This window comes from Leuresthes tenuis, unplaced genomic scaffold (assembly GCF_036924035.1).
Source record: "Leuresthes tenuis unplaced genomic scaffold, fLeuTen1.0.hap1 SCAF_40, whole genome shotgun sequence".
NCBI lineage: Eukaryota > Metazoa > Chordata > Actinopteri > Atheriniformes > Atherinopsidae > Leuresthes > Leuresthes tenuis.
Genome location: NW_027325394.1, coordinates 189,347 through 261,435, shown reverse-complemented (window position 1 = coordinate 261,435; position 72,089 = coordinate 189,347). Strand labels below are relative to the sequence as shown.

At 42.3% G+C, this 72,089-nt stretch overlaps 5 non-coding genes and 3 pseudogenes across 5 annotated transcripts; 2 read left to right on the top strand and 6 right to left on the bottom strand.

Moving 5' to 3' along the window:
• Nucleotides 1–4,726: 4,726 nt before the first annotated feature.
• On the bottom strand, nt 4,727–4,840 carry LOC140285418 (U5 spliceosomal RNA). Its single transcript, XR_011910458.1, has one exon. It is a non-coding gene; the product is annotated as a U5 spliceosomal RNA (small nuclear RNA).
• Nucleotides 4,841–28,262: 23,422 nt separating this feature from the next.
• LOC140285420 (U2 spliceosomal RNA) lies at nt 28,263–28,453 on the top strand. Its single transcript, XR_011910460.1, has one exon. It is a non-coding gene; the product is annotated as a U2 spliceosomal RNA (small nuclear RNA).
• Nucleotides 28,454–39,785: 11,332 nt separating this feature from the next.
• On the bottom strand, nt 39,786–39,962 carry LOC140285482 (U2 spliceosomal RNA; annotated as a pseudogene).
• A 4,969-nt stretch (nt 39,963–44,931) lies between these two features.
• On the top strand, nt 44,932–45,122 carry LOC140285408 (U2 spliceosomal RNA). Its single transcript, XR_011910456.1, has one exon. It is a non-coding gene; the product is annotated as a U2 spliceosomal RNA (small nuclear RNA).
• An 11,156-nt stretch (nt 45,123–56,278) lies between these two features.
• On the bottom strand, nt 56,279–56,466 carry LOC140285469 (U2 spliceosomal RNA). Its single transcript, XR_011910505.1, has one exon. It is a non-coding gene; the product is annotated as a U2 spliceosomal RNA (small nuclear RNA).
• A 275-nt stretch (nt 56,467–56,741) lies between these two features.
• LOC140285423 (U5 spliceosomal RNA) lies at nt 56,742–56,855 on the bottom strand. Its single transcript, XR_011910463.1, has one exon. It is a non-coding gene; the product is annotated as a U5 spliceosomal RNA (small nuclear RNA).
• Nucleotides 56,856–57,266: 411 nt separating this feature from the next.
• On the bottom strand, nt 57,267–57,399 carry LOC140285415 (U2 spliceosomal RNA; annotated as a pseudogene).
• Nucleotides 57,400–57,701: 302 nt separating this feature from the next.
• Nucleotides 57,702–57,791, bottom strand: LOC140285407 (U2 spliceosomal RNA; annotated as a pseudogene).
• Between the last annotated feature and the right edge of the window lie 14,298 nt (nt 57,792–72,089).

Genomic DNA, 72,089 nt, shown 5'->3' with positions numbered 1-72,089 from the left:
CAACCACTCTCATCCGAAGACCTCTCCTCCCGCTTTTGTTAATATATTTGAACTTTAGTCGGACATTCAAACCTTCTTGCAGCTGAACCACCTCCGCTCCCTGTTTTGATCATATATGGTCTGGCAATACTACCTTTTCTTACCCGTTTGTGAGTAATTATGGCTGGACATTCACACCTACTTGCAGCCGAACACAACCTCTCTCGCTTTTGATGATGTATGGACCGGCATTCTTACCTTTTCTAACACATTTTTCAGCAATTATGGTCGGAGATTCACACCTACTCACAGCCGAACAACTCCGCTCCCGCATTTGATGGTGTATAGTCGGGCATTCTCACCCTTTCTCATCAGCTTTTTGCAAATTATGATCTGACATTCACACCTACTTGCAGTCGAACAGCTCTGCTCCCGCTTTTGATTATGTATGGTTGGATATTCGAACCTTTTCTTAACTGCTTTTTACAAACTTTGGTTGGACGTTCACACCTTCTTGTAGCCGAACACATGCACTCCTGCTTTTGATGATGTATGGTTGGGCATTCGCACCTTTTTTTTACCCATTTTTCAGGTATTATGGGTGGACATTCACACCTTCTTGCAGCTGAACACCTCCTCTCCCACTTATGATCTTGTGTGGTTTGATTTTCGAAAATTTTCTTTCATGTTTTCTAGCAATTATTGATGGACATTTAGACCTTCTTGCAGCTGAACACCACCTCTCCCGATTTTGATTATGTATGGACCGGCATTTTTACCTTTTCTAACACATTTTTCAGCAATTATGGTTGTAGATTCACACCTACTAACAGCCGAACAACTCCGCTTCCGCATTTGCTGGTGTATAGTCGGGCATTCTCACCCTTTCTCATCAGCTTTTTGCAAATTATGATCTGACATTCACACCTACTTGCAGTCGAACAGCTCTGCTCCCGCTTTTGATTATGTATGGTTGGATATTCGAACCTTTTCTTAACTGCTTTTTACAAACTTTGGTCGGACGTTCACACCTTCTTGTAGCCGCACACATGCACTCCTGCTTTTGATGATGTATGGTTGGGCATTCGCACCTTTTTTTTACCCATTTTTCAGGTATTATGGGTGGACATTCACACCTTCTTGCAGCTGAACACCTCCTCTCCCACTTATGATCATGTGTGGTTTGATTTTCGAAAATTTTCTTTCATGTTTTCTAGCAATTATTGATGGACATTTAGACCTTCTTGCAGCTGCACACCACCTCTCCCGATTTTGATTATGTATGGACCGGCATTTTTACCTTTTCTAACACATTTTTCAGCAATTATGGTTGGAGATTCACACCTACTCACAGCCGAACAACTCCGCTACCGCATTTGATGGTGTATAGTCGGGCATTCTCACCCTTTCTCATCAGCTTTTTGCAAATTATGATCTGACATTCACACCTACTTCAAGTCGAACAGCTCTGCTCCCGCTTTTGATTATGTTTAGTTAGATATTCGAACCTTTTCTTAACTGCTTTTTACAAACTTTGGTCGGACGTTCACAATATCTTGCAGCCGAACACCTCCGCTTCCGCTTTTGATGGTGTATATTCGGGCATACGAACCTTTTCTTACCCGCTTTTTACAAACCAAGGTCGGACTTTCACACCTTCTCTTAGCTGAACAACTCCGCTCCCTCTTTTGATTGTGTACAGTCGTGTAATTTAACCTTTTCTTACCCGCTTTTTACCATCTATGTTCGGACATTCACACCGTCTTACAGCGGAACACCTCCGCTCTCTCTTTTGATGATGTATTGTTAGGCATTCGCACCTTTTCTTACCCATTTTTCAGTAATTATGGGTAGACATTCACACCTTCTTGCAGCTGAACACCTCCTCTCCCGCTTATGATCATGTGCAGTTTGATATTCGAAAATTTTCTTTCATGTTTTCTAGCAATTATTGATGGACATTCAGACCGTCTTGCAGCTGAACACCTCCGCTCCCACTTTTGATGGTGTATAGTCGGGCTTTCGAGCCTTTTCTTCCCCGGTTTTTACAAATTATGGTTGGACATTCAGACCTTCTTGCAGCCGAAAACCTCCACTCCCTCTTTTGATCATACATTGTCGGGCATTCGCACCTTTTCTTACCCGCTTTTACAAACCATGGTCGGACTTTCACACCTTTTAGTAGCCGAACAACTCCGCTCCCTCTTTTGATTGTGTACAGTCGTGTAATTTAACCTTTTCTTACCCGCTTTTTACCATCTATGTTCGGACATTCACACCGTCTTACAGCGGAACACCTCCGCTCTCTCTTTTGATGATGTATTGTTAGGCATTCGCACCTTTTCTTACCCATTTTTCAGTAATTATGGGTAGACATTCACACCTTCTTGCAGCTGAACACCTCCTCTCCCGCTTATGATCATGTGCAGTTTGATATTCGAAAATTTTCTTTCATGTTTTCTAGCAATTATTGATGGACATTCAGACCGTCTTGCAGCTGAACACCTCCGCTCCCACTTTTGATGGTGTATAGTCGGGCTTTCGAGCCTTTTCTTCCCCGGTTTTTACAAATTATGGTTGGACATTCAGACCTTCTTGCAGCCGAAAACCTCCACTCCCTCTTTTGATCATACATTGTCGGGCATTCGCACCTTTTCTTACCCGCTTTTACAAACCATGGTCGGACTTTCACACCTTTTAGTAGCCGAACAACTCCGCTCCCGCTATTGATTGTGTACAGTCGGGTATTTTAACCTTTTCTTACCCGCTTTTTACCAACTATGGTTGGACATTCACACCTTCTTACAGCAGAACACCTCCGCTCCCTGTTTTGATTATGTATGGTTTGACTTTCGCACCTTCTCTCTCCCGCCTTTTACTATGGTCGGCCATTCACAGCTTCCTCTCCACCATACTTGTATGGTGGGATATTCACACCCACCTGCATCCGAAGACCTCCGCCCCCACTTTTGTTGATATTTAGTCGGTCATTCGCACCTTACCCGCTTTTGGCAAACTATGGCCTTCTTGCAGCCCAACACCTCTGATCTCGCTTTTGATGATGTAAGGTTGGGCATTCAGACCTTGCTTCACCTGCTTTTCACCAAATATAGTCGGACATTCACACCCACTTGCATCCGAAGACCTCCGCCCCAAATTTTGTTGATATTTAGTCGGACATTCGCACCTTACCTGCTTTTGGCAAACTATGGCCTTCTTGCAGCCAAACACCTCTGATCTCGCTTTTGATGATGTAAGGTTGGGCATTCAGACCTTGCTTCACCTGCTTTTCACCAAATATAGTCGGACATTCACACCTTCTTGCAGCCGAACACTTCCGCTTTTAGTGTTCTATGAGGCATTCACATATTTTTTTTCACCGTATTTTATAGAATAATTCTCACCCACTCTCATCCGAAGACCTCTCCTCCCGCTTTTGTTAATATATAGTCGGGCATTCGAACCTTTTCTTACCCGCGTTTTACAAATTATGGTCGAACATTCACACCTACTTGCAGCTGAATACTTCCGCTCCACCTTTTAGGTATGTATGGTTGGCATTTGCACCTCTTTTTATACTGATTGCTGAAGATTAAGTTGTTCTTTCTCAAACTACAAATTTTTTTTAATTGTTGAAACTTGATTTGAAGTGGATAAATAAGGAGGACAAACAGTTTTAAGTCAGGCTGATAGAAGGAATTAATTTTATAGCAAAATCTGTACTTCGTCATATGTCGAGAGATGCTTATTGCTGAAGAAGTTCTTTCTCATTCTACAAAGTACAACGTTGTTTATCGTTGAAACTTGATTAGACATGAATAAATATGAAGGACAAAGCAGTCTTAACTTGGTTTGAGTTAAGGAATTCGTTTTATAGGAGAATCCGAATTCGTGCATAACTCATAAAATAGAGCTTATTTTCGGATTCCTGTAGAATGATTCTGGTTCTTTCTCATAATACAAAGTTTGTTGTTTATTGTTGAAACTTCATCAGAAGTGAAGAAATAAATGAATGCCTATCAACAAATTGACCTTCTGTTGACCTTCGGGGAGGTGAGTATCTTCACTAGACTCACCTGTCTGCTCTTCCTCCTCATTTAGCGTAGCTCCACCCTCTGCCTGTGAATTCTCACACACTTCAACACTGAGTGGTGAGGCCTCTACAGGCCCCTCCCCTTTTTGCTCCTCACTTCCAATCCAAGCTTTTGGCGGGAAGTTTGAATTTATTGGGTCAACCTCTTCACTTTGTTCACCAACTGTCACCTTTGGTCCTTCTCTTTGTTGGCTTGACTGTGGCTTTACCGTCTTTAATTTGTTGGCAAAAGATTTAGGGCAATCTCTGAAGAGGTGATTTAATTCTCCACAGAGATTACATTTCCTGCCATTTGGACACTCTCCAAAAGTTTGCCCAATTTCTCTGCTCTTCCCACATAACACCTTGGTACAAGCCTCAACCAGGTGCCCATGCTCACCACACTTGCGGCAGAACTTGGGCTGACCCTGGTAGTGGATGTAACCTCGGTTTTCAAGGTGGCCAGAGTGTCGCCCACCCGCTGCACTGAGCACTCTTCAGCCCTTTTAAATGGTATAACTTTGCACTCCCGCACGCTCCAGCAAGCACCATTCAAGCAACAACTTTGCACTCCAGCTTCGAACATCGGCACAGTCGCAAATAGTAAGGCGACTCTACTCAGAGAAGTCACTCTGCACAGTAAGAAGATTTCTTTTGCACAGACAGAAAGGGCTTCACCCGCAAAGGTAAAGCCTGCCAAAAATAGAAACAACTCATTAGTGCTGCTCTCCACAGAAATCTTTAGTAAAAGGCGAAAGACTTGTACGTTATGAAGAGAAACCAGAGTACGATTATCCGTCACTGCGGGAGCAGGGCATCAGGCTTGTTGGCATAGCCACCTTCCCCATGGTGAGCTTTGCTTGGTTGAGACGCTTGCTCCCCCCCCTTGCTCCTCGGCTGACCAAGTAGGAACAATCGGGCCCTATTCGATGGCTGCCTTGTCTTTTACTCTGTGCAAAAGACAAGGCAGCAACAAAAACACCACGAGAATCCCGTATTGAGGCTTTGTTCTGACCGCTCATTCGGGGTCGCGTTTCTTTCAAGCAATTCTCCTGGTTAGCCCACACTCGGCTCGCTCCCATAGCCGTGTTAAAGTCTACTTCGCATTCACTCTCTTTTCTCAGCAGACTCTTGGGATTTTATCTATAAAATGAATTCCTTCACTCAAACTATGTGAAAACTGCTTTGTCCTTAATATTTACCATGTCTAGAAAGATTTAAACAAAAAAAACAACGTTGTACTTTGCAGTAAAAGAAAGAGCAAATCTAAAGTTTCAGGAATCCGAGAATAAGCTTACTTTCATGAGTTCTTCACGATTTCGGATTTTGCTATAAAATGAATTCCTTCACTCAAACTAAATTAAAACTGCTAAACCGCTAATCTGTTATATGTAAGGCAGATGTCAAATTCACCGAAATAGGATCAAAGGGTATTCGGCCAATCGAGCTGTAGCAGCTTCGGTAAAAGAGTATAAGTTGAAGAGTTTGTGAATAAAGGTGTGCGCACACATAGTGTGCTGTACGAAAATAGGCAGGGAGCAATGCCGGCTGGGGTATATGTTCTTGTATGTTGTCTGACTGTTTGATTTGAATGTGTTGTGTAAGTGTCCTGTTGAATGTTACATGTTTGGGCTTTGACACGCTTCACTGTGGTTGTTAACTGTGTGGTGTGTCCTGAAATGTTATATGTTTGGGCTGTGTGACATGCTTAATGCTTGTCAGTAGCTACCCACTTATTCATATATAGCAACTGACAACATAAGAAGTCCGGACATACTTTGATAGTAGTTGTAGAAGTATCCTTATTGATAATAGATCACTAATTCATAGTGATAGAACAGTAGATGAACAGGTGCTTGCACATGTCTCACGAAAATAAAATGGGTGTATGATTGCTGACGGCAGAGCAATACTGCCAAACTTATGAGTTCTTGTGGCAAACTTGATTCAGTGTCTTGACGTGTATACGCTGTTTCGCTGACTTGATTGTCACAAGAAACAAAGTGTGTTTGATAAGATCCGACCATTTTATTACGGGAGGATCAGTATGTATGGATTCTGATGTGACTGATAAACCCATTCGTATCTTAAGCATAATCTAATACGTGAGACAACGCCCTGGCAGACGATAAAAAAAAAAAAAGAGAGAGAGCGGTTTTGTGTCCCCACAGTCCATAATGTAGAAAAGAGAGAAAAAAGCCTTTCTGATTTGGTGTGTGTGCTCATAGTGCAGAGTGTAGAGAAAAGAAAGCCGTTTTGGTGTCACGGGTGTTGTGACTTACACACACACATTTCTAAATTGAGAAAGGAAATTATTTTAGAGGAAGCAGTAGAGTTTAGATCCCACATTTGTTGATAGGCATTCATTTATTTCTTCACTTCTGATGAAGTTTCAACAATAAACAACAAACTTTGTATTATGAGAAAGAACCAGACTCATTCTTCAGGAATCCGAAAATAAGCTCTATTTTATGAGTTATGCACGAATTCGGATTCTCCTATAAAACGAATTCATTAACTCAAACCAAGTTAAGACTGCTTTGTCCTTCATATTTATTCATGTCTAATCAAGTTTCAACGATAAACAACGTTGTACTTTGTAGAATGAGAAAGAACTTCTTCAGCAATAAGCATCTCTCGACATATGACGAAATACAGATTTTGCTATAAAATTAATTCCTTCTATCAGCCTGACTTAAAACTGTTTGTCCTCCTTATTTATCCACTTCAAATCAAGTTTCAACAATTAAAAAAAATTGTAGTTTGAGAAAGAACAACTTAATCTTCAGCAATCAGTATAAAAAGAAGTGCAAATGCCAACCATACATACCTAAAAGGTGGAGCGGAAGTATTCAGCTGCAAGTAGGTGTGAATGTTCGACCATAATTTGTAAAAAGCGGGTAAGAAAAGGTTCGAATGCCCGACTATATATTAACAAAAGCGGGAGGAGAGGTCTTCGGATGAGAGTGGGTGAGAATTTCCAACCATAATCTATAAAATACGGTGAAAGAAAATATGTGAATGCCTCATAGAACACTAAAAGCGGAAGTGTTCGGCTGCAAGAAGGTGTGAATGTCCGACTATATTTGGTGAAAAGCAGGTGAAGCAAGGTCTGAATGCCCAACCTTACATCATCAAAAGCGAGATCAGAGGTGTTTGGCTGCAAGAAGGCCATAGTTTGCCAAAAGCGGGTAAGGTGCGAATGTCCGACTAAATATCAACAAAATTTGGGGCGGAGGTCTTCGGATGCAAGTGGGTGTGAATGTCCGACTATATTTGGTGAAAAGCAGGTGAAGCAAGGTCTGAATGCCCAACCTTACATCATCAAAAGCGAGATCAGAGGTGTTTGGCTGCAAGAAGGCCAAAGTTTGCCAAAAGCGGGTAAGGTGCGAATGACCGACTAAATATCAACAAAAGTGGGGGCGGAGGTCTTCGGATGCAAGTGGGTGTGAATATCCCACCATACAAGTATGGTGGAGAGGAAGCTGTGAATGGCCGACCATAGTAAAAGGCGGGTGAGAGAAGGTGCGAATGTCAAACCATACATAATCAAAACAGGGAGCAGAGGTGTTCTGCTGTAAGAAGGTGTGAATGTCCAACCATAGTTGGTAAAAAGCGGGTAAGAAAAGGTTAAATTACCCGACTGTACACAATCAAAAGAGGGAGCGGAGTTGTTCAGCTAAGAGAAGGTGTGAAAGTCCGACCTTGGTTTGTAAAAAGCGGGTAAGAAAAGGTTCGTATGCCCGAATATACACCATCAAAAGCGGAAGCGGAGGTGTTCGGCTGCAAGATATTGTGAACGTCCGACCAAAGTTTGTAAAAAGCAGTTAAGAAAAGGTTCGAATATCTAACCAAACATAATCAAAAGCGGGAGCAGAGCTGTTCAACTGGAAGTAGGTGTGAATGTCAGATCATAATTTGCAAAAAGCTGATGAGAAAGGGTGAGAATGCCCGACTATACACCATCAAATGCGGTAGCGGAGTTGTTCGGCTGTGAGTAGGTGTGAATCTCCAACCATAATTGCTGAAAAATGTGTTAGAAAAGGTAAAAATGCCGGTCCATACATCATCAAAATCGGGAGAGGTGGTGTTCAGCTGCAAGAAGGTCTAAATGTCCATCAATAATTGCTAGAAAACATGAAAGAAAATTTTCGAAAATCAAACCACACATGATCATAAGTGGGAGGGGAGGTGTTCAGCTGCAAGAAGGTGTGAATGTCCACCCATAATACCTGAAAAATGGGTAAAAAAAAGGTGCGAATGCCCAACCATACATCATCAAAAGCAGGAGTGCATGTGTTCGGCTACAAGAAGGTGTGAACGTCCAACCAAAGTTTGTAAAAAGCAGTTAAGAAAAGGTTCGAATATCCAACCATACATAATCAAAAGCGGGAGCAGAGCTGTTCGACTGCAAATAGGTGTGAATGTCAGATCATAATTTGCAAAAAGCTGATGAGAAAGGGTGAGAATGCCCGACTATACACCATCAAATGCGGTAGCGGAGTTGTTCGGCTGTGAGTAGGTGTGAATCTCCGACCATAATTGCTGAAAAATGTGTTACAAAAGGTAAAAATGCCGGTCCATACATAATCAAAATCGGGAGAGGTGGTGTTCAGCTGCAAGAAGGTCTAAATGTCCATCAATAATTGCTAGAAAACATGAAAGAAAATTTTCGAAAATCAAACCACACATGATCATAAGTGGGAGAGGAGGTGTTCAGCTGCAAGAAGGTGTGAATGTCCACCCATAATACCTGAAAAATGGGTAAAAAAAAGGTGCGAATGCCCAACCATACATCATCAAAAGCAGGAGTGCATGTGTTCGGCTACAAGAAGGTGTGAACGTCCAACCAAAGTTTGTAAAAAGCAGTTAAGAAAAGGTTCGAATATCCAACCATACATAATCAAAAGCGGGAGCAGAGCTGTTCGACTGCAAGTAGGTGTGAATGTCAGATCATAATTTGCCAAAAGCTTATGAGAAAGGGTGAGAATGCCCGACTATACACCATCAAATGCGGTAGCGGAGTTGTTCGGCTGTGAGTAGGTGTGAATCTCCGACCATAATTGCTGGAAAATGTGTTAGAAAAGGTAAGAATGCCGGTCCATACATCATCAAAAGCGAGAGAGGTTGTGTTCGGCTGCAAGTAGGTGTGAATGTCCAGCCATAATTACTCACAAACGGGTAAGAAAAGGTAGTATTGCCAGACCATATATGATCAAAACAGGGAGCGGAGGTGGTTCAGCTGCAAGAAGGTTTGAATGTCCGACTAAAGTTCAAATATATTAACAAAAGCGGGAGGAGAGGTCTTCGGATGAGAGTGGTTGAAAATTTCCAACCATAATGTATAAAATGCGGTGAAAAAAAGGTGTGATAGAACACTAAAAGGTGGAGCGGAAGTGTTCGGCTGCAAGAAGGTGTGACTGTCCGACTATATTTGGTGAAAAGCAGGTGAAGCAAGGTCTGAATGCCCAACCTTACATCATCAAAAGCGAGATCAGAGGTGTTTGGCTGCAAGATGGCCATAGTTTGCCAAAAGCGGGTAAGGTGCGAATGTCCGACTAAATATCAACAAAATTTGGGGCGGAGGTCTTCGGATGCAAGTGGGTGTGAATGTCCGACTATATTTGGTGAAAAGCAGGTGAAGCAAGGTCTGAATGCCCAACCTTACATCATCAAAAGCGAGATCAGAGGTGTTTGGCTGCAAGAAGGCCAAAGTTTGCCAAAAGCGGGTAAGGTGCGAATGACCGACTAAATATCAACAAAAGTGGGGGCGGAGGTCTTCGGATGCAAGTGGGTGTGAATATCCCACCATACAAGTATGGTGGAGAGGAAGCTGTGAATGGCCGACCATAGTAAAAGGCGGGTGAGAGAAGGTGCGAATGTCAAACCATACATAATCAAAACAGGGAGCAGAGGTGTTCTGCTGTAAGAAGGTGTGAATGTCCAACCATAGTTGGTAAAAAGCGGGTAAGAAAAGGTTAAATTACCCGACTGTACACAATCAAAAGAGGGAGCGGAGTTGTTCAGCTAAGAGAAGGTGTGAAAGTCCGACCTTGGTTTGTAAAAAGCGGGTAAGAAAAGGTTCGTATGCCCGAATATACACCATCAAAAGCGGAAGCGGAGGTGTTCGGCTGCAAGATATTGTGAACGTCCGACCAAAGTTTGTAAAAAGCAGTTAAGAAAAGGTTCGAATATCTAACCAAACATAATCAAAAGCGGGAGCAGAGCTGTTCAACTGGAAGTAGGTGTGAATGTCAGATCATAATTTGCAAAAAGCTGATGAGAAAGGGTGAGAATGCCCGACTATACACCATCAAATGCGGTAGCGGAGTTGTTCGGCTGTGAGTAGGTGTGAATCTCCAACCATAATTGCTGAAAAATGTGTTAGAAAAGGTAAAAATTTCAGTCCATACATCATCAAAATCGGGAGAGGTGGTGTTCAGCTGCAAGAAGGTCTAAATGTCCATCAATAATTGCTAGAAAACATGAAAGAAAATTTTCGAAAATCAAACCACACATGATCATAAGTGGGAGGGGAGGTGTTCAGCTGCAAGAAGGTGTGAATGTCCACCCATAATACCTGAAAAATGGGTAAAAAAAAGGTGCGAATGCCCAACCATACATCATCAAAAGCAGGAGTGCATGTGTTCGGCTACAAGAAGGTGTGAACGTCCAACCAAAGTTTGTAAAAAGCAGTTAAGAAAAGGTTCGAATATCCAACCATACATAATCAAAAGCGGGAGCAGAGCTGTTCGACTGCAAATAGGTGTGAATGTCAGATCATAATTTGCAAAAAGCTGATGAGAAAGGGTGAGAATGCCCGACTATACACCATCAAATGCGGTAGCGGAGTTGTTCGGCTGTGAGTAGGTGTGAATCTCCGACCATAATTGCTGAAAAATGTGTTACAAAAGGTAAAAATGCCGGTCCATACATAATCAAAATCGGGAGAGGTGGTGTTCAGCTGCAAGAAGGTCTAAATGTCCATCAATAATTGCTAGAAAACATGAAAGAAAATTTTCGAAAATCAAACCACACATGATCATAAGTGGGAGAGGAGGTGTTCAGCTGCAAGAAGGTGTGAATGTCCACCCATAATACCTGAAAAATGGGTAAAAAAAAGGTGCGAATGCCCAACCATACATCATCAAAAGCAGGAGTGCATGTGTTCGGCTACAAGAAGGTGTGAACGTCCAACCAAAGTTTGTAAAAAGCAGTTAAGAAAAGGTTCGAATATCCAACCATACATAATCAAAAGCGGGAGCAGAGCTGTTCGACTGCAAGTAGGTGTGAATGTCAGATCATAATTTGCCAAAAGCTTATGAGAAAGGGTGAGAATGCCCGACTATACACCATCAAATGCGGTAGCGGAGTTGTTCGGCTGTGAGTAGGTGTGAATCTCCGACCATAATTGCTGGAAAATGTGTTAGAAAAGGTAAGAATGCCGGTCCATACATCATCAAAAGCGAGAGAGGTTGTGTTCGGCTGCAAGTAGGTGTGAATGTCCAGCCATAATTACTCACAAACGGGTAAGAAAAGGTAGTATTGCCAGACCATATATGATCAAAACAGGGAGCGGAGGTGGTTCAGCTGCAAGAAGGTTTGAATGTCCGACTAAAGTTCAAATATATTAACAAAAGCGGGAGGAGAGGTCTTCGGATGAGAGTGGTTGAAAATTTCCAACCATAATGTATAAAATGCGGTGAAAAAAAGGTGTGATAGAACACTAAAAGGTGGAGCGGAAGTGTTCGGCTGCAAGAAGGTGTGACTGTCCGACTATATTTGGTGAAAAGCAGGTGAAGCAAGGTCTGAATGCCCAACCTTACATCATCAAAAGCGAGATCAGAGGTGTTTGGCTGCAAGAAGGCCATAGTTTGCCAAAAGCGGGTAAGGTGCGAATGTCCGACTAAATATCAACAAAATTTGGGGCGGAGGTCTTCGGATGCAAGTGGGTGTGAATGTCCGACTATATTTGGTGAAAAGCAGGTGAAGCAAGGTCTGAATGCCCAACCTTACATCATCAAAAGCGAGATCAGAGGTGTTTGGCTGCAAGAAGGCCATAGTTTGCCAAAAGCGGGTAAGGTGCGAATGACCGACTAAATATCAACAAAAGTGGGGGCGGAGGTCTTCGGATGCAGGTGGGTGTGAATATCCCACCATACAAGTATGGTGGAGAGGAAGCTGTGAATGGCCAACCATAGTAAAAGGCGGGTGAGAGAAGGTGCGAATGTCAAACCATACATAATCAAAACAGGGAGCGGAGGTGTTCTGCTGTAAGAAGGTGTGAATGTCCAACCATAGTTGGTAAAAAGCGGGTAAGAAAAGGTTAAAATACCCGACTGTACACAATCAATAGCGGGAGCGGAGTTGTTCGGCTACTAAAAGGTGTGAAAGTCCGACCATGGTTTGTAAAAAGCGGGTAAGAAAAGGTGCGAATGCCCGACAATGTATGATAAAAAGAGGGAGTGGAGGTTTTCGGCTGCAAGAAGGTCTGAATGTCCAACCATAATTTGTAAAAACTGGGGAAGAAAAGGCTCGAAAGCCCGACTATACACCATCAAAAGTGGGAGCGGAGGTGTTCAGCTGCAAGACGGTCTGAATGTCCATCAATAATTGCTAGAAAACATGAAAGAAAATTTTCGAATATCAAACTGCACATGATCATAAGCGGGAGAGGAGGTGTTCAGCTGCAAGAAGGTGTGAATGTCTACCCATAATTACTGAAAAATGGGTAAGAAAAGGTGCGAATGCCTAACCATACATCATCAAAAGAGGGAGCGGAGGTGTTCCGCTGTAAGACGGTGTGAATGTCCGACCATAGATGGTAAAAAGCGGGTAAGAAAAGGTTAAATTACCCGACTGTACACAATCAAAAGAGGGAGCGGAGTTGTTCAGCTAAGAGAAGGTGTGAAAGTCCAACCTTGGTTTGTAAAAAGCGGGTAAGAAAAGGTTCGTATGCCCGAATATACACCATCAAAAGCGGAAGCGGAGGTGTTCGGCTACAAGATATTGTGAACGTCCGATCAAAGTTTGTAAAAAGCAGTTAAGAAAAGGTTCGAATATCTAACCAAACATAATCAAAAGCGGGAGCAGAGCTGTTCGACTGGAAGTAGGTGTGAATGTCAGATCATAATTTGTAAAAAGCTGATGAGAAAGGGTGAGAATGCCCGACTATACACCATCAAATGCGGTAGCGGAGTTGTTCGGCTGCAAGTAGGTGTGAATCTCCAACCATAATTGCTGAAAAATGTGTTAGAAAAGGTAAAAATGCCGGTCCATACATCATCAAAATCTGGAGAGTTGGTGTTCAGCTGCAAGAAGGTCTAAATGTCCATCAATAATTGCTAGAAAACATGAAAGAAAATTTTCGAAAATCAAACCACACATGATCATAAGTGGGAGAGGAGGTGTTCAGCTGCAAGAAGGTGTGAATGTCCACCCATAATACCTGAAAAATGGGTAAAAAAAAGGTGCGAATGCCCAACCATACATCATCAAAAGCAGGAGTGCATGTGTTCGGCTACAAGAAGGTGTGAACGTCCAACCAAAGTTTGTAAAAAGCAGTTAAGAAAAGGTTCGAATATCCAACCATACATAATCAAAAGCGGGAGCAGAGCTGTTCGACTGCAAGTAGGTGTGAATGTCAGATCATAATTTGCAAAAAGCTGATGAGAAAGGGTGAGAATGCCCGACTATACACCATCAAATGCGGGAGCGGAGTTGTTCGGCTGTGAGTAGGTGTGAATCTCCGACCATAATTGCTGAAAAATGTGTTAGAAAAGGTAAGAATGCCGGTCCATACATCATCAAAAGCGAGAGAGGTTGTGTTCGGCTGCAAGTAGGTGTGAATGTCCAGCCATAATTACTCACAAACGGGTAAGAAAAGGTAGTATTGCCAGACCATATATGATCAAAACAGGGAGCGGAGGTGGTTCAGCTGCAAGAAGGTTTGAATGTCTGACTAAAGTTCAAATATATTAACAAAAGCGGGAGGAGAGGTCTTCGGATGAGAGTGGTTGAAAATTTCCAACCATAATGTATAAAATGCGGTGAAAAAAAGGTGTGATAGAACACTAAAAGGTGGAGCGGAAGTGTTCGGCTGCAAGAAGGTGTGAATGTCCGACTATATTTGGTGAAAAGCAGGTGAAGCAAGGTCTGAATGCCCAACCTTACATCATCAAAAGCGAGATCAGAGGTGTTTGGCTGCAAGAAGGCCATAGTTTGCCAAAAGCGGGTAAGGTGCGAATGTCCGACTAAATATCAACAAAATTTGGGGCGGAGGTCTTCGGATGCAAGTGGGTGTGAATGTCCGACTATATTTGGTGAAAAGCAGGTGAAGCAAGGTCTGAATGCCCAACCTTACATCATCAAAAGCGAGATCAGAGGTGTTTGGCTGCCAGAAGGCCATAGTTTGCCAAAAGCGGGTAAGGTGCGAATGACCGACTAAATATCAACAAAAGTGGGGGCGGAGGTCTTCGGATGCAAGTGGGTGTGAATATCCCACCATACAAGTATGGTGGAGAGGAAGCTGTGAATGGCCGACCATAGTAAAAGGCGGGTGAGAGAAGGTGCGAATGTCAAACCATACATAATCAAAACAGGGAGCGGAGGTGTTCTGCTGTAAGAAGGTGTGAATGTCCAACCATAGTTGGTAAAAAGCGGGTAAGAAAAGGTTAAAATACCCGACTGTACACAATCAATAGCGGGAGCGGAGTTGTTCGGCTACTAAAAGGTGTGAAAGTCCGACCATGGTTTGTAAAAACCGGGTAAGAAAAGGTGCGAATGCCCGACAATGTATGATCAAAAAAGGGAGTGGAAGTTTTCGGCTGCAAGAAGGTCTGAATGTCCAACCATAATTTGTAAAAACCGGGGAAGAAAAGGCTCGAAAGCCCGACTATACACCATCAAAAGTGGGAGCGGAGGTGTTCAGCTGCAAGACGGTCTGAATGTCCATCAATAATTGCTAGAAAACATGAAAGAAAATTTTCAAATATCAAACTGCACATGATCATAAGCGGGAGAGGAGGTGTTCAGCTGCAAGAAGGTGTGAATGTCTACCCATAATTACTGAAAAATGGATAAGAAAAGGTGCGAATGCCTAACCATACATCATCAAAAGAGGGAGCGGAGGTGTTCCGCTGTAAGACGGTGTGAATGTCCGACCATAGATGGTAAAAAGCGGGTAAGAAAAGGTTAAATTACCCGACTGTACACAATCAAAAGAGGGAGCGGAGTTGTTCAGCTAAGAGAAGGTGTGAAAGTCCGACCTTGGTTTGTAAAAAGCGGGTAAGAAAAGGTTCGTATGCCCGAATATACACCATCAAAAGCGGAAGCGGAGGTGTTCGGCTGCAAGATATTGTGAACGTCCAACCAAAGTTTGTAAAAAGCAGTTAAGAAAAGGTTCGAATATCTAAACAAACATAATCAAAAGCGGGAGCAGAGCTGTTCGACTGAAAGTAGGTGTGAATGTCAGATCATAATTAGCAAAAAGCTGATGAGAAAGGGTGAGAATGCCCGACTATACACCATCAAATGCGGTAGCGGAGTTGTTCGGCTGTGAGTAGGTGTGAATCTCCAACCATAATTGCTGAAAAATGTGTTAGAAAAGGTAAAAATGCCGGTCCATACATAATCAAAATCGGGAGAGGTGGTGTTCAGCTGAAAGAAGGTCTAAATGTCCATCAATAATTGCTGGAAAACATGAAAGAAAATTTTCGAAAATCAAACCACACATGGTCATAAGTGGGAGAGGAGGTGTTCAGCTGCAAGAAGGTGTGAATGTCCACCCATAATACCTGAAAAATGGGTAAAAAAAAGGTACGAATGCCCAACCATACATCATCAAAAGCAGGAGTGCATGTGTTCGGCTACAAGAAGGTGTGAACGTACAACCAAAGTTTGTAAAAAGCAGTTAAGAAAAGGTTCGAATATCCAACCATACATAATCAAAAGCGGGAGCAGAGCTGTTCGACTGCAAGTAGGTGTGAATGTCAGATCATAATTTGCAAAAAGCTGATGAGAAAGGGTGAGAATGCCCGACTATACATCATCAAATGCGGGAGCGGAGTTGTTCGGCTGTGAGTAGGTGTGAATCTCCGACCATAATTGCTGAAAAATGTGTTAGAAAAGGTAAAAATGCCGGTCCATACATCATCAAAAGCGAGAGAGGTTGTGTTCGGCTGCAAGTAGGTGTGAATGTCCAGCCATAATTACTCACAAACGGGTAAGAAAAGGTAGTATTGCCAGACCATATATGATCAAAACAGGGAGCGGAGGTGGTTCAGCTGCAAGAAGGTTTGAATGTCCGACTAAAGTTCAAATATATTAAAGAAAGCGGGAGGAGAGGTCTTCGGATGAGAGTGGTTGAAAATTTCTGACCATAATGTATAAAATGCGGTGAAAAAAAGGTGTGATAGAACACTAAAAGGTGGAGCGGAAGTGTTCGGCTGCAAGAAGGTGTGAATGTCCGACTATATTTGGTGAAAAGCAGGTGAAGCAAGGTCTGAATGCCCAACCTTACATCATCAAAAGCGAGATCAAGGTGTTTGGCTGCAAGAAGGCCATAGTTTGCCAAAAGCGGGTAAGGTGCGAATGTCCGACTAAATATCAACAAAATTTGGGGCGGAGGTCTTCGGATGCAAGTGGGTGTGAATATCCAACCATACAAGTATGGTGGAGAGGAAGCTGTGAATAGCCGACCATAGTTTAGAAAAAGCAGGTAAGAAAAGGTTTGAATACCCGAACATACACCATCAAAAGAGGGAGCGGAGGTGTTCCGCTGTACGAAGGTGTGAATGTCCGACCATACTTGGTAAAAAGCGGGTAAGAAAAGGTTAAAATACCCGACTGTACACAATCAATAGCGGGAGCGGATGTGTTCGGCTACAAGAAGGTGTGAAAGTCCGACCTTGGTTTGTAAAAAGCGGGTAAGAAAAGGTGCGAATGTCCGACAATGTATGATCAAAAGAGAGAGCGGAGGTTTTCGGATACAAGAAGGTTTGAATGTCCCACCATAGTTTGTAAAAAGCCTGTAAGAAAAGGTTCGAATGCCCGACTATACACCATCAAAAGCGGGAGCAGAGGTGTTCCGCTGTAAGACGGTGTGAATGTCCGACCATAGTTGGTAAAAAGCGGGTAAGATAAGGTTAAAATACCCGACTGTACACAATAAATAGCGGGAGCGGAGTTGTTCGGCTACTAAAAGGTGTGAAAGTCCGTCCCTGGTTTGTAAAAAGCGGGTAAGAAAAGGTTCGAATGCCTGAACATACACCATCAAAAGTGGGAGCGAAGGTGTTCCGCTGTAAGACGGTGTGAATGTCCGATCATAGTTGGTAAAAAGCTGGTAAGAAAAGGTTAAATTACCCGACTGTACACAATCAAAAGAGGGAGCGGAGTTGTTCAGCTAAGAGAAGGTGTGAAAGTCCGACCATGGTTTGTAAAAAGCGGGTAAGAAAAGGTTCGTATGCCCGAATATACACTATCAAAACCGGAAGCGTAGGTGTTCGGCTGCAAGAAGGTGTGAACGTCCGACCAAAGTTTGTAAAAAAGCAGTTAAGAAAAGGTTCGAATATCTAACCAAAGATAATCAAAAGCGGGAGCAGAGCTGTTCGACTGCAAGTAGGTGTGAATGTCAGAGAATAATTTGCAAAAAGCTGATGAGAAAGGGTGAGAAATCCCGACTATACACCATCAAATGCCGTAGCGGAGTTGTTCGGCTGTGAGTAAGTGTGATTCTCCAACCATAATTGCTGAAAAATGTGTTAGAAAAGGTAAGAATGCCGGTCCATACATCATCAAAAGCGGGAGAGGTGGTGTTCGGCTGCAAGTAGGTTTGAATGTCCATTAATAATTGCTTTAAAACATGAAAGAAAATTTTCGAATATCAAACCTTACATGATGATTAGCGGGAGAGGAGGTGTTCAGCTGCAAGAAGATGTGAATATCCACCCATAATTACTGAAAAATGGATAGGAAAAGATGCGAATGTCCAACTATAAATCATCAAAAGCAGGAGTGGAGTTGTTCAGCTACAAGAAGGTATGAAAGTCCAACCATGGTTTGTAAAAAGCGGGTAAGAGAAGGTTCGAATACCCGAATATATACCATCAAAAGCGGAAGCGGGGGTGTTCGGCTGCAAGAAGGTGTGAACGTCCGACCAAAGTTTGTAAAAAGCAGTTAAGAAAAGGTTTGAATATCCAACCGAACATAATCAAAACCGGGAGCAGAGCTGTTCGACTGCAAGTAGGTGTGAATATCAGATCATAATTGCTGAAAAATGTGATAGAAAAGACTAGAATGCCGGACCATATATCATCAAAAGCGGGAGAGGTTGTGTTCGGCTGCAAGAAGGTGTGAATGTCCAGCCATAATTACTCACAAACGGGTAAGAAAAGGTACTATTACCAGACCATATATGATCAAAACAGGGAGCGGAGGCGGTTCAGCTGCAAGAAGGTTTGAATGTCCGACTAAAGTTTGTAAAAAGCGGGTAAGACAAGGTGTCAATGCCCGACAATGTATGATCAAAAGAGGAGCGGAGGTTTTCGGCTGCAAGAAGGTCTGAATGTCCACCCATAATTACTGAAAAATGGGTAAGAAAAGGTGCGAAAGCCCAACCGCACATGATCATAAGTGGATGAGAAGTTGTTCGACTGCAAGTAGGTGTGAATGTAAGATCATAATTTGTAAAAAGCGGGTAAGAAAAGGTAAGAATGCCCAACCATAAATTATCAAAAGCGGCAGCAGAGTTTCGGCTGGTATTTATCAATGTCTAGATAGATTTCGTTGTACTTTGCAGTAAAAGAAAGTGCAAATCAAAAGTTTTAGGAATCCGAGAATAAGCTTATTTTCATGAGTTCTGCACGATTTCGGATTTTATGTATAAAATGAATTTCTTCACGCAAACTAAGTTAACACTGCTTTGTCCTTCATATGTACCCATTTCTACATATATTTCAAGCATAAACTTCCTCATATTACCCTGAATGAGAATGAGCCATACTTGTGATTAAGCCATACCTCCCTTTTGAGGAGTTCTGCATGATTTGGGATTTTATCTATAAAATTAATTCCTTCACTCAAACTATGTTAAAACGGCTTTTACCTTCATATATATCAATGTCTCGATGGATTTAAACAAAAAAACAACGTTGTACTTTGCAATAAAAGAAAGAGCAAATCAAAAGTTTTAGGAATCCGAGAATAAGCTTATTTTCATGAGTTCTGCACGATTTCGGATTTTATGTATAAAATGAATTCATTCACTCAAACCAAGTTAAAACTGCTTTTTCCTTCATATTTATCAATGTCTAGATCGACTTCAACAAAGAACAACATTGTATTTTGCAGTAGAAGAAAGAGCAAAACTGAAGGATCAGGAATCCGAGAATAAGCTTCTTTTCATACGTTCTGCAGGATTTGGGATTTTATCTATAAAATCAATTCCTTCACTCAAACTATGTTAAAACGGCTTTTACCTTCATATTTATCAATGTCTCGATAGATTTAAACAAAAAAACAACGTTGTACTTTGCAGTAAAAGAAAGAGCCAATCAAAAGTTTTAGGAATCCGAGAATAAGCTTATTTTCATGAGTTCTGCACGATTTCGGATTTTATGTATAAAATGAATTCATTCACTCAAACCAAGTTAAAACTGCTTTTTCCTTCATATTTATCAATGTCTAGATCGACTTCAACAAAGAACAACATTGTATTTTGCAGTAGAAGAAAGAGCAACACTGAAGGATCAGGAATCCGAGAATAAGCTTATTTCCTTATGGGCAAGTGGGAACTGCTTTGTCCTTCATATTTATCAATGTGTAGATGGATTTCAACTTCTTCTACTGCAAAGTCCAATGTTTTTCTTTGTTGAAGTCGATCTAGACATTGATGAATATGGAAGGACAAAGCAGTTTTAACTTGGTTTGAGCAAAGCAATTCATTTTATAGCAAAATCCGAAATCGTGCAGAACTCATGAAAGTAAGCTTATTCTTGGATTACTGAAACTTTAGATTTGCTCTTTCTTTTACTGCAAAGTACAACGTTGTTTTTTTGTTTAAATATTTCTAGACGTCACGCGGCAGCGGAGCCTCCACTAATGGGTGATAGCATAAACACACTCACACATTTTTCCTGCTCTGTGTAGTGAAGAAACGCTTGCCGACTGTGATTCACGTAGTAAAGTTTTGCATGCTATTTCCGTCCTAGAGCAAAGATATTTCTCTCAGAATATAGGAAATTATGTTCATCAGTAGTGACGTCAGGGGAGTTTGATTGTCCTCCAAAGTTAAGTGGAAACCACGTTTACTCTATGTCTGCATCAGGCCAGGTTGTGAAGGAGAAAATGACAATGCCCATTGCGTGTTGTCACTCCCGATGAGCTCTCCTTCAAACACTCATTTTTGTTATCAGAGTTGTGTCCCATTAACCTGATGGGCTGTGATCTCATGTGTAAATTAGGCATTATTTTAACTTCTACACCAGAGGGTGTTAAGGTTATGTTACAGTCTGACAAAGTTTTCACAGCAGTGCAGTTTGATTCATCGGCACTTACATATGCTTATGAGTGGAAACTTCCCAGCTCTCCTTTTTCACAACAACTAGTGGAAGAAGCAAAAGCGTTAGTTTCACCCCTTTCTGATTTCATGCAACCTACTGATTTGCACTGCACATCACACATTTCTTTGGGGCCTGACAATGACTATGAGAAGAAGTGAAAAAATATGTGCGCCTACTTTATTGGCTGTGTCGCTCACTCCAGAGCACTTCGATTTTTTTAATGTTTGTGGTACTCGCCCTCACATTTCCTTGGCCAAACGTACACACTGGCAGTGACAAGGTGTGGGAGAGTTTGTTGCTACATGTCAGAGAGAAATGGAGTGGACCGTTTCACCTGCTGATCCAAATTTGATGTTTTCTGAACGATTGTCAGCGTACAAAAAAACATTTTTGAGTACAATGCATTGTCAAAGAACTGTGGACTTAATTCCTACCACAGAATCACATTTTGAAGCATGTTTTTTATCTGAAACAGATTTGTCTTCGATACCCATGTTGGCTGAAGTGCCCAATGATCTTTGGGCTAAGAGCAAATATGATGTGGGGTTGATAAAAGGCTGTGAACCAGTAATTGTCACCCCTAAATCAGACTTTTGTCCATGTAAAAAACAATACCCTTTTAAGCCTGAAGCAATTAAAGGGATTAAACCTGTTTTTCAATCTTTTCAGAAAACAGGCGTTATTGTTCCTTTTGAAAATTCACCTGTGCTTACTCCATTGTTTCCTGTTAAAAAGATTAAAGATGCTGGCCAGCCAGATGAATGGCGTTTTGTACAGGACCTCCAAGCGGTGAATGCTGCAGTTCAGCCACATGCTCCTACTGTGCCCAACCCACACACTATTTTGTCTCAAATTACATCAGATGCACAGTTTTTCTCAGTGGTTGACTTGTCGCCAGTGCACCCTGATAGCCCATTTTGGTTTGCTTTTTAGTTTGAAGGGAGATCTTGGACTTTTACCCGGTTATGCCAGGGGTACTGTGAAAGTCCCACTATTTACAATGCTGCCCTCAAAGCTAGTCTGGATTAACTTCAATCAACCACAGGCTCTGCTCTTTTGCAGTATGTGGATGACATCCTTTTATGTAGTCCATCTAAACAACAGTGTGAAAAAGACAGTGAATCTGTTGAAACATCTTCCTTCTTATGGCCATAAAGCCAGCCTTTCTAATTTACAGTTTGTACAGGACGAAGTCACCTTTTTGGGTCATGTGATTTCTAAGGATGGGCGCTCACTTTCTCCTAAACGTGTTGCTGCAGTTCAGATCATTCCTAAACCGGTTACTAAAAAACAGCTTTTGTCATTCTTAGGTATAACATCTTACTGCAGGAACTTTATTCCTAACTACTCTTTTCTCGAAGCTCTCTTAGGTGCTCTTATCCATGGTAAAGGCCTCCAGTCAGCTGATCGTGTTCCATGGACTCCTGAGGCTGAATCAGCCTTTAGTCAGCTTAAGCTGGCTCTTCAAACAGCACCAACACTTGGCATTCCAGATCCTCATAAACCTTTCATACAGGCAGTTGATGAGAAGCATGGTTGTATGACATCTGTTCTTATGCAGGAACATGGGGCAGGCAAAGGCCAGTGGCTCATTTCTCAGCAAAACTGGACTCTGTGGCTGCAGGCCTGCCTGGTTGTCTTCGTGCTGTTGCAGCTGCAGAGAAAGCTGTCCTGGCCTCCCAAGATATTGTGGGCTACGCTAATTTGACTGTTTTGGTTCCTCATGCTGTTGCCATTATTCTTCTCGAGCAGAAAACTTCACATCTTTCAACTGCTCGTTGGCTCAGATACACCTCTGTGATATGCCAAATGTCACTGTTAAACGTTGTACTGTTCTGAATCCTGCTACTTTGCTTCCAACTCCTGAGGATGGGGAGCCTCATGACTGTGAAGCTGTTTTGGAACAAGTTTGTACACCCCGACCTGATCTTTTAGAGACTCCTCTTCCAAACTCTGACATGATTCTTTTTGTAGATGGATCAGCTTTGCGTGATCCAGCCACAGGTACTAACTGTGTTTGGTTTGCAGTATGTTCTTCACATGACACTTTGTTGTCTGGTTCTCTTCCTAAACATTTCTCTGCTCAAACTACTGAGCTTATTGCACTTACTGAAGCTTGTAAGTTGGCAGCTGGTAAGTCACTATTTACACAGATTCCAGATATGCTTTTGGTGTTGTTCATGACTTTGGTGCGCTGTGGAAACACAGGCATTTCCTTAAATCAGATGGTAAAACTATTCTGAACTCCAAGCAGGTTTCTGATCTTCTTGATGCGATCCTTTTGCCTACAGCAATCTCGGTCTGTAAGTGTGCGGCTCACACTAACTCAGACGATCCTGTTGCTTGTGGCAATGCCAGAGCTGATGCTGCAGCTAAGCAAGCAGCTAAATCTTTTCCTGTTTTCGCTTCCCTCTCTTTGCAGGCAGAAGACTCCCTCACAGATCTCCATGCTTTGCAAACTTTTGCCTCTGCAGATGAAATTTGGTCACACTTAGCATACTGACTGTCAGTGTAAACGTTAACAACCTTTTTGTTATTTAATTTACAAGCTTCAGTTAAAGCTACCAATTCGACCGCTTGAACAGAGTAATTTTTTGGTAGTGGTTAATTTAAGAAAACTTCAGTTTTTGTTACTACTGTAAATCCTGTAGCATTTGTGCCATCAGGGTTTTTTGCTTGACCTGTTGAATAAATATAGTTATTTCTGCATTTTCATAACGTATATCAGTTAAGTCTGGCCTGGGTAAAACACTGATGGTTATTTCTGACATGCAATCATGAGGCTTTCCATCTGTGGGGTAGGTAGCAGTGTGGATGGATTAAGTGTAGCACATCTCTCGACAACAAGGTGTGGCTGTGAAAGAAGAACTGTTATGTAGGAGAGATGTCTGGTAAAGATATTTTGTTAAGTAACCATATCACAGCCACTGCATGAGGTACCTTAAGTGTTAATGGGTGAAATAACACCATTATTGTTGATGCCTGCACTGCCAATGGCTTCTGGCCATTGATTCAAAAGTACGATCTCGTCCCTTTTTCCCCCTTTCAGTGGACACTGGCCCCTAATTACCGCAATTCAGCAGGGGGTCTTTTCAGAAAACAGGCGTTATTGTTCCTTTTGAAAATTCACCTGTGCTTACTCCATTGTTTCCTGTTAAAAAGATTAAAGATGCTGGCCAGCCAGATGAATGGCGTTTTGTACAGGACCTCCAAGCGGTGAATGCTGCAGTTCAGCCACATGCTCCTACTGTGCCCAACCCACACACTATTTTGTCTCAAATTACATCAGATGCACAGTTTTTCTCAGTGGTTGACTTGTCGCCAGTGCACCCTGATAGCCCATTTTGGTTTGCTTTTTAGTTTGAAGGGAGATCTTGGACTTTTACCCGGTTATGCCAGGGGTACTGTGAAAGTCCCACTATTTACAATGCTGCCCTCAAAGCTAGTCTGGATTAACTTCAATCAACCACAGGCTCTGCTCTTTTGCAGTATGTGGATGACATCCTTTTATGTAGTCCATCTAAACAACAGTGTGAAAAAGACAGTGAATCTGTTGAAACATCTTCCTTCTTATGGCCATAAAGCCAGCCTTTCTAATTTACAGTTTGTACAGGACGAAGTCACCTTTTTGGGTCATGTGATTTCTAAGGATGGGCGCTCACTTTCTCCTAAACGTGTTGCTGCAGTTCAGATCATTCCTAAACCGGTTACTAAAAAACAGCTTTTGTCATTCTTAGGTATAACATCTTACTGCAGGAACTTTATTCCTAACTACTCTTTTCTCGAAGCTCTCTTAGGTGCTCTTATCCATGGTAAAGGCCTCCAGTCAGCTGATCGTGTTCCATGGACTCCTGAGGCTGAATCAGCCTTTAGTCAGCTTAAGCTGGCTCTTCAAACAGCACCAACACTTGGCATTCCAGATCCTCATAAACCTTTCATACAGGCAGTTGATGAGAAGCATGGTTGTATGACATCTGTTCTTATGCAGGAACATGGGGCAGGCAAAGGCCAGTGGCTCATTTCTCAGCAAAACTGGACTCTGTGGCTGCAGGCCTGCCTGGTTGTCTTCGTGCTGTTGCAGCTGCAGAGAAAGCTGTCCTGGCCTCCCAAGATATTGTGGGCTACGCTAATTTGACTGTTTTGGTTCCTCATGCTGTTGCCATTATTCTTCTCGAGCAGAAAACTTCACATCTTTCAACTGCTCGTTGGCTCAGATACACCTCTGTGATATGCCAAATGTCACTGTTAAACGTTGTACTGTTCTGAATCCTGCTACTTTGCTTCCAACTCCTGAGGATGGGGAGCCTCATGACTGTGAAGCTGTTTTGGAACAAGTTTGTACACCCCGACCTGATCTTTTAGAGACTCCTCTTCCAAACTCTGACATGATTCTTTTTGTAGATGGATCAGCTTTGCGTGATCCAGCCACAGGTACTAACTGTGTTTGGTTTGCAGTATGTTCTTCACATGACACTTTGTTGTCTGGTTCTCTTCCTAAACATTTCTCTGCTCAAACTACTGAGCTTATTGCACTTACTGAAGCTTGTAAGTTGGCAGCTGGTAAGTCACTATTTACACAGATTCCAGATATGCTTTTGGTGTTGTTCATGACTTTGGTGCGCTGTGGAAACACAGGCATTTCCTTAAATCAGATGGTAAAACTATTCTGAACTCCAAGCAGGTTTCTGATCTTCTTGATGCGATCCTTTTGCCTACAGCAATCTCGGTCTGTAAGTGTGCGGCTCACACTAACTCAGACGATCCTGTTGCTTGTGGCAATGCCAGAGCTGATGCTGCAGCTAAGCAAGCAGCTAAATCTTTTCCTGTTTTCGCTTCCCTCTCTTTGCAGGCAGAAGACTCCCTCACAGATCTCCATGCTTTGCAAACTTTTGCCTCTGCAGATGAAATTTGGTCACACTTAGCATACTGACTGTCAGTGTAAACGTTAACAACCTTTTTGTTATTTAATTTACAAGCTTCAGTTAAAGCTACCAATTCGACCGCTTGAACAGAGTAATTTTTTGGTAGTGGTTAATTTAAGAAAACTTCAGTTTTTGTTACTACTGTAAATCCTGTAGCATTTGTGCCATCAGGGTTTTTTGCTTGACCTGTTGAATAAATATAGTTATTTCTGCATTTTCATAACGTATATCAGTTAAGTCTGGCCTGGGTAAAACACTGATGGTTATTTCTGACATGCAATCATGAGGCTTTCCATCTGTGGGGTAGGTAGCAGTGTGGATGGATTAAGTGTAGCACATCTCTCGACAACAAGGTGTGGCTGTGAAAGAAGAACTGTTATGTAGGAGAGATGTCTGGTAAAGATATTTTGTTAAGTAACCATATCACAGCCACTGCATGAGGTACCTTAAGTGTTAATGGGTGAAATAACACCATTATTGTTGATGCCTGCACTGCCAATGGCTTCTGGCCATTGATTCAAAAGTACGATCTCGTCCCTTTTTCCCCCTTTCAGTGGACACTGGCCCCTAATTACCGCAATTCAGCAGGGGGTCTTTCATTAGGAGTACTGGACTCCCCCGTGCACGGTTTCAGCTCCGACCCTGGACAGCGAAAAAAACGTTGAGATCTGGTTTGAGGACCCAATTGTTGAGAAAAGTCTCTCAATGAGACTCAGAGTTGCTGGAGTCAGTTAATGCAAAGGTTTAATCTTGCAGCAAGTTCAAGAATGTGTGTGTGTATGGGTGTATGTGTGCGAACGTGTGTGAGTTTGTGAGAGTTTAAAGAACCTGTTATCCACAGGCAGGTCTTAACTAGTATGGCACGGGTCCAGCCTGTCTCATCTTTTTTGGAAGGTCCAGCGCTCGGCCGTAACCCTTCTGTCTGTTTGGACTCTCACATACATTCGGTTAATCATAGAAAAACGAGAACAAAACTTTTTAGCCCCTTAAATTCATAAAACAGACATGGTGCAGTTATTTCCATTCTAGAAAATAAGAGTAATCACCACCATTTCTATAAATTCTGGATATTCTAACAATCTGAATCTTTTTTAAATGTTCGATGAAGCCCTTTGCTGTTCTGTTTAGAGACTCAGCTGATCATAAACCAAGTTTTGCTCTTGAACCAAGCTTCTAAACTCTTCACCTTTTTCATTTCTCAGTTAGTATTCACTTTAAAACTGATTAAAAGAAAAATTAAATGAATGCCTATCAACAAATGTGGGATCTAAACTCTAGTGCTTCCTCTAAAATGATTTCCTTTCTCAATTCAGAAATGTGTGTGTTTAAGTCACAACTCCCATGACACCAAAACGGCTTTCTTTTCTCTCTTTTCTCTACACTCTGCACTGTGAGCACACACACCAAATCAGAAAGGCTTTTTTCTCTCTTTTCTACATTATGGACTGTGGGGACACAAAACCGCTCTCTCTTTTTTTTTTTTTGATTGTGTGCCAGGGCGTTGTCTCACGTATTAGATTATGCTTAAGATACGAATGGGTTTATCAGTCACATCAGAATCCATACATACTGATCCTCCCGTAATAAAATGGTCGGATCTTATCAAACACACTTTGTTTCTTGTGACAAGTCAGCGAAACAGCGTATACACGTCAAGACACTGAATCAAGTTTGCCACAAGAACTCATAAGTTTGGCAGTATTGCTCTGCCGTCAGCAATCATACACCCATTTTATTTTCATGAGACATGTGCAGGCACCTGTTCATCTACTGTTCTATCACTATGAATTAGTTTATCTATTATCAATAAGGATACTTCTACAACTACTATCAAAGATGTCCGGACTTCTTATGTTGTCAGTTGCTATATATGAATAAGTGGGTTGCTACTGAAAAGCATTAGGCATGTCACACAGCCCAAACATATAACATTTCAGGACACACCACACAGTTAACAACCACAGTGAAGCGTGTCAAAGCCCAAACATGTAACATTCAACAGGACACTTACACAACACATTCAAATCAAACAGTCAGACAACATACAAGAACCTATACCCCAGCCGGCATTGCTCCCTGCCTATTTTCCTACAACTCACTATGTGTGCGCACACCTTTATTCACAAACTCTTCAACTTATACTCTTTTACCGAAGCTGCTACAGCTCGATTGGCCAAATACCCTTAGATCCTATTTCGGTGAATTTGACATCTGCCTTGCATGTAACAGATTAGCGGTTTAGCAGTTTTAATTTAGTTTGAGTGAAGGAATTCATTTTATAGCAAAATCCGAAATCGTGAAGAACTCATGGAAGTAAGCTTATTCTCGGATTCCTGAATCTTTAGATTTGTTCTTTCTTTTACTGCAAAGTACAACGTTGAGCAGCACTAATGAGTTGTTTCTATTTTTGGCAGCCTTTACCTTTGCGGATGAAGCCCTTTCTGTCTGTGCAAAAGAAATCTTATTACTGTGCAGAGTGACTTCTCTGAGTAGAGTCGCCTTACTTGTTGCGACTGTGCCAATGTTCGAAGCTGGAGTGCAAAGTTGTTGCTTGAATGGTGCTCGCTGGAGCGTGCGGTAGTGTAAAGTTATACCATTTAAAAGGGCTGAAGAGTGCTCAGTGCAGCGGGTGGGCCGAGGTGCAAAGTGACACTATGGCCATAAAAATAACACCGCTACAAGTGCGCATTGTGCCAGGAAGGGCCCTCGGACGTGAACCAGTGGACAGTTATCGCTTCTCGGCCTTTTGGCTAAGATCAAGTGTAGTATCTGTTCTTATCAGTTTAATGTCTGATGTGTCCTCTATGCGAGGACTACATATTAAATGGATTTGTATCAATAGGAGTTGAAAAAGGAGCTTGCTCCGTTCACTCCAAGCATCGACCCGGTACTGTAGTGCCCCTGGGAACGGTGCGCTCTCCTCTGCTCTTGTGAAAAAGCAAACAGCGGTGCAGGATGGAGGTTTCAGGGAGCCCAAGATGAAACTTTCTTTTAGTCTGCTGAGAAAAGAGAGTGAATGCGAAGTAGACTTTAACACGGCTCTGGGAGCGAGCCGAGTGCGGGCTAACCAGGAGAATTGCTTGAAAGAAACGCGACACCGAATGAGCGGTCAGAACAAAGCCTCAATACGGTGTTCCTGTGGTGTTTTTATAAAATGCGGTGAAAAAAAAGGTGTGAATGCCCCATAGAAAACTAAAAGGTGGAGCGGAAGTGTTCGGCTGCAAGAAGGTGTGAATGTCCGACTATATTTGGTGAAAAGCAGGTGAAGCAAGGTCTGAATGCCCAACCTTACATCATCAAAAGCGAGATCAGAGGTTTTTGGCTGCAAGAAGGCCATAGTTTGCCAAAAGTGGGTAAGGTGCGAATGACCGACTAAATATCAACAAAAGTGGGGGCGGAGGTCTTCGGATGCAAGTGGGTGTGAATATCCCACCATAGAAGTATGGTGGAGAGGAAGCTGTGAATGGCCGACCATAGTTTGCAAAAAGCGGGTGAGAAAAGGTGCGAATGTCCAACCATACATGATCAAAACAGGGAGCGGAGGTGTTTGGCTGCGACAAGGTGTGAATGTCCACCCATAATTAATGAAAAGCGGGCAACAAGTAGGTTCGAATGCCCAACCATACATCATCAAAAGCAGGAGTGGATGTGTTCGGCTACAAGAAGGTTTGAATGTCCGAGCATAGTTTGTAAAAAGCTGGTAAGAAAAGGTTCGAATGCCTGAACATACATCATCAAAAGCAGGACTGGATGTGTTCGGCTACAAGAAGGTTTGAATGTCCGACCATAGTTGGTAAAAAGTGGGTATGAAAAGGTTCGAATGCCCAAGTTCGGCTGAAAAAAACTGTGTTCGGCTGCAAAAAGGTGTGAATGTTTGACTAAAGTTTGTAAGACAAGGTTCGAATGCCTGACAATGTATGATCAAAAGCGGGAGCGGAGGTGTTCAGCTGCAAGAAGGTCTAAATGTCCATCATTAATTGCTAGAAAACATGAAAGAAAATTTTCGAAAATCAATCTGCACATGATCATAAGTGGGAGAGGAGGTGTTCAGCTGCAAGAAGGTGTGAATGTCCTACCATAATTGCTGAAAAATGTGTTAGAAACGGTAAGAATGCCGGACCATACATCATCAAAAGCTAGAGAGGTGGTGTTCGGCTGCAAGTAGGTGTGAATGTCTGACTAAAGTTCAAATATATTAACAAAAGCGGGAGGAGAGGTCTTCGGATAAGTGGTTGAGAATTTCCAACCATAATCTATAAAATGCGGTGAAAAAAAAGGTGTGATAGAAACCTAAAAGGTGGAGCGGAAGTGTTCGGCTGCAAGAAGGTGTGAATGTCCGTCTATAGTTGGTGAAAAGCAGGAAAAGCAAGGTCTGAATGCCCAATCTTACATCATCAAAAGCGAGATCAGAGGTGTTTGGCGGCAAGAAAACGGGTAAGGTGTGAACGACCGACTAAATATCAACAAAAGTGGGGGCGGAGGTCTTCGGATGCAAGTGGGTGTGAATATCCCACCATACAAGTATGGTGGAGAGGAAGCTGTGAATGTCCGACCATGGTTTGTAAAACGCGGGTAAGACAAGGTGCGAATGTCCGACAATGTATGATCAAAAGAGGGAGCGGAGGTGTTCGGCTGCAAGGTCTGAATTTCCAACCATAATTTGTAAACACCGTTGAAGAAAAGCCTCGAAAGCCCGACTATACACCATCAAAAGCGGGAGCAGAGGTGTTCAGCTGCAAGAAGGTCTGAATGTCCACCAATAATTACTGAAAAATGGGTAAGAAGAGGTGTGAATGCCCAACTATACATCATCAAAAGCAGAAGTGGATGTGTTCGGCCACAAGAAGGTTTGAATGTCCGACCATAGTTTGTAAAAGGCGGGTAAGAAAAGGTTTGAATGCCCGAACATACACAATCAAAAGAGGGAGCGGAGGTGTTTCGCTGCAAGAAGGTGTGAATGTCCGAGCATAGTTTGTAAAAAGCGGGTAAGAAAAGGTTCGAATGCCCGAACATACACCATCAAAAGAGGGAGCGGAGGTGTTCCGCTGTAAGAAGGTGTGAATGTCCAACCATAGTTGGTAAAAAGCGGGTAAGAAAAGGTTAAAATACCCGACTCTACACAATCAATAGCGGGAGCGGAGTTGTTCGGCTAAAAGAAGGTGTGAAAGTCCGACCATGGTTTGTAAAAAGCGGGTAAGAAAAGGTTCGAATGCAAAAATATACACCATCAAAAGCGGAAGCCGAGGTGTTCGGCTGCAAGTAGGTCTGAATGTCCACCCATAATTAATGAAAAGCGGGCAACAAGTAGGTTCGAATGCCCAACCATACATCAACAAAAGCAGGAGTGGATGTGTTTGGCTACAAGAAGGTTTGAATGTCCGAGCATAGTTTGTAAAAAGCGGGTAAGAAAAGGTGCGAATGCCCGACAATGTATGATCAAAAGAGGGAGTGGAGGTTTTCGGCTACAAGAAGGTTTGAATGTCCAACCATAGTTTGTAAAAAGCGGGTAAGAAAAGGTGCGAATGCCCGAAAATACACCATCAAAAGAGGGAGCGGAGGTGTTCCGCTGTAAGATGGTGCGAATGTCCGACCATAGTTGGTAAAAAGCGGGTAAGAAAAGGTTCGAATGCCCGAATATATACCATCATAAGCGGAAGCGGAGGTGTTCGGCTGCAAGAAGGTGTGAACGTCCGACCAAAGTTTGTAAAAAGCAGTTAAGAAAAGGTTCGAATATCCAACCAAACATAATCAAAAGTGGGAGCAGAGCTGTTCGACTGCAAGTAGGTGTGAATTTCCACCCATAATTCCTGAAAAATGGGTAAGAAAAGGTGCGAATGCCCAACCATACATCATCAAAAGAAGAAGTGGATGTGTTCTGCTACAAGAAGGTTTGAATGTCCGACCATAGCTTGTAAAAAGTGGGTAAGAAAAAGTTCGAATGCTCGAACATACACCATCAAAATTGGGAGCGGAGGTGTTCCGCTGTAAGACGGTGTGAATGTCCGACCATAATTGGTAAAAAGCGGGTAAGAAAAGGTTAAAATACCCGACTGTACACAATCAATAGCGGGAGCGGAGTTGTTCGGCTACAAGAAGGTGTGAAAGTCCGACCATGGTTTGTAAAACGCGGGTAAGACAAGGTGCGAATGCCCGACAATGTATGATCAAAAGAGGGAGCGGAGGTGTTCGGCTGCAAGGTCTGAATTTCCAACCATAATTTGTAAACACCGTTGAAGAAAAGCCTCGAAAGCCCGACTATACACCATCAAAAGCGGGAGCAGAGGTGTTCAGCTGCAAGAAGGTCTGAATGTCCACCAATAATTACTGAGAAATGGGTAAGAAAAGGTGTGAATGCCCAACTATACATCATCACAAGCAGAAGTGGATGTGTGCGGCCACAAGAAGGTTTGAATGTCCGACCATAGTTTGTAAAAGGCGGGTAAGAAAAGGTTTAAATGCCCGAACATACACAATCAAAAGAGGGAGCGGAGGTGTTTCGCTGCAAGAAGGTGTGAATGTCCGAGCATAGTTTGTAAAAAGTGGGTAAGAAAAGGTTCGAATGCCAGAACATACACCATCAAAAGAGGGAGCGGAGGTTTTCCGCTGTAAGAAGGTGTGAATGTCCAACCATAGTTGGTAAAAAGCGGGTAAGAAAAGGTTCGAATGCCCGAATATATACCATCAAAAGCGGAAACGGAGGTGTTCGGCTGCAAGAAGGTGTGAACGTCCGACCAAAGTTTGTAAAAAGCAGTTAAGAAAAGGTTCGAATATCCAACCAAACATAATCAAAAGTGGGAGCAGAGCTGTTCGACTGCAAGTAGGTGTGAATGTCCACCCATAATTCCTGAAAAATGGGTAAGAAAAGGTGCGAATGCCCAACCATACATCATCAAAAGAAGAAGTGGATGTGTTCTGCTACAAGAAGGTTTGAAGGTCCGACCATAGTTTGTAAAAAGTGGGTAAGAAAAAGTTTGAATGCCCGAACATACACCATCAAAAGAGGGAGCGGAGGTGTTCCGCTGTAAGACGGTGTGAAAGTCCGATCATAATTGGTAAAAAGCGGGTAAGAAAAGGTTAAAATACCCGACTCTACACAATCAATAGCGGGAGCGGAGTTGTTCGGCTACAAGAAGGTGTGAAAGTCCGACCATGGTTTGTAAAACGCGGGTAAGACAAGGTGCGAATGCCCGACAATGTATGATCAAAAGAGGGAGCGGAGGTGTTCGGCTGCAAGGTCTGAATTTCCAACAAATAATTACTGAAAAGTGGGTAATAAAAGGTGTGAATGCCCAACTATACATCATAAAAAGCAGAAGTGGATGTGTTCGGCCACAAGAAGGTTTGAATGTCCGACCATAGTTTGTAAAAAGCGGGTAAGAAAAGGTTCGAATGCCCGAACATACACAATCAAAAGAGGGAGCGGAGGGGTTTCGCTGCAAGAAGGTGTGAATGTCCGAGCATAGTTTGTAAAAAGTGGGTAAGAAAAGGTTCGAATGCCAAAATATACACCATCAAAAACGGAAGCCGAGGTGTTCGGCTGCAAGTAGGTGTGAATGTCAGATCATAATTTGCAAAAAGCTGATGAGAAAGGTGTGAATGACCGACAATAATTACTGAAAAATGTGTTAGAAAAGGTAAGAATGCCGGACTATTCATCATCAAAAGCAGAGAAGAGGTGTTCGGATGCAAGAAGCTGTGAATGTCCAGCCATAATTACTCAAAAACGGGTAAGAAAAGGTAGTATTGCCAGACCATAAATGATCAAAACAGGGAGCGGAGGTGTTCCGCTGTAAGAAGGTGTGAATGTCCGACCATAATTGGTAAAAAGGTAAAATACCCGACTGTACACAATCAATAGCGGGAGCGGAGTTGTTTGGCTACTAAAAGGTGTGAAAGTCCGACCATACATCCTCAAAAGCAGAACTGGATGTGTTCGGCTACAAGAAGGTTTGAATGTCCGACCATAGTTTGTAAAAAGCGGGTAAGAAAAGGTTCGAATGCCCAAACATACACCATCAAAAGAGGGAGTGGAGGTGTTCCGCCATAAGAAGGTGTGAATGTCCGACCGTAGTTGGTAAAAAGTTGGTAAGAAAAGGTTAAAATACCCGACTGCACACAATCAATAGCGGGAGCGAATGTGTTCGGCTACAAGAAGGTGTGAAAGTCCGACCATGTTTTGTAAAAAGCGGGTAAGAAAAGGTGCGAATGCCCGACAATGTATGATCAAAAGAGGGAGCGGAGGTTTTCGGCTAAAAGAAGGTCTGAATGTCCAACCATAATTTGTAAAAACCGGGGAAGAAAAGGCTTGAAAGCCCGACTATACACCATCAAAAGCGGGAGCAGAGGGGTTCAGCTGCAAGAAGGTCTGAATGTCCATCAATAATTGCTAGAAAACATGAAAGAAAATTTTCGAATATCAAACCGCACATGATCATAAGTGGGAGCGGAGGTGTTTAGCTGCAAGAAGGTGTGAATGTCCACCCATAATTCCTCAAAAATGGGTAAAAAAAAAAGGTGCGAATGCCCAACCATACATCATCAAAAGCAGGTGTGAATATCAGATCATAATTTGCAAAAACCTGATGAGAAATGGTGAGAATGCCCGACTATACACCATCAAATGCGGGAGCGGAGGTGTTCGGCTGTGAGTAGGTGTGAATGTCCGACCATACTTGCTGAAAAATATGACAAAGCAGTTTTCACTTGGTTTGAGTGAAGGATTTCATTTTATATCAAAATCCGAAATTGTGTAGAACTCGTGGAAATAAGTTTATTCTCGGATTCCTAAAGGTTTAGTGTTGTTCTTTGGTATACTGCAAAGTAATACTTTTTATTTTGTTGAAACCGATTCAGACATGGATAAATATGAAGGACAAAGCAGTTTTAACTTGGTTTGAGTGAAGGAATTCATTTTATATCAAAATCCGAAATTGTGTAGAACTCGTGGAAATAAGTTTATTCTCGGATTCCTAAAGGTTTAGTGTTGTTCTTTAGTATACTGCAAAGTAATACTTTCTATTTTGTTGAAACCGATTAAGTTAAAACTGCTTTGTCCTTCATATTTATCCATGTCATAATAGCTTTAAACAAAAAAGAACGTTGTACTTTGCAGGATAGGAAAGAACAACTCTAAACCTTTTCAGGAATCCGAGAATAAGCTTCTTATCACCAGTTCTACACAATTTCGGATTTTGATATAAAATGAATTCCTTCACTCAAACCAAGTTAAAACTGCTTTGTCCTTCATATTTATCCATGTCTGAATAGGTTTCAACAAAAAAGAAAGTATTAATTTGCAGTATACCAAAGAACAACACTAAACCTTTAGGAATCCGAGAATAAGCTTCTTATCACCAGTTCTACACAATTTCGGATTTTGATATAAAATGAATTCCTTCACTCAAACCAAGTTAAAACTGCTTTGTACTTAATATTTATCCATGTCTGAATAGGTTTCAACAAAAAAGAAAGTATTACTTTGCAGTATACCAAAGAACAACACTAAACCTTTAGGAATCCGAGAATAAGCTTCTTATCGCCAGTTCTACACAATTTCGGATTTTGACATAAAATGAATTCCTTCACTCAAACCAAGTTAAAACTGCTTTGTCCTTCATATTTATCCATGTCATAATAGCTTTAAACAAAAAAGAACGTTGTACTTTGCAGGATAGGAAAGAACAACACTAAACCTTTTCAGGAATCCGAGAATAAGCGTCGATTGACGAGTTCTACACAATTTCGGATTTTGATATAAAATGAATTCCTTCACTCAAACCAAGTGAAAACTGCTTTGTCATATTTTTCAGCAAGTATGGTCGGACATTCACACCTACTCACAGCCGAACACCTCCGCTCCCGCATTTGATGGTGTATAGTCGGGCATTCTCACCATTTCTCATCAGGTTTTTGCAAATTATGATGACATTCACACCTGCTTTTGATGTTGTATGGTTGGGCATTCGCACCTTTTTTTACCCATTTTTCAGGAATTATGGATGGACATTCACACCATCTTACAGCTGAACACCTCCTCTCCCGCATATGATCATGTGCGGTTTGATATTCGAAAAATTTTCTTTCATGTTTTCTAGCAATTATTGATGGACATTGAGACCTTCTTGCAGCTGAACACCTCTGCTCCCGCTTTTGATGGTGTATAGTTGGGCTTTCGAGCCTTTTCTTCCCCGGTTTTTACAAATTATGGTTGGACATTCAGACCTTCTTGCAGCCGAAAACCTCCGCTCCCTCTTTTGATCATACATTGTCGGGCATTCGCACCTTTTCTTACCCGCTTTTTACAAAACATGGTCGGACTTTCACACCTTCTTGTAGCCGAACACATCCCTTCCCGCTATTGATTGTGTACAGTCGGGTATTTTAACCTTTTCTTACCCGCTTTTTACCAATTATGGTGGGACATTCACACCTTCTTACAGCGGAACACCTCCGCTCCCTGTTTTGATCATTTATGGTCTGGCAATACTACCTTTTCTTACCCGTTTTTAAGTTATTATGGCTGGACATTCACAGCTTCTTGCAGCCGAACACCTCTTCTCCGGCTTTTGATGATGAATGGTCCGGCATTCTTACCTTTTCTAACACATTTTTCAGCAATTATTGTCGGTCATTCACACCTTTCTCATTAGCTTTTTACAAATTATGATCTGACATTCACACCTACTTGCAGCCGAACACCTCGGCTTCCGCTTTTGATGGTGTATATTTTGGCATTCGAACCTTTTCTTACCCGCTTTTTACAAACCATGGTCGGACTTTCATACCTTCTTTTAGCCGAACAACTCCGCTCCCGCTATTGATTGTGTAGAGTTGGGTATTTTAGCCTTTTCTTACCCGCTTTTTACCAACTATGGTCGGACATTCACACCTTCTTACAGCGGAACACCTCCGCTCCCTCTTTTGATGGTGTATGTTCTGGCATTCGAACCTTTTCTTACCCACTTTTTACAAACTATGCTCGGACATTCACACCTTCTTGCAGTGAAACACCTCCGCTCCCTCTTTTGATTGTGTATGTTCGGGCATTCGAACCTTTTCTTACCCGCCTTTTACAAACTATGGTCGGACATTTAAACCTTCTTGTGGCCGAACACATCCACTTCTGCTTGTGATGATGTATAGTTGGGCATTCACACCTTTTCTTACCCATTTTTCAGTAATTATTGGTGGACATTCAGACCTTCTTGCAGCTGAACACCTCCGCTCCCGCTTTTGATGGTGTATAGTCGGGCTTTCGAGCCTTTTCTTCAACGGTGTTTACAAATTATGGTTGGAAATTCAGACCTTGCAGCCGAACAACTCCGCTCCCTCTTTTGATCATACATTGTCGGGCATTCGCACCTTGTCTTACCCGCTTTTTACAAACCATGGTCGGACTTTCACACCTTCTTGTAGCCGAACAACTCCGCTCCCGCTATTGATTGTGTACAGTCCGGTTTTTTAACCTTTTCTTACCCGCTTTTTACCAACTATGGTCGGACATTCGCAGCATCTTACAGCGGAACACCTCCGCTCCCTTTTTTGATGGTGTATGTTCGGGCAATCGAACTTTTTCTTACACGCTTTTTACAAACTATGGTTGGACATTCAAACCTTCTTGTAGCAGAACACATCCACTTCTTCTTTTGATGATGTATGGTTGGGCATTCGCACCTTTTCTTACCCATTTTTCAGGAATTATGGGTGGATATTCACACCTACTTGCAGTCGAACAGCTCTGCTCCCACTTTTGATTATGTTTGGTTGGATATTCGAACCTTTTCTTAACTGCTTTTTACAAACTTTGGTCGGACGTTCACACCTTCTTGCAGCCGAACACCTCCGCTTCCGCTTTTGATGGTATATATTCGGGCATTCGAACCTTTTCTTACCCACTTTTTACCAACTATGGTCGGACATTCACACCGTCTTTCAAGTGTAACACCTCCGCTCCCTCTTTTGATGGTGTATGTTCGGACATTCGCACCTTTTCTTACCCGCTTTTTACAAACTATGGTCGTACATTCAAACCTTCTTGTAGCCGAAAACCTCCGTTCCCGCTTTTGATGGTGTATAGTCGGGCTTCCGAGCCTTTTCTTCCCCGGTTTTTACAAATTATGGTAGGACATTTAGACCTTCTTGCAGCCGAAAACCTCCGTTCCCTCTTTCGATCATACATTGTCGGGCATTCGCACCTTTTCTTACCCGCTTTTTACAAACCATGGTCGGACTTTCACACCTTCTTGCAGCCGAACACCTCCGCTTCCGCTTTTGATGGTATATATTCGGGCATTCGAACCTTTTCTTACCCACTTTTTACCAACTATGGTCGGACATTCACACCGTCTTTCAAGTGTAACACCTCCGCTCCCTCTTTTGATGGTGTATGTTCGGGCATTCGCACCTTTTCTTACCCGCTTTTTACAAACTATGCTCGGACATTCAAACCTTCTTGTAGCCAAACACATCCACTCCTGCTTTTGTTGATGTATGGTTGGGCATTCGAACCTACTTGTTGCCTGCTTTTCATTAATTATGGGTGGACATTCACACCTTGTCACAGCCAAACACCTCCGCTCCCTGTTTTGATCATGTATGGTTGGACATTCGCACCTTTTCTCACCCGCTTTTTGCAAACTATGGTCGGCCATTCACAGCTTCCTCTCCACCATACTTGTATGGTGGGATATTCACACCCACTTGCATCCGAAGATCTCCGCCCCCACTTTTGTTGATATTTAGTCGGTCATTCACACCTTACCCGTTTTCTTGCCGCCAAACACCTCTGATCTCGCTTTTGATGATGTAAGATTGGGCATTCAGACCTTGCTTTTCCTGCTTTTCACCAACTATAGATGGACATTCACACCTTCTTGCAGCCGAACACTTCCGCTCCACCTTTTAGGTTTCTATCACACCTTTTTTTTCACCGCATTTTATAGATTATGGTTGGAAATTCTCAACCACTCATCCAAAGACCTCTCCTCCCGCTTTTGTTAATATATTTGAACTTTAGTCAGACATTCACACCTACTTGTAGCCGAACACCACCTCTCTAGCTTTTGATGAGGTATGGTCCGGGATTCTTACCGTTTCTAACACATTTTTCAGCAATTATGGTAGGATATTCACACCTTCTTGCAGCTGAACACCTCCTCTCCCACTTATGATCATGTGCGGATTGATTTTCGAAAATTTTCTTTCATGTTTTCTAGCAATTAATTATGGACATTTAGACCTTCTTGCAGCTGAACACCTCCGCTCCCGCTTTTGATCATACATTGTCAGGCATTCGCACCTTGTCTTACCCGCTTTTTACAAACTTTACTCGAACATTCACACCTTTTTGCAGCCGAACACAGTTTTTTGCAGCCGAATTTGGGCATTCGCACCTTTTCATAACCACTTTTTACCAACTATGGTCGGACATTCACACCGTCTTACAGCGGAACACCTCCGCTCCCTCTTTTGATGGTGTATGTTCGGGCATTCGAACCTTTTCTTACCCGCTTTTTACAAACTATGCTCGGACATTCAAACCTTCTTGTAGCCGAACACATCCACTCCTGCTTTTGATGATGTATGGTATGGCATTCGAACCTACTTGTTGCCCGCTTTTCATTAATTATGGGTGGACATTCACACCTTGTCGCAGCCAAACACCCTGTTTCGATCATGTATGGTTGGACATTCGCACCTTTTCTCACCCGCTTTTTGCAAACTATGGTCGGCCATTCACAGCTTCCTCTCCACCATACTTGTATGGTGGGATATTCACACCCACTTGCATCCGAAGACCTCCGCCCCCACTTTTGTTGATATTTAGTCGGTCATTCGCACCTTACCCGCTTTTGGCAAACTATGGCCTTCTTGCAGCCAAAAACCTCTGATCTCGCTTTTGATGATGTAAGGTTGGGCATTCAGACCTTGCTTCACCTGCTTTTCACCAAATATAGTCGGACATTCACACCTTCTTGCAGCCGAACACTTCCGCTCCACCTTTTAGTTTTCTATGGGGCATTCACACCTTTATTTTCACCGCATTTTATAAAAACACCACAGGAACACCGTATTGAGGCTTTGTTCTGACCGCTCATTCGGTGTCGCGTTTCTTTCAAGCATTTCTCCTGGTTAGCCCGCACTCGGCTCGCTCCCAGAGCCGTGTTAAAGTCTACTTCGCATTCACTCTCTTTTCTCAGCAGACTAAAAGAAACTTCCATCCTGCACCGCTGTTAGCTTTTTCACAACAGCAGAGGAGAGCGCACCGTTCCCAGCGGCACTGCAGTACCGGGTCGATGCTTGGAGTGAACGGAGCAAGCTCCTTTTTCAACTCCTATTGATAAAAATCCATTTAATATGTAGTCCTTGCATAGACATATCACATATTAAACTGATAAGTACAGATGGATTATGTGCAATTAGTAAAGAGAGTAGAGGACGATCTCTCTCGTTGGAAGTCCTTACCTATATCACTTATGGGGAGAGTTACAACCATTAAAATGATGATACTACCAAAAGTTAACTATTTGTTCTCAATGATCCCCATAAAACTATCTGCTACTTGGTTTAAGTCACTAGATTCATGCATCTCCAAATTTCTGTGGAAAAACAAACCACCACGTATTAGTTTAAAAACCCTACAGAAGACCAAGGACAGTGGTGGATTAGATTTACCTCATTTTCAGCACTATTCCTTAGCCAATAGGTTACAATATATATCAAAATGGTTTAAACCTTGTTGTTGTCACAGTTCCCAGAGACGTTGTAATCGTTGAGGATTCTATATTCACCCCCTCATTAGAGGCACGTGTTGCAGATTGATGACACTGAATCTTCTTCTCTGTTCATTGCTGGCATCATTCCCAGCATCGTAAGTGTTCGTGGCATTGTTAGCCTCTTCTTCTGGATCTTGATATCGAGCATCCTTTTGTATTTCTGGTTTGTAAGTCCTCTCTCTTCGTTCACCGGAGTCTTCGTCTCTTTGTCCTTGAGTTTGGTGATTTTTTCTTCTTTTGATGCCTTGACAGTGTGACAGGTGATACCACATGGGAGATCCTTTAACTTGAACTGCTGTCCCTGTGCTGCGAAATGGCTGTGCTGCTCAAATGGTCTCTCCTTCATCATATACACAGTTATTTATACATCACCTTCCACCATGAAGCGTTGTCCCTTTTTGTTTCTCTCTTTGTTCTTAAAATGCTGTTATAAATGTCTAAACCAATCCATTAAACTAGATCATTTTGGCAGTAAAGCGATCTACAATGTGCTTGGTCGCAAAGCTGCTCATCTGTGGTAAACAGCTCTCCAGAAAGGCATTCTTCAATTGATTTCACTCATTTTATGTAATAATTTTGTGATTTCCTACAAAACTACACTTCTTCTCCCATCTGTCTGAGTATTTAATATTGTCTGGGTCCCGTTAAAACATGTATTTTTCCCATCTAATTCCTTGTTTGCTTTAAAACAAGTATTCCCCATTTTCTATCCCTTCAGTAGCCAACCAGTTTGTATGGAGTACAGTGGAGCAACTTGACTGATCAGTAAAACACTGCTTTTGTTGTCACCGCAAGGCTTCCCCCGTCGGTTGTTTCACTGAGACACTACTGAGTAACTACAACTCAACACAGTTTATACACATAACATTCATATACATACTAACAAACAAACAAACAATAATTTACAATAATTTGAACGTACACCCAGGTAAATATTCCTGTAGTCTTCTCATACCGACTATGGACCCATTCATTGTTTAACTTCACTGTTTTGCAAATCCTAATTGGATATTACACATTGACATTGAACTTTACTGGATACGCAGGTCTTCATTGCATTCAGCAGCCTATATGTGAGCATTTATGTGTAAGCTGTTCTTCTTTGCATTTATCAGCAGCAAGCAATTCTTCACTGCACATGCATATGTAAATAGTAAAACAATTCCAATGTGTTAGCGAAACCTTCTATATCACAGTGGTTTCTAAGGTCTATTTTAAGTTCTTTGCCATCAGTGAGATGACATTGTTTACAAAGTGTGTCAAATTATCACTGAAGATCTTTTCAGGAATTTCAAATCTAGAAATGAGTTATTTTACGCGTGATTTTGCTACTGAGAGTGCATCTGCTTGTGCACATGGAAATATTTCAGACCATTTGGTAAAAACCTCTGTTGTCACTGAGCAGAATCGTTTCCCTTAACATTAATTTAGTTCAATGAAATCTACAAAATAATGAAATAATGAAATCCAAACAAATATGTTAAAAAAGATACACTGGCTTAGGGAATTATCTTCGTTTTGGTCTTAGATTGCCCTGTGGAATGTATTTTGCACATATTTGACCTGCTAGACAAAACTTTATTCATTTATTTATTCTAAAAAAATGTTTTTAATAATTAGTAAAACCATATGCTGTAAAAACCTGGTTCATTATTGCTTCCATCCCTCCTGTTGAGACATGACATGGTCCGTGGCTCAATACTGCAGCATATTTAAACAAATTCTTTGGCAGTATGGTTTTCCTTCCGGTCATTCATACGAGTCTATTGTAGATGGCAATTGAATAACATCTAATAATGCTAAAATATTTGTAGTTTATACATTTAGCTGTGGATGTCAACATACCTGTTTTTCCAATGCTGTGTTAACACATGTACAGTTGAGAAGGCATACTGACTGTCAGTGTAAACGTTAACAACCTTTTTGTTATTTAATTTACAAGCTTCAGTTAAAGCTACCAATTCGACTGCTTGAACAGAGTAATTTTTTGGTAGTGGTTGTTTTAAGAAAACTTCAGTTTCTGTTACTACTGCAAATCCTGTAGCATTTGTGCCATCAGGGTTTTTTTCCTTGATCTGTTGAATAAATATAGTTATTTCTGCATTTTCATAATGTATATCAGTTAAGTCTGGCCTGGGTAAAACACTGATGGTTATTTCTGACATGCAATCATGAGGCTTTCCATCTGTGGGGTAGGTAGCAGTGTGGATGGATTAAGTGTAGCACATCTCTCGACAACAAGGTGTGGCTGTGAAAGAAGAACTGTTATGTAGGAGAGATGTCTGGTAAAGATATTTTGTTAAGTAACCATATCACAGCCACTGCATGAGGTACCTTAAGTGTTAATGGGTGAAATAACACCATTATTGTTGATGCCTGCACTGCCAATGGCTTCTGGCCATTGATTCAAAAGTACGATCTCGTCCCTTTTTCCCCTTTCAGTGGACACTGGCCCCTAATTACCGCAATTCAGCAGGGGGTCTTTCATTAGGAGTACTGGACTCCCCCGTGCACGGTTTCAGCTCCGACCCTGGACAGCGGAAAAAACTTTGAGATCTGGTTTGAGGACCCAATTGTTGAGAAAAGTCTCTCAATGAGACTCAGAGTTGCTGGAGTCAGTTAATGCAAAGGTTTAATCTTGCAGCAAGTTCAAGAATGTGTGTGTGTATGGGTGTATGTGTGCGAACGTGTGTGAGTTTGTGTGTGTGAGAGTTTAAAGAACCTGTAATCCACAGGCAGGCCTTAACTAGTATGGCACGGGTCCAGCCTGTCTCATCTTTTTTGGAAGGTCCAGCGCTCGGCCGTAACCCTTCTGTCTGTTTGGACTCTCACATACATTCGGTTAATCATAGAAAAACGAGAACAAAACTTTTTAGCCCCTTAAATTCATAAAACAGACATGGTGCAGTTATTTCCATTCTAGAAAATAAGAGTAATCACCACCATTCCTATAAATTCTGGATATTCTAACAATCTGAATCTTTTTTAAATGTTCGATGAAGCCCTTTGCTGTTCTGTTTAGAGACTCAGCTGATCATAAACCAAGTTTTGCTCTTGAACCAAGCTTCTAAACTCTTCACCTTTTTCATTTCTCAGTTAGTATTCACTTTAAAACTGATTAAAAGAAAAATTAAATGAATGCCTATCAACAAATGTGGGATCTAAACTGTAGTGCTTCCTCTAAAATAATTTCCTTTCTCAATTCAGAAATGTGTGTGTGTAAGTCACAACACCCGTGACACCAAAACGGCTTTCTTTTCTCTCTTTTCTCTACACTCTGCACTGTGAGCACACACAACAAATCAGAAAGGCTTTTTTCTCTCTTTTCTACATTATGGACTGTGGGGACACAAAACCGCTCTCTCTTTTTTTTTTTTTGATTGTGTGCCAGGGCGTTGTCTCACGTATTAGATTATGCTTAAGATACGAATGAGTTTATCAGTCACATCAGAATCCATACATACTGATCCTCCCGTAATAAAATGGTCGGATCTTATCAAACACACTTTGTTTCTTGTGACAAGTCAGCGAAACAGCGTATACACGTCAAGACACTGAATCAAGTTTGCCACAAGAACTCATAAGTTTGGCAGTATTGCTCTGCCGTCAGCAATCATACACCCATTTTATTTTCATGAGACATGTGCAGGCACCTGTTCATCTACTGTTCTATCACTATGAATTAGTTTATCTATTATCAATAAGGATACTTCTACAACTACTATCAAAGTATGTCCGGACTTCTTATGTTGTCAGTTGCTATATATGAATAAGTGGGTTGCTACTGAAAAGCATTAAGCATGTCACACAGCCCAAACATATAACATTTCAGGACACACCACACAGTTAACAACCACAGTGAAGCGTGTCAAAGCCCAAACATGTAACATTCAACAGGACACTTACACAACACATTCAAATCAAACAGTCAGACAACATACAAGAACCTATACCCCAGCCGGCATTGCTCCCTGCCTATTTTCCTACAACTCACTATGTGTGCGCACACCTTTATTCACAAACTCTTCAACTTATACTCTTTTACCGAAGCTGCTACAGCTCGATTGGCCAAATACCCTTAGATCCTATTTCGGTGAATTTGACATCTGCCTTGCATGTAACAGATTAGCGGTTTAGCAGTTTTAATTTAGTTTGAGTGAAGGAATTCATTTTATAGCAAAATCCGAAATCGTGAAGAACTCATGGAAGTAAGCTTATTCTCGGATTCCTGAATCTTTAGATTTGCTCTTTGTTTTACTGCAAAGTACAACGTTGAGCAGCACTAATGAGTTGTTTCTATTTTTGGCAGGCTTTACCTTTGCGGATGAAGCCCTTTCTGTCTGTGCAAAAGAAATCTTGTTACTGTGCAGAGTGACTTCTCTGAGTAGAGTCGCCTTACTTGTTGCGACTGTGCCAATGTTCGAAGCTGGAGTGCAAAGTTGTTGCTTGAATGGTGCTCGCTGGAGCGTGCGGTAGTGTAAAGTTATACCATTTAAAAGGGCTGAAGAGTGCTCAGTGCAGCGGGTGGGCCGAGGTGCAAAGTGACACTATGGCCATAAAAAGAACACCGCTACAAGTGCGCATTGTGCCAGGAAGGGCCCTCGGACGTGAACCAGTGGACAGTTATCGCTTCTCGGCCTTTTGGCTAAGATCAAGTGTAGTATCTGTTCTTATCAGTTTAATGTCTGATGTGTCCTCTATGCGAGGACTACATATTAAATGGATTTGTATCAATAGGAGTTGAAAAAGGAGCTTGCTCCGTTCACTCCAAGCATCGACCCGGTACTGTAGTGCCCCTGGGAACGGTGCGCTCTCCTCTGCTCTTGTGAAAAAGCAAACAGCGGTGCAGGATGGAGGTTTCAGGGAGCCCAAGATGAAACTTTCTTTTAGTCTGCTGAGAAAAGAGAGTGAATGCGAAGTAGACTTTAACACGGCTCTGGGAGCGAGCCGAGTGCGGGCTAACCAGGAGAATTGCTTGAAAGAAACGCGACACCGAATGAGCGGTCAGAACAAAGCCTCAATACGGTGTTCCTGTGGTGTTTTTATAAAATGCGGTGAAAAAAAAGGTGTGAATGCCCCATAGAAAACTAAAAGGTGGAGCGGAAGTGTTCGGCTGCAAGAAGGTGTGAATGTCCGACTATATTTGGTGAAAAGCAGGTGAAGCAAGGTCTGAATGCCCAACCTTACATCATCAAAAGCGAGATCAGAGGTTTTTGGCTGCAAGAAGGCCATAGTTTGCCAAAAGTGGGTAAGGTGCGAATGACCGACTAAATATCAACAAAAGTGGGGGCGGAGGTCTTCGGATGCAAGTGGGTGTGAATATCCCACCATAGAAGTATGGTGGAGAGGAAGCTGTGAATGGCCGACAATAGTTTGCAAAAAGCGGGTGAGAAAAGGTGCGAATGTCCAACCATACATGATCAAAACAGGGAGCGGAGGTGTTTGGCTGCGACAAGGTGTGAATGTCCACCCATAATTAATGAAAAGCGGGCAACAAGTAGGTTCGAATGCCCAACCATACATCATCAAAAGCAGGAGTGGATGTGTTCGGCTACAAGAAGGTTTGAATGTCCGAGCATAGTTTGTAAAAAGCTGGTAAGAAAAGGTTCGAATGCCTGAACATACATCATCAAAAGCAGGACTGGATGTGTTCGGCTACAAGAAGGTTTGAATGTCCGACCATAGTTGGTAAAAAGTGGGTATGAAAAGGTTCGAATGCCCAAGTTCGGCTGAAAAAAACTGTGTTCGGCTGCAAAAAGGTGTGAATGTTTGACTAAAGTTTGTAAGACAAGGTTCGAATGCCTGACAATGTATGATCAAAAGCGGGAGCGGAGGTGTTCAGCTGCAAGAAGGTCTAAATGTCCATCATTAATTGCTAGAAAACATGAAAGAAAATTTTCGAAAATCAATCTGCACATGATCATAAGTGGGAGAGGAGGTGTTCAGCTGCAAGAAGGTGTGAATGTCCTACCATAATTGCTGAAAAATGTGTTAGAAACGGTAAGAATGCCGGACCATACATCATCAAAAGCTAGAGAGGTGGTGTTCGGCTGCAAGTAGGTGTGAATGTCTGACTAAAGTTCAAATATATTAACAAAAGCGGGAGGAGAGGTCTTCGGATGAGTGGTTGAGAATTTCCAACCATAATCTATAAAATGCGGTGAAAAAAAAGGTGTGATAGAAACCTAAAAGGTGGAGCGGAAGTGTTCGGCTGCAAGAAGGTGTGAATGTCCGTCTATAGTTGGTGAAAAGCAGGAAAAGCAAGGTCTGAATGCCGAATCTTACATCATCAAAAGCGAGATCAGAGGTGTTTGGCTGCAAGAAAACGGGTAAGGTGTGAACGACCGACTAAATATCAACAAAAGTGGGGGCGGAGGTCTTCGGATGCAAGTGGGTGTGAATATCCCACCATACAAGTATGGTGGAGAGGAAGCTGTGAATGTCCGACCATGGTTTGTAAAACGCGGGTAAGACAAGGTGCGAATGTCCGACAATGTATGATCAAAAGAGGGAGCGGAGGTGTTTGGCTGCAAGGTCTGAATTTCCAACCATAATTTGTAAACACCGTTGAAGAAAAGCCTCGAAAGCCCGACTATACACCATCAAAAGCGGGAGCAGAGGTGTTCAGCTGCAAGAAGGTCTGAATGTCCACCAATAATTACTGAAAAATGGGTAAGAAGAGGTGTGAATGCCCAACTATACATCATCAAAAGCAGAAGTGGATGTGTTCGGCCACAAGAAGGTTTGAATGTCCGACCATAGTTTGTAAAAGGCGGGTAAGAAAAGGTTTGAATGCCCGAACATACACAATCAAAAGAGGGAGCGGAGGTGTTTCGCTGCAAGAAGGTGTGAATGTCCGAGCATAGTTTGTAAAAAGCGGGTAAGAAAAGGTTCGAATGCCCGAACATACACCATCAAAAGAGGGAGCGGAGGTGTTCCGCTGTAAGAAGGTGTGAATGTCCAACCATAGTTGGTAAAAAGCGGGTAAGAAAAGGTTAAAATACCCGACTCTACACAATCAATAGCGGGAGCGGAGTTGTTCGGCTAAAAGAAGGTGTGAAAGTCCGACCATGGTTTGTAAAAAGCGGGTAAGAAAAGGTTCGAATGCAAAAATATACACCATCAAAAGCGGAAGCCGAGGTGTTCGGCTGCAAGTAGGTCTGAATGTCCACCCATAATTAATGAAAAGCGGGCAACAAGTAGGTTCGAATGCCCAACCATACATCAACAAAAGCAGGAGTGGATGTGTTTGGCTACAAGAAGGTTTGAATGTCCGAGCATAGTTTTTAAAAAGCGGGTAAGAAAAGGTGCGAATGCCCGACAATGTATGATCAAAAGAGGGAGTGGAGGTTTTCGGCTACAAGAAGGTTTGAATGTCCAACCATAGTTTGTAAAAAGCGGGTAAGAAAAGGTGCGAATGCCCGAAAATACACCATCAAAAGAGGGAGCGGAGGTGTTCCGCTGTAAGATGGTGCGAATGTCCGACCATAGTTGGTAAAAAGCGGGTAAGAAAAGGTTCGAATGCCCGAATATATACCATCATAAGCGGAAGCGGAGGTGTTCGGCTGCAAGAAGGTGTGAACGTCCGACCAAAGTTTGTAAAAAGCAGTTAAGAAAAGGTTCGAAAATCCAACCAAACATAATCAAAAGTGGGAGCAGAGCTGTTCGACTGCAAGTAGGTGTGAATTTCCACCCATAATTCCTGAAAAATGGGTAAGAAAAGGTGCGAATGCCCAACCATACATCATCAAAAGAAGAAGTGGATGTGTTCTGCTACAAGAAGGTTTGAATGTCCGACCATAGCTTGTAAAAAGTGGGTAAGAAAAAGTTCGAATGCTCGAACATACACCATCAAAATTGGGAGCGGAGGTGTTCCGCTGTAAGACGGTGTGAATGTCCGACCATAATTGGTAAAAAGCGGGTAAGAAAAGGTTAGAATACCCGACTGTACACAATCAATAGCGGGAGCGGAGTTGTTCGGCTACAAGAAGGTGTGAAAGTCCGACCATGGTTTGTAAAACGCGGGTAAGACAAGGTGCGAATGCCCGACAATGTATGATCAAAAGAGGGAGCGGAGGTGTTCGGCTGCAAGGTCTGAATTTCCAACCATAATTTGTAAACACCGTTGAAGAAAAGCCTCGAAAGCCCGACTATACACCATCAAAAGCGGGAGCAGAGGTGTTCAGCTGCAAGAAGGTCTGAATGTCCACCAATAATTACTGAGAAATGGGTAAGAAAAGGTGTGAATGCCCAACTATACATCATCACAAGCAGAGGTGGATGTGTTCGGCCACAAGAAGGTTTGAATGTCCGACCATAGTTTGTAAAAGGCGGGTAAGAAAAGGTTTGAATGCCCGAACATACACAATCAAAAGAGGGAGCGGAGGTGTTTCGCTGCAAGAAGGTGTGAATATCCGAGCATAGTTTGTAAAAAGTGGGTAAGAAAAGGTTCGAATGCCAGAACATACACCATCAAAAGAGGGAGCGGAGGGTTTCCGCTGTAAGAAGGTGTGAATGTCCGACCATAGTTGGTAAAAAGCGGGTAAGAAAAGGTTAAAATACCCGACTCTACACAATCAATAGCGGGAGCGGAGTTGTTCGGCTAAAAGAAAGTGTGAAAGTCCGACCATGGTTTGTAAAAAGCGGGTAAGAAAAGGTTCGAATGCAAAAATACACACCATCAAAAGCGGAAGCCGAGGTGTTCGGCTGCAAGTAGGTGTGAATGTCCACCCATAATTAATGAAAAGCGGGCAACAAGTAGGTTCGAATGCCCAACCATACATCAACAAAAGCAGGAGTGGATGTGTTTGGCTACAAGAAGGTTTGAATGTCCGAGCATAGTTTGTAAAAAGCGGGTAAGAAAAGGTGCGAATGCCCGACAATGTATGATCAAAAGAGGGAGTGGAGGTTTTCGGCTACAAGAAGGTTTGAATGTCCAACCATAGTTTGTAAAAAGCGGGTAAGAAAAGGTGCGAATGCCCGAAAATACACCATCAAAAGAGGGAGCGGAGGTGTTCCGCTGTAAGATGGTGCGAATGTCCGACCATAGTTGGTAAAAAGCGGGTAAGAAAAGGTTCGAATGCCCGAATATATACCATCAAAAGCGGAAACAGAGGTGTTCGGCTGCAAGAAGGTGTGAACGTCCGACCAAAGTTTGTAAAAAGCAGTTAAGAAAAGGTTCGAATATCCAACCAAACATAATCAAAAGTGGGAGCAGAGCTGTTCGACTGCAAGTAGGTGTGAATGTCCACCCATAATTCCTGAAAAATGGGTAAGAAAAGGTGCGAATGCCCAACCATACATCATCAAAAGAAGAAGTGGATGTGTTCTGCTACAAGAAGGTTTGAATGTCCGACCATAGTTTGTAAAAAGTGGGTAAGAAAAAGTTTGAATGCCCGAACATACACCATCAAAAGAGGGAGCGGAGGTGTTCCGCTGTAAGACGGTGTGAAAGTCCGACCATAATTGGTAAAAAGCGGGTAAGAAAAGGTTAAAATACCCGACTGTACACAATCAATAGCGGGAGCGGAGTTGTTCGGCTACAAGAAGGTGTGAAAGTCCGACCATGGTTTGTAAAACGCGGGTAAGACAAGGTGCGAATGCCCGACAATGTATAATCAAAAGAGGGAGCGGAGGTGTTCGGCTGCAAGGTCTGAATTTCCAACCAATAATTACTGAAAAATGGGTAAGAAAAGGTGTGAATGCCCAACTATACATCATAAAAAGCAGAAGTGGATGTGTTCGGCCACAAGAAGGTTTGAATGTCCGACCATAGTTTGTAAAAAGCGGGTAAGAAAAGGTTCGAATGCCCGAACATACACAATCAAAAGAGGGAGCGGAGGGGTTTCGCTGCAAGAAGGTGTGAATGTCCGAGCATAGTTTGTAAAAAGTGGGTAAGAAAAGGTTCGAATGCCAAAATATACACCATCAAAAACGGAAGCCGAGGTGTTCGGCTGCAAGTAGGTGTGAATGTCAGATCATAATTTGCAAAAAGCTGATGAGAAAGGTGTGAATGACCGACAATAATTACTGAAAAATGTGTTAGAAAAGGTAAGAATGCCGGACTATTCATCATCAAAAGCAGAGAAGAGGTGTTCGGATGCAAGAAGCTGTGAATGTCTAGCCATAATTACTCAAAAACGGTTAAGAAAAGGTAGTATTGCCAGACCATAAATGATCAAAACAGGGAGCGGAGGTGTTCCGCTGTAAGAAGGTGTGAATGTCCAACAATAATTGGTAAAAAGCGGGTAAGAAAAGGTTAAAATACCCGACTGTACACAATCAATAGTGGGAGCGGAGTTGTTTTGCTACTAAAAGGTGTGAAAGTCCAACCATACATCCTCAAAAGCAGAACTGGATGTGTTCGGCTACAAGAAGGTTTGAATGTCCGACCATAGTTTGTAAAAAGCGGGTAAGAAAAGGTTCGAATGCCCAAACATACACCATCAAAAGAGGGAGCGGAGGTGTTCCGCCATAAGAAGGTGTGAATGTCCGACCGTAGTTGCTAAAAAGTGGGTAAGAAAAGGTTAAAATACCCGACTGTACACAATCAATAGCGGGAGCGAATGTGTTCGGCTACAAGAAGGTGTGAAAGTCCGACCATGTTTTGTAAATAGCGGGTAAGAAAAGGTGCGAATGCCCGACAATGTATGATCAAAAGAGGGAGCGGAGGTTTTCGGCTAAAAGAAGGTCTGAATGTCCAACCATAATTTGTAAAAACCGGGGAAGAAAAGGCTCGAAAGCCCGACTATACACCATCAAAAGCGGGAGCAGAGGGGTTCAGCTGCAAGAAGGTCTGAATGTCCATCAATAATTGCTAGAAAACATGAAAGAAAATTTTCGAATATCAAACCGCACATGATCATAAGTGGGAGCGGAGGTGTTTAGCTGCAAGAAGGTGTGAATGTCCACCCATAATTCCTCAAAAATGGGTAAAAAAAAAGGTGCGAATGCCCAACCATACATCATCAAAAGCAGGACTGGATGTGTTCGGCTACAAGGTTTGAATGTCCGAGCATAGTTTGTTAAAAGCGGGTAAGAAAAGGTTCGAATGCCCGAACATACACCATCAAAAGAGGGAGCGGAGGTGTTCCGCCATAAGAAGGTGTGAATGTCCGACCGTAGTTGGTAAAAAGCGGGTAAGAAAAGGTTAAAATGGCCGTCTGTACACAATCAATAGCGGGAAGGGATGTGTTCGGCTACAAGAAGGTGTGAAAGTCCGACCATGTTTTGTAAAAAGCGGTTAAGAAAAGGTGTGAATGCCCGACAATGTATGATCAAAAGAGGGAGCGGAGGTTTTCGGCTGCAAGAAGGTCTGAATGTCCAACCATAATTTGTAAAAACCGGGGAAGAAAAGGCTCGGAAGCCCGACTATACACCGTCAAAAGCGGGAGCAGAGGTATTCAGCTGCAAGAAGGTCTCAATGTCCATCAATAATTGCTAAAAAACATGAAAGAAAATTTTCGAATATCAAACCGCACATGATCATATGCGGGAGAGGAGGTGTTCAGCTGCAAGAAGGTGTGAATGTCCACCCATATCTCCTGAAAAATGGGTAAAAAAAGGTGCGAATGCCCAACCATACATCATCAAAAGCAGGTGTGAATGTCAGATCATAATTTGCAAAAACCTGATGAGAAATGGTGAGAATGCCCGACTATACACCATCAAATGCGGGAGCGGAGGTGTTCGGCTGTGAGTAGGTGTGAATGTCCGACCATACTTGCTGAAAAATATGACAAAGCAGTTTTCACTTGGTTTGAGTGAAGGATTTCATTTTATATAGAAATCCGAAATTGTGTAGAACTCGTGGAAATAAGTTTATTCTCGGATTCCTAAAGGTTTAGTGTTGTTCTTTGGTATACTGCAAAGTAATACTTTTTATTTTGTTGAAACCGATTCAGACATGGATAAATATCAAGGAAAAAGCAGTTTTAACTTGGTTTGAGTGAAGGAATTCATTTTATATCAAAATCCGAAATTGTGTAGAACTCGTGGAAATAAGTTTATTCTCGGATTCCTAAAGGTTTAGTGTTGTTCTTTGGTATACTGCGAAGTAATACTTTCTATTTTGTTGAAACCGATTAAGTTAAAACTGCTTTGTCCTTCATATTTATCCATGTCATAATAGCTTTAAACAAAAAAGAACGTTGTACTTTGCAGGATAGGAAAGAACAACACTAAACCTTTTCAGGAATCCGAGAATAAGCGTCGATTGACGAGTTCTACACAATTTCGGATTTTGATATAAAATGAATTCCTTCACTCAAACCAAGTGAAAACTGCTTTGTCATATTTTTCAGCAAGTATGGTCGGACATTCACACCTACTCACAGCCGAACACCTCCGCTCCCGCATTTGATGGTGTATAGTCGGGCATTCTCACCATTTCTCATCAGGTTTTTGCAAATTATGATCTGACATTCACACATGCTTTTGATGTTGTATGGTTGGGCATTCGCACCTTTTTTTACCCATTTTTCAGGAATTATGGGTGGACATTCACACCATCTTGCAGCTGAACACCTCCTCTCCCGCATATGATCATGTGCGGTTTGATATTCGAACATTTTCTTTCATGTTTTCTAGCAATTATTGATGGACATTGAGACCTTCTTGCAGCTGAACACCTCTGCTCCCGCTTTTGATGGTGTATAGTCGGGCTTTCGAGCCTTTTCTTCCCCGGTTTTTACAAATTATGGTTGGACATTCAGACCTTCTTGCAGCCGAAAACCTCCGCTCCCTCTTTTGATCATACATTGTCGGGCATTCGCACCTTTTCTTAACCACTTTTTACAAAACATGGTTGGACTTTCACACTTTCTTGTAGCCGAACACATCCCTTCCCGCTATTGATTGTGTACAGTCGGGTATTTTAACCTTTTCTTACCCGCTTTTTACCAACTACGGTCGGACATTCACACCTTCTTATGGCGGAACACCTCCGCTCCCTCTTTTGATGGTGTAGGTTCGGGCATTCGAACCTTTTCTTACCCGCTTTTTACAAACTATGCTCGGACATTCAAACCTTCTTGTAGCCGAACACATCCAGTCCTGCTTTTGATGATGTATGGTTGGGCATTTGCACCTTTTTTCTTACCCATTTTTGAGGAATTATGGGTGGATATTCACACCTTCTTGCAGCTGAACACCTCCTCTCCCACTTATGATCATGTGCGGTTGGATATTCGAACATTTTTTTTCATGTTTTCTAGAAATTATTGATGGACATTCAGACCTTCTTGCAGCTGAACACCTCCGCTCCCGCTTTTGATGGTGTATAGTCGGGCTTCCGAGCCTTTTCCTCCCCGGTTTTTACAAATTATGGTTGGACATTTAGACCTTCTTGCAGCCGAAAACCTCCGTTCCCTCTTTTGATCATACATTGTCCGGCATTCGCAACTTTTCTTACCCGCTTTTTACAAACCATGGTCGGACTTTCACACCTTTTAGTAGCCAAAAAACTCCGCTCCCGCTATTGATTGTGTACAGTCGGGTATTTTAACCTTTTCTTACCCGCTTTTTACCAATTATGGTTGGACATTCACACCTTCTTACAGCGGAACACCTCCGCTCCCTGTTTTGATCATTTATGGTCTGGCAATACTACCTTTTCTTACCCGTTTTTGAGTTATTATGGCTGGACATTCACAGCTTCTTGCAGCCGAACACCTCTTCTCCCGCTTTTGATGATGAATGGTCCGGCATTCTTACCTTTTCTAACACATTTTTCAGCAATTATTGTTGGTCATTCACACCTTTCTCATCAGCTTTTTACAAATTATGATCTGACATTCACACCTACTTGCAGCCGAACACCTCGGCTTCCGCTTTTGATGGTGTATATTTTGGCATTCGAACCTTTTCTTACCCGCTTTTTACAAACCATGGTCGGACTTTCATACCTTCTTTTAGCCGAACAACTCCGCTCCCGCTATTGATTGTGTAGAGTTGGGTATTTTAGCCTTTTCTTACCCGCTTTTTACCAACTATGGTCGGACATTCACACCTTCTTACAGCGGAACACCTCCGCTCCCTCTTTTGATGGTGTATGTTCTGTCATTCGAACCTTTTCTTACCCACTTTTTACAAACTATGCTCGGACATTCACACCTTCTTGCAGTGAAACACCTCCGCTCCCTCTTTTGATTGTGTATGTTCGGGCATTCGAACCTTTTCTTACCCGCCTTTTACAAACTATGGTCGGACATTCAAACCTTCTTGTGGCCGAACACATCCACTTCTGCTTGTGATGATGTATAGTTGGGCATTCACACCTTTTCTTACCCATTTTTCAGTAATTATTGGTGGACATTCAGACCTTCTTGCAGCTGAACACCTCCGCTCCCGCTTTTGATGGTGTATAGTCGGGCTTTCGAGCCTTTTCTTCAACGGTGTTTACAAATTATGGTTGGAAATTCAGACCTTGCAGCCGAACACCTCCGCTCCCTCTTTTGATCATACATTGTCGGGCATTCGCACCTTGTCTTACCCGCTTTTTACAAACCATGGTCGGACTTTCACACCTTCTTGTAGCCGAACAACTCCGCTCCCGCTATTGATTGTGTACAGTCCGGTTTTTTAACCTTTTCTTACCCGCTTTTTACCAACTATGGTCGGACATTCGCAGCATCTTACAGCGGAACACCTCCGCTCCCTCTTTTGATGGTGTATGTTCGGGCATTCGAACTTTTTCTTACCCGCTTTTTACAAACTATGGTCGGACATTCAAACCTTCTTGTAGCAGAACACATCCACTTCTTCTTTTGATGATGTATGGTTGGGCATTCGCACCTTTTCTTACCCATTTTTCAGGAATTATGGGTGGATATTCACACCTACTTGCAGTCGAACAGCTCTGCTCCCACTTTTGATTATGTTTGGTTGGATATTCGAACCTTTTCTTAACTGCTTTTTACAAACTTTGGTCGGACGTTCACACCTTCTTGCAGCCGAACACCTCCGCTTCCGCTTTTGATGGTATATATTCGGGCATTCGAACCTTTTCTTACCCACTTTTTACCAACTATGGTCGGACTTTCACACCGTCTTTCAAGTGTAACACCTCCGCTCCCTCTTTTGATGGTGTATGTTCGGGCATTCGCACCTTTTCTTACCCGCTTTTTACAAACTATGGTCGTACATTCAAACCTTGTAGCCGAAAACCTCCACTCCCTCTTTTGATCATACTTTGTCGGGCATTCGCACCTTTTCTTACCCGCTTTTTACAAACTATGCTCGGACATTCAAACCTTCTTGTAGCCAAACACATCCACTCCTGCTTTTGTTGATGTATGGTTGGGCATTCGAACCTACTTGTTGCCCGCTTTTCATTAATTATGGGTGGACATTCACACCTTGTCACAGCCAAACACCTCCGCTCCCTGTTTTGATCATGTATGGTTGGACATTCGCACCTTTTCTCACCCGCTTTTTGCAAACTATGGTCGGCCATTCACAGCTTCCTCTCCACCATACTTGTATGGTGGGATATTCACACCCACTTGCATCCGAAGACCTCCGCCCCCACTTTTGTTGATATTTAGCCGATCATTCGCACCTTACCCGCTTTTGGCAAACTATGGCCTTCTTGCAGCCAAAAACCTCTGATCTCGCTTTTGATGATGTAAGGTTGGGCATTCAGACCTTGCTTCACCTGCTTTTCACCAAATATAGTCGGACATTCACACCTTCTTGCAGCCGAACACTTCCGCTCCACCTTTTAGTTTTCTATGGGGCATTCACACCTTTTTTTACACCGCATTTTATAAAAACACCACAGGAACACCGTATTGAGGCTTTGTTCTGACCGCTCATTCGGTGTCGCGTTTCTTTCAAGCAATTCTCCTGGTTAGCCCACACTCGGCTCGCTCCCAGAGCCATGTTAAAGTCTGCTTCGCATTCACTCTCTTTTCTCAGCAGATTAAAGAAACTTCCATCCTGCACCGCTGTTTGCTTTTTCACAAGAGCAGAGGAGAGCGCACCGTTCCCAGCGGCACTGCAGTACCGGGTCGATGCTTGGAGTGAACGGAGCAAGCTCCTTTTTCAACTCCTATTGATAAAAATCCATTTAATATGTAGTCCTTGCATAGACATATAACATATTAAACTGATAAGTACAGATACTACACTTGATCTTAGCCAAAATGCCGAGAAGCGATAACTGTCCACTGGTTCACGTCCGAGGGCCCTTCCTGGCACAATCCGCACTTGTAGCGGTGTTCGTTTTATGGCCATAGTGTCACTTTGCACCTCCGCCCACCCGCTGCACTGAGCACTCTTCAACCCTTTTAAATGGCATAACTTTACACTACCGCACGCTCCAGCGAGCACCATTCAAGCAACATCGGCACAGTCGCAACAAGTGAGGCGACTCTACTCAGAGAAGTCACTCTGCGCAGTAACAAGATTTCTTTTGCACAGACAGAAAGGGCTTCACCCGCAAAGGTAAAGCCTGCCAAAAATAGAAACAACTCATTAGTGCTGCTCTACACGGAAGTCTTTAGTAAAAGGCGAAAGACTTGTACATTATGAAGAGAAACTAGTGTATGATTATCCATCACTGCGGGAGCAGGGCATCAGGCTAGTTGGCATAGCCACCTTCCCCATGGTGAGCTTTGCTTGGTTGAGACGCTTGCTCCCCCCCCTTGCTCCTCGGCTGACCAAGTAGGAACAATCGGGCCATATTCGATGGCTGCCTTGTCTTTTACTCTGTGCAAAAGACAAGGCAGCCACAAACAACACGGGAACACCGTGTTGAGGCTTTGATCTGACTGCTCATTCGGTGTCGCGTTTCTTTCAAGCAATTCTCCCAGTTAGCCCGCACTCGGCTCGCTCCCAGAACCGTGTTAAAGTCTGCTTCGCATTCACTCTCTTTTATCAGCAGATTAAAAGAAAGTTTCATCTTAGGCTCCCTGAAACTTCCATCCTGCACCGCTGTTTGCTTTTTCACAAGAGCAGAGGAGAGCGCACCGTTCCCAGCGGCACTGCAGTACCGGGTCGATGCTTGGAGTGAACGGAGCAAGCTCCTTTTCAACTCCTATTGATACAAATCCATTTAATATGTAGTCTCGCATAGAGGACATATCAGACATTCAATTCAATTCAATTCAATTCAATTTTATTTATATAGCGCCAGATTACAACAATTGTCATCTCAAGGCACTTAAGTAATATAGTCCAATTCAAGCCAATTGGAATTCAATTCATTGTAATCATGATCCAATTAATTCATATAGAGCCAATTCAAAAAATTAATATCCTAGCTAAGGAAACCAACAGATTGCACCGAAACGTGTCTTCAGTCCAATCTCCCGTCCTGAGCGTGCCTGTGGCAACTGTGGAAAGGAACGACTCCCTTTTAACAGGAAGAAACCTCTGGCAGAACCAGACTCAGGAAGGGTGGCCATCCGCCTCGACCAGCTGGGGTTTAAGAAGATAAGAACAGATACTACACTTGATCTTAGCCAAAAGGCCGAGAAGCGATAACTGTCCACTGGTTCACGTCCGAGGGCCCTTCCTGGCACAATGCGCACTTGTAGCGGTGTTCTTTTTATGGCCATAGTGTCACTTTGCACCTCCGCCCACCCGCTGCACTGAGCACTCTTCAGCCCTTTTAAATGGTATAACTTTACACTACCACACGCTCCAGCGAGCACCATTCAAGCAACAACTTTGCACTCCAGCTTCGAACATTGGCACAGTCGCAACAAGTAAGGCGACTCTACTCAGAGAAGTCACTCTGCACAGTAACAAGATTTCTTTTGCACAGACAGAAAGGGCTTCATCCGCAAAGGTAAAGCCTGCCAAAAATAGAAACAACTCATTAGTGCTGCTCAACGTTGTACTTTGCAGTAAAAGAAAGAGCAAATCTAATGTTTCAGGAATCCGAGAATAAGCTTACTTTCATGAGTTCTTCACGATTTCGGATTTTGCTATAAAATGAATTCCTTCACTCAAACTAAATTAAAACTGCTAAACCGCTAATCTGTTACATACAAGGCAGATGTCAAATTCACCGAAATAGGATCTAAGGGTATTTGGCCAATCGAGCTGTAGCAGCTTCGGTAAAAGAGTATAAGTTGAAGAGTTTGTGAATAAAGGTGTGCGCACACATAGTGAGTTGTAGGAAAATAGGCAGGGAGCAATGCCGGCTGGGGTATATGTTCTTGTATGTTGTCTGACTGTTTGATTTGAATGTGTTGTGTAAGTGTCCTGTTGAATGTTACATGTTTGGGCTTTGACACGCTTCACTGTGGTTGTTAACTGTGTGGTGTGTCCTGAAATGTTATATGTTTGGGCTGTGTGACATGCTTAATGCTTTTCAGTAGCAACCCACTTATTCATATATAGCAACTGACAACATAAGAAGTCCGGACATACTTTGATAGTAGTTGTAGAAGTATCCTTATTGATAATAGATAAACTAATTCATAGTGATAGAACAGTAGATGAACAGGTGCCTGCACATGTCTCATGAAAATAAAATGGGTGTATGATTGCTGACGGCAGAGCAATACTGCCAAACTTATGAGTTCTTGTGGCAAACTTGATTCAGTGTCTTGACGTGTATACGCTGTTTCGCTGACTTGTCACAAGAAACAAAGTGTGTTTGATAAGATCCGACCATTTTATTACGGGAGGATCAGTATGTATGGATTCTGATGTGACTGATAAACCCATTCGTATCTTAAGCATAATCTAATACGTGAGACAACGCCCTGGCACACAATCAAAAAAAAAAAAGAGAGAGAGCGGTTTTGTGTCCCCACAGTCCATAATGTAGAAAAGAGAGAAAAAAGCCTTTCTGATTTGGTGTGTGTGCTCACAGTGCAGAGTGTAGAGAAAAGAGAGAAAAGAAAGCCGTTTTGGTGTCACGGGTGTTGTGACTTACACACACACATTTCTGAATTGAGAAAGGAAATTATTTTAGAGAAAGCACTAGAGTTTAGATCCCACATTTGTTGATAGGCATTCATTTAATTTTTCTTTTAATCAGTTTTAAAGTGAATACTAACTGAGAAATGAAAAAGGTGAAGAGTTTAGAAGCTTGGTTCAAGAGCAAAACTTGGTTTATGATCAGCTGAGTCTCTAAACAGAACAGCAAAGGGCTTCATCGAACATTTAAAAAAGATTCAGATTGTTAGAATATCCAGAATTTATAGGAATGGTGGTGATTACTCTTATTTTCTAGAATGGAAATAACTGCACCATGTCTGTTTTATGAATTTAAGGGGCTAAAAAGTTTTGTTCTCGTTTTTCTATGATTAACCGAATGTATGTGAGAGTCCAAACAGACAGAAGGGCCGAGCGCTGGACCTTCCAAAAAAGATGAGACAGGCTGGACCTGTGCCATACTAGTTAAGACCTGCCTGTGGATAACAGGTTCTTTAAACTCTCACACACACAAACTCACACACGTTCGCACACATACACCCATACACACACACCTTCTTGAACTTGCTGCAAGATTAAACATTTGCATTAACTGACTCCAGCAACTCTGAGTCTCATTGAGAGACTTTTCTCAACAATTGGGTCCTCAAACCAGATCTCAAAGTTTTTTCCGCTTTCCAGGGTCGGAGCTGAAACCGTGCACGGGGGAGTCCAGTACTCCTAATGAAAGACCCCCTGCTGAATTGCGGTAATTAGGGGCCAGTGTCCACTGAAAGGGGGAAACAGGGACGAGATCGTACTTTTGAATCAATGGCCAGAAGCCATTGGCAGTGCAGGCATCAACAATAATGGTGTTATTTCACCCATTAACACTTAAGGTACCTCATGCAGTGGCTGTGATATGGTTACTTAACAAAATATCTTTACCAGACATCTCTCCTACATAACAGTTCTTCTTTCACAGCCACACCTTGTTGTCGAGAGATGTGCTACACTTAATCCATCCACACTGCTACCTACCCCACAGATGGAAAGCCTCATGATTGCATGTCAGAAATAACCATCAGTGTTTTACCCAGGCCAGACTTAACTGATATACGTTATGAAAATGCAGAAATAACTATATTTATTCAACAGGTCAAGCAAAAAACCCTGATGGCACAAATGCTACAGGATTTGCAGTAGTAACAGAAACTGAAGTTTTCTTAAAACAACCACTACCAAAAAATTACTCTGTTCAAGCAGTCGAATTGGTAGCTTTAACTGAAGCTTGTAAATTAAATAACAAAAAGGTTGTTAACGTTTACACTGACAGTCAGTATGCCTTCTCAACTGTACATGTGTTAACACAGCATTGGAAAAACAGGTATGTTGACATCCACAGCTAAATGTATAAACTACAAATATTTTAGCATTATTAGATGTTATTCAATTGCCATCTACAATAGACTCGTATGAATGACCGGAAGGAAAACCATACTGCCAAAGAATTTGTTTAAATATGCTGCAGTATTGAGCCACGGACCATGTCATGTCTCAACAGGAGGGATAGAAGCAATAATGAACAAGGTTTTTACAGCATATGGTTTTACTAATTATTGAATTTTTTTTTTTAGAATAAATAAATGAATAAAGTTTTGTCTAGCAGGTCAAATATGTGCAAAATACATTCCACAGGGCAATCTAAGACCAAAACGAAGATAATTCCCTAAGCCAGTGTATCTTTTTCAACATATTTGTTTGGATTTCATTATTTCATTATTGTGTAGATTTCATTGAACTAAATTAATGTTAAGGGAAACGATTCTGCTCAGTGACAACAGAGGTTTTTACCAAATGGTCTGAAATATTTCCATGTGCACAAGCAGATGCACTCTCAGTAGCAAAATCACGCGTAAAATAACTCATTTCTAGATTTGAAATTCCTGAAAAGATCTTCAGTGATAATTTGACACACTTTGTAAACTATGTCATCTCACTGATGGCAAAGAACTTAAAATAGATCTTAGAAACCACTGTGATATAGAAGGTTTCGCTAACACATTGGAATTGTTTTACTATTTACATATGCATGTGCAGTGAAGAATTGCTTGCTGCTGATAAATGCAAAGAAGAACAGCTTACACATAGATGCTCACATATAGGCTGCTGAATGCAATGAAGACCTGCTTATCCAGTAAAGTTCAATGTCAATGTGTAATATTCAATTAGGATTTGCAAAACAGTGAAGTTAAACAATGAATGGGTCCATAGTCGGTATGAGAAGACTACAGGAATATTTACCTGGGTGTACGTTCAAACAGAGATGAGAAAATTGCGATAAATTATTGTTTGTTTGTTTGTTAGTATGTATATGAATGTTATGTGTATAAACTGTGTTGAGTTGTAGTTACTCAGTAGTGTCTCAGTGAAACAACCGACGGGGGAAGCCTTGCGGTGACAACAAAAGCAGTGTTTTACTGATCAGTCAAGTTGCTCCAGTGTACTCCATACAAACTGGTTGGCTACTGAAGGGATAGAAAATGGGGAATACTTGTTTTAAAGCAAACAAGGAATTAGATGGGAAAAATACATGTTTTAACGGGACCCAGACAATATTATATAGATGTCGCCACTGAAGTAAAGAACATTTACGTGGGATGGTGTGAGGGTCCTCGTTTGGCTGACGTTCGCCGATATGCTCGCCATGCTCAGAACCAAGTTGAGACGCGTAAGACAACCAAAAGGGACAAGTGTGAAAAGGAGCTGCATTTGGCAACCATGACCATGTATTACGCAGTTGGTGTAAACAGAGGACGAGGCCGAAGTCGAAGACGTGGACGTGTGGGAGAGGAGGTCGAAATGGGCCACGCCAGAGCTGTGATCCGAATATTTGTTTTTACTGTGGCCAGACTGGACACTGGAAGAAGGACTGTCCACAGCTAAAAAGTGATGAAATTGGGCAAAAGGCTGACTGAGGGTGGGAGGCAGGTTCTGGACGTCACGCGGCAGCGGAGCCTCCACTAATGGGTGATAGCACAAACACACTCACACATTTTTCCTGCTCTGTGTAGTGAAGCAACGCTTGCCGACTGTGATTCACGTAGTAAAGTTTTGCATGCTATTTCCGTCCTAGAGCAAAGATATTTCTCTCAGAATATAGGAACTTATGTTCATCAGTAGTGACGTCAGGGGAGTTTGATTGTCCTCCAAAGTTAAGTGGAAACCACGTTTACTGTATGTCTGCATCAGGCCAGGTTGTGAAGGAGAAAATGACAATGCCCATTGCGTGTTGTCACTCCCGATGAGCTCTCCTTCAAACACTCATTTTTGTTATCAGAGTTGTGTCCCATTAACCTGATGGGCTGTGATCTCATGTGTAAATTAGGCATTATTTTAACTTCTACACCAGAGGGTGTTAAGGTTATGTTACAGCCTGACAAAGTTTTCACAGCAGTGCAGTTTGATTCATCGGCACTTAGATATGCTTATGAGTGGAAACTTCCCAGCTCTCCTTTTTCACAACAACTAGTGGAAGAAGCAAAAGCGTTAGTTTCACCCCTTTCTGATTTCATGCAACCTACTGATTTGCACTGCACATCACACATTTCTTTGGGGCCTGACAATGACTATGAGAAGAAGTGAAAAAATATGTGCGCCTACTTTATTGGCTGTGTCGCTCACTCCAGAGCACTTCGATTTTTTTAATGTTTGTGGTACTCGCCCTCACATTTCCTTGGCCAAACGTACACACTGGCAGTGACAAGGTGTGGGAGAGTTTGTTGCGACATGTCAGAAAGAAATGGAGTGGACCGTTTCACCTGCTGATCCAAATTTGATGTTTTCTGAACGATTGTCAGCATAGAAAAAAACATTTTTGAGTACAATGCATTGTCAAAGAACTGTGGACTTAATTCCTACCACAGAATCACATTTTGAAGCATGTTTTTTATCTGAAACAGATTTGTCTTCGATACCCATGTTGGCTGAAGTGCCCAATGATCTTTGGGCTAAGAGCAAATATGATGTGGGGTTGATAAAAGGCTGTGAACCAGTAATTGTCACCCCTAAATCAGACTTTTGTCCATGTAAAAAACAATACCCTTTTAAGCCTGAAGCAATTAAAGGGATTAAACCTGTTTTTCAATCTTTTCAGAAAACAGGCGTTATTGTTCCTTTTGAAAATTCACCTGTGCTTACTCCATTGTTTCCTGTTAAAAAGATTAAAGATGCTGGCCAGCCAGATGAATGGCGTTTTGTACAGGACCTCCAAGCGGTGAATGCTAAAGTTTAGCCACATGCTCCTACTGTGCCCAACCCACACACTATTTTGTCTCAAATTACATCAGATGCACAGTTTTTCTCAGTGGTTGACTTGTCGCCAGTGCACCCTGATAGCCCATTTTGGTTTGCTTTTTAGTTTGAAGGGAGATCTTGGACTTTTACCCGGTTATGCCAGGGGTACTGTGAAAGTCCCACTATTTACAATGCTGCCCTCAAAGCTAGTCTGGATTAACTTCAATCAACCACAGGTTCTGCTCTTTTGCAGTATGTGGATGACATCCTTTTATGTAGTCCATCTAAACAACAGTGTGAAAAAGACCAAATGACTCAAATAACTTTCTTGCTTTCAAAATCTTTCCTCTAGTGACGCTGACTTAGAGAGGGATGAAGATAATCATGTTTAATTGTTCATGTTTTGATTGTTTATCATTGGACCCTTTATTACTATGATGCCTGCATTTTAAACTCACGTTGTGTGCAAATGCAGGCTGATGTTTTACAGATAAAGTTATTATTTTCCTTGTTTCTTTTGGGTTGATTAATATAATGGTATTATTATAATCAAAAGGGAGGAATGTAATGGAAAATAATTCTTATATGCATTGTATTGAGTGTTACTGTGTATAACCTGCAAATGACCGAGCTGCAAGGTACCACCCTGCCCTGTTTTCTTAAATTCCTCTTTACAATGGTGGGCTTGTTATAATGAGATAGGTGCACTTTAGGGGGGACAGGGTTAGGCTGGTATTTACGAGTGTGTCTGGGTAACCTCAACTGATGGTTGGGGAGGAAAGTTAGAAGAACAATCAATTATACCCAAAAACAGATGACGTGATGAGCGGGCAATATAACTGTGTGTTTTTGCTTCAGTGGTCAGAGCAACTCTGTATTCTGTACTGTGTTGTTCTCTCTTGCAAGATATTATTATTAAAGCCTCTTATCTCCTCACAAGAAAATAACTGACTCCCCAAATGCAAGTGTCAAGACAAATGATCAAACTTCTCCAAGCTTCAGTCTGCAGAGAAGTACAAGACAGGGTTGCTCACTTTCTCCCTCACTTTTTGCTATTTTCATCAAACCTTTAGCAGCTGCTATCAGACAAGATAGAAATATTAAAGACATCCAACCCCAAAATATTGAGCATAAAATAAGTCTTTATGCTGATGATGTATTACTTTTCCTTCAGAACTCACAGACGTCTCTCACTCACGATCACACTCATAAATAAATTCTCAGCACTTTCTGACTACTCTATCAATTGGTCTAAGACCACAGTTCTGCCCATTAACTGTAGGGTCCAGAATATACCTGCGATCACTTTACAGTCAGGAAATATTAGATATTTAGGCATAAACATTTCCTCCAGGCTCTCAGAGCTAACAAAGCTAATTTATGTGCAATTATTAAAGACAGTAGAGGACAATCTCTCTCGTTGGAAGTCCTTACCTATATCACTTATGGGGAGAGTTACAACCATTAAAATGATGATACTACCAAAAGTTAACTATTTGTTCTCAATGATCCCCATAAAACCAACCTGCTACTTGGTTTAAGTCACTAGATTCATGCATCTCCAAATTTCTGTGGAAAAACAAACCACCACGTATTAGTTTAAAAACCCTACAGAAGACCAAGGACAGTGGTGGATTAGATTTACCTAATTTTCAGCACTATTCCTTAGCCAATAGGTTACGGTATATATCAAAATGGTTTAAACCTAGCCCAATAGATGAACATGGATAAATATAGAACAAGCATTGTGTGATAATCTGGAAATCTCTGACCTGCCACTTATTAGTCAAAACGTAATAAATCACAAATGTTTCAAAAGCATTAACATCAGCACCTCTCTGACAGCCTGGTGGGAATTTCTTAAAATAACAAAGTCTTCACTTGTCTAAGCTTACACCCATCTGGAACAATCCTGACATCCTGCAAAACAAAAAAATGCTAAACTTTACTCTCTGGAAGATCAAAGGAATCAAACATCTGGAACATATAATCCAAAATGGACATTTTATTTCATTTGATGAGCTCATATCACAACATGAGATAGGCAGCAATAAATTCCTAGAATATCAACAACTTAAGTCTATAATAACAAAGAAATATATCCTCCACCAACCAGACTTACAACTCCCGATTAGGGTAGTAGAATTTCTAAGCATCTGCACCCCAAAACTACTATCAAAAATATATAAATTATTGTCTAAGATAGATGACACAATGTCTCTACCGTCCTCAAAATGGGAGGCAGATTTATCCATCAGTTCTAGTCATAGCTTCTGGCCACATATATGTTTGAACACCTTCAGAATGACTCGAAATCCTAATTTACAGCTCATACAATACAAAATTCTTCATAGAACACACTATACAGGACAAAGGATGTTCAGGATGGGTCTAACACACTCAAACATCTGCTCACATTGCACAGATAACACACCTGATGATTATGCACACGCTTTGTGGTTTTGTGCGCCTGTCCAGAGGTTCTGGCTTGAAGTCTGTGCGGACCTATCAACATGACTAAAGTGTAGCATTCCTGCATGCCCCACACTGTGCATACTGGGTGACTTAGATAACATCAATGTGGAATTTAGCTTAGCACACATGATCCTCACAGTGTTATGTATAGCAAAGAAAACTATTCTCATGAACTGGAAAGCGAAGAACAATCTGTGTATTAACCAGTTTAGAAATTTTCTTTTAGATTATATTAGCATGGAAACAATGTCTGCTTCCTCAAAACATCAATTGGCTGAATTTAATTCTCTCTGGTCCCTTCTGATTAGCTTGATCACATAGTGGTGGTGGTGGGTTGCTGTCCCGTCGCTCTGGGCGGTTGGGTGTGTGCTGGGGGGGGCTGTGTGGCTTCGGGCGTCTGGTGGTCTCTCGGGTCGTGGGGAAATACAGCAGCCCTGTATTATTGCTTCCTGTGAAATCAAGATACAATGTGCACATGCTGGTTACAAATAAGAAAATACAAACAACAAACAGTTTCTTCCATGGTTCACAGCATGTGTATGATCATCTTCATCGCTGGTCTCAGTAAGGATGTTTCAATCTTCGGTGTCAGAGGTTACTAGCACTTAACACACCGGTGGAGTACAGCTTTTACTGCTGACTCTTATCTTTGTCCTTCCGGGCGTGTTGGTTAGGCTGATGTATGTCAGGGTGGAAGTCATCTACTGGTTCTGGTACCTTCTTACAGTGACTGGCATGAATCCAGGTTGCTCTCTCTGCAACTTTAACAGCTGTGTGAGTGACCAGTAGCACCTGGAACGGGCCTTGCCAACGTTTGGACTTCCAATGTTTCCTGCGAAGTTCCTTCACCACCTGTCATCTGGTTGGAGTGGTGTGTTTTCTGTGGCTGGAAGGGCTGCTTTTACTGCCTGTGAAACTTGAGATAGAACAGTGGAAAGGTTTCGACAGTAAGACAACATAGCATCATCACAAACAGTTGTGGAAGGGAGGGGTCTGGTTACAGGTCCCAATCCCAGGTTAGGAGGTCTGCCAAATAAAATTTCAAATGGGCTGAGATTCACTTGAGCTCTGATTCTCATTCTCATGTAGGTAAGCACAATAGGTAATGCTTTTGTCCATGGCAGACCTGTTTCTTCACAACATTTGGCTAACTTGGACTTTAATGTACCATTTTCTCTTTCCACAGCACCTCCACTCTGTGGATGATAAGCACAAGCTGTGCGCAAGCTTATTCCCAGGAATTTACCAACCTCAGTCAATGCAGTGTTTACAAAATGTGTGCCATTATCACTGCTGATCTTCTCTGGAATGCCCCATCTAGGAATGATTTCTGTTTAGCAGTGCTTTAGTCACTGCATTACTGTTTGCATGTTTTGCAGGGAAAACTTCAACCCATTTACTAAACACGTCCACTATTACTAGTGCATATTTCTTTCCTTCAGCTGGTGTGAGTTCAACAAAATCCATCATCAAATGTTCAAAACGTTTCTCTGGTGGAGGGTGTGCAACTTGCGATGTGTGTAATGCCTTTCCTACATTATGTGTGGCACAAACCATACATGACTGACAGTATTTTTGCGCATATGAACTGAACCCTTTTGTGAACCACTGAGCAGTGAGTGCATTCAGCATCCCCCCTTTTGACACATGGTTCAACCCATGTGTCAATTTTGAAAAATGAGGAAAAAAATGTTTAGGTAGACAGGGTTTACCATCAGGTCCCATCCAAACACCATCCGTATGAGTTGCACCCACAGAGGACCAAATGCGTCCAGAGGACCAAATTTCATCTGCAGAGGCAAAAGTTTGCAAAGCATGGAGATCTGTGAGGGAGTCTTTTGCCTGCAAAGAGAGGGAAGCGAAAACAGGAAAAAAATTAGCTGCTTGCTTAGCTGCAGCATCAGCTCTGGCATTGCCACAAGCAACAGGATCGTCTGAGTTAGTGTGAGCCGCACACTTACAGACCGAGATTGCTGTAGGCAAAAGGATCGCATCAAGAAGATCAGAAACCTGCTTGGAGTTCAGAATAGTTTTACCATCTGATTTAAGGAAATGCCTGTGTTTCCACAGCGCACCAAAGTCATGAACAACACCAAAAGCATATCTGGAATCTGTGTAAATAGTGACAGACTTACCAGCTGCCAACTTACAAGCTTCAGTAAGTGCAATAAGCTCAGTAGTTTGAGCAGAGAAATGTTTAGGAAGAGAACCAGACAACAAAGTGTCATGTGAAGAACATACTGCAAACCAAACACAGTTAGTACCTGTGGCTGGATCACGCAAAGCTGATCCATCTACAAAAAGAATCATGTCAGAGTTTGGAAGAGGAGTCTCTAAAAGATCAGGTCGGGGTGTACAAACTTGTTCCAAAACAGCTTCACAGTCATGAGGCTCCCCATCCTCAGGAGTCGGAAGCAAAGTAGCAGGATTCAGAACAGTACAATGTTTAACAGTGACATTTGGCATATCACGGAGCACAGAGGTGTATCTGAGCCAACAAGCAGTTGAAAGATGTGAAGTTTTCTGCTCGAGAAGAATAATGGCAACAGCATGAGGAACCAAAACAGTCAAATTAGCGTAGCCCACAATATCTTGGGAGGCCAGGACAGCTTTCTCTGCAGCTGCAACAGCACGAAGACAACCAGGCAGGCCTGCAGCCACAGAGTCCAGTTTTGCTGAGAAATGAGCCACTGGCCTTTGCCTGCCCCATGTTCCTGCATAAGAACAGATGTCATACAACCATGCTTGTCATCAACTGCCTGTATGAAAGGTTTATGAGGATCTGGAATGCCAAGTGTTGGTGCTGTTTGAAGAGCCAGCTTAAGCTGACTAAAGGCTGATTCAGCCTCAGGAGTCCATGGAACACGATCAGCTGACTGGAGCTGCATGTCAGAACTGCAGCTGCCTTTACCATGGATAAGAGCACCTAAGAGAGCTTCGAGAAAAGAGTAGTTAGGAATAAAGTTCCTGCAGTAAGATGTTATACCTAAGAATGACATAAGCTGTTTTTTAGTAACCGGTTTAGGAATGATCTGAACTGCAGCAACATGTTTAGGAGAAAGTGAGCGCCCATCCTTAGAAATCACATGACCCAAAAAGGTGACTTCGTCCTGTACAAACTGTAACTTAGAAAGGCTGGCTTTATGGCCATAAGAAGGAAGATGTTTCAACAGATTCACTGTCTTTTTCACACTGTTGTTTAGATGGACTACATAAAAGGATGTCATCCACATACTGCAAAAGAGCAGAGCCTGTGGTTGATTGAAGTTAATCCAGACTAGCTTTGAGGGCAGCATTGTAAATAGTGGGACTTTCACAGTACCCCTGGCATAACCGGGTAAAAGTCCAAGATCTCCCTCCAAACTAAAAAGCAAACCAAAATGGGCTATCAGGGTGAGAAAAACTGTGCATCTGATGGAATTTGAGACAAAATAGTGTGTGGGTTGGGCACAGTAGGAGCATGTGGCTGAACTGCAGCATTCACCGCTTGGAGGTCCTGTACAAAACGCCATTCATCTGGCTGGCCAGCATCTTTAATCTTTTTAACAGGAAACAATGGAGTAAGCACAGGTGAATTTTCAAAAGGAACAATAACGCCTGTTTTCTGAAAAGATTGAAAAACAGGTTTAATCCCTTTAATTGCTTCAGGCTTAAAAGGGTATTGTTTTTTACATGGACAAAAGTCTGATTAGGGGTGACAATTACTGGTTCACAGCCTTTTATCAACCCCACATCATATTTGCTCTTAGCCCAAAGATCATTGGGCACTTCAGCCAACATGGGTATCGAAGACAAATCTGTTTCAGATAAAAAACATGCTTCAAAATGTGATTCTGTGGTAGGAATTAAGTCCACAGTTCTTTGACAATGCATTGTACTCAAAAATGTTTTTTTCTATGCTGACAATCGTTCAGAAAACATCAAATTTGGATCAGCAGGTGAAACAGTCCACTCCATTTATTTCTGACATGTAGCAACAAACTCTCCCACACCTTGTCACTGCCAGTGTGTACGTTTGGCCAAGGAAATGTGAGGGCGAGTACCACAAACATTAAAAAAATCGAAGTGCTCTGGAGTGAGCGACACAGCCAATAAAGTAGGCGCACATATTTTTTCACTTCTTCTCATAGTCATTGTCAGGCCCCAAAGAAATGTGTGATGTGCAGTGCAAATCAGTAGGTTGCATGAAATCAGAAAGGGGTGAAACTAACACTTTTGCTTCTTCCACTAGTTGTTGTGAAAAAGGAGAGCTGGGAAGTTTCCACTCATAAGCATATGTAAGTGCCGATGAATCAAACTGCACTGCTGTGAAAACTTTGTCAGGCTGTAACATAACCTTAACACCCTCTGGTGTAGAAGTTAAAATAATGCCTAATTTACACATGAGATCACAGCCCATCAGGTTAATGGGACACAACTCTGATAACAAAAATGAGTGTTTGAAGGAGAGCTCATTGGGAGTGACAACACGCAATGGGCATTGTCATTTTCTCCTTCACAACCTGGCCTGAGGCAGACATACAGTAAACGTGGTTTCCACTTAACTTTGGAGGACAATAAAACTCCCCTGACGTCACTACTGATGAACATAAGTTCCCATATTCTGAGAGAAATATCTTTGCTCTAGGACGGAAATAGCATGCAAAACTTTACTACGTGAATCACAGTCGGCAAGCGTTTCTTCACTACACAGAGCAGGAAAAATGTGTGAGTGTGTTTGTGCTATCACCTATTAGTGGAGGCTCCGCTGCCGCGTGACGTCCAGAACCTGCCTCCCACCCTCAGTCAGCCTTTTGCCCAATTTCTTTGGTTGCCCGCTCATCACGTCATCTGTCTTTGGTTGATAGTTGATTGTTCTTCTAACTTTCCTCCTAAATTTCATCACTTTTCAGCTGTGGACAGTCCTTCTTCCAGTGTCCAGTCTGGCCACAGTAAAAACAAATATTCGGATCATAGCTCTGATCCCACACGTCCACGTCTTCGACTTCGGCCTCGTCCTCTGTTTACACCAACTGCGTAATACATGGTCATGGCTGCCAAATGCAGCTCCTTTTCACACTTGTCCCTTTTGGTTGTCTTACGCGTCTCAACTTGGTTATGAGCATGGCGAGCATATCGGCGAACGTCAGCCAAACGAGGACCCTCACACCATCCCACGTAAATGTTCTTTACTTCAGTGGCGACATCTGGCATATTTTCTTCTGAGGAGATAAGAGGCTTTAATAATAATATCTTGAAAGAGAGAACAACACAGTACAGAATACAGAGTTGCTCTGACCACTGAAGCAAAAACACACAGTTATATTGCCCGCTCATCACGTCATCTGTCTTTGGTTGATAGTTGATTGTTCTTCTAACTTTCCTCCTAAATTTCATCACTTTTCAGCTGTGGACAGTCCTTCTTCCAGTGTCCAGTCTGGCCACAGTAAAAACAAATATTCGGATCATAGCTCTGATCCCACACGTCCACGTCTTCGACTTCGGCCTCGTCCTCTGTTTACACCAACTGCGTAATACATGGTCATGGCTGCCAAATGCAGCTCCTTTTCACACTTGTCCCTTTTGGTTGTCTTACGCGTCTCAACTTGGTTATGAGCATGGCGAGCATATCGGCGAACGTCAGCCAAACGAGGACCCTCACACCATCCCACGTAAATGTTCTTTACTTCAGTGGCGACATCTGGCATGAGGCCTTTAATTATTGCATTGCATGCAATACTCTCCCATGGTCCTGATTCATTACCCAAATCCCTTGGTCTCTGATGACCGCTGTGCTTGCTGACTTCCTCAAGGAGGCGGTGTACAAAATCATCAGTCCCTTCACCGGGTTTCTGTTTGCAGGTGTAAATGTGGGACATATTGATTTTGGTTGGAAATTGAGTGGTGATGGCTTGACACAGTCTTTGGTTGGCTGCTTCATATTGAGCGTTATCATTATGTCCTCGTTCACTGTTGGTAGGTCGCAAATCCAGTTGTAGCATACTGGCCTCTATTTTGCAGAGGTCGGACGGTTTGAACTTTTTTGCCAATATGCGATGCAATTCAACCCCAGTCGGGCAGAATTGTGCGCAGAAATCTCGCAACTCGTCAGCAAAATGGGGTCCAGAAATCTCTGGATCTGGTAAGCATTGTTATGCTT